The 67,237-nt window shown below is 41.5% G+C and overlaps 1 protein-coding gene and 1 pseudogene across 1 annotated transcript; both read right to left on the bottom strand.

The window, feature by feature from the left end:
• Positions 1-9,712: 9,712 nt before the first annotated feature.
• On the bottom strand, positions 9,713-31,229 carry LOC119820345 (annotated as a pseudogene).
• A 3,347-nt stretch (positions 31,230-34,576) lies between these two features.
• On the bottom strand, positions 34,577-37,243 carry LOC119818470 (antigen-presenting glycoprotein CD1d-like). Its single transcript, XM_038335862.1, has 6 exons — positions 37,189-37,243; positions 36,694-36,963; positions 36,187-36,465; positions 35,487-35,765; positions 34,723-34,828; positions 34,577-34,622 (listed from the first exon to the last, which is right to left on the bottom strand). Coding segments are annotated over exons 1-6 (990 nt in total). The 3' UTR covers positions 34,577-34,621.
• Positions 37,244-67,237: the final 29,994 nt, after the last annotated feature.

Below are 67,237 nucleotides of genomic sequence, written 5' to 3'. Positions count from 1 at the left end.
CTGCCTCTGCTGCCCAGTGCTGGGTAGATAGTCCTAAAACTTCTTCAGGACTGAACTTGGACCAGTCAGTGCTAAGGAAAAATAAACCAGCTAATGAGTGACCTCCAGTCTCTCTGACTTTTAGTGTGTGATTATAGATGAAGAGGGATCTGTGCAAGAATTGAGTGCATATACCAAGCTTGAAGCTGGAAGATTCACAGTGCAGAAAGGGAGAGACAGGACAGTGGTTGGGAACTTTCCTACTTAAACAGTAGCTGAGATTAGCAATGTGGAATAGTTAATCAATTTTAGATGCTCCATAGATGTCTTGATGGTTATTTCTTGGTGTCCACAGACCAGGCAATCAAGAATCTGGATAAAGAACTGAACTTATCATGAAATCAAATTGCTATAGTTACAGTAGTTCAACCAAAATAGATCAGAGTGAAATGTTGTGGGCCTGCCTACAGACAGCCATTCTCTGTGGCTTTGGAGCCTGTCCTGGAACTAGCTCTTGTAGACCAGGCTGGCCTCAAACTCACAGAGATCCACCTGCCTCTGCCTCCCAAGTGCTGGAATTAAAGGTGTGCACCACTACTGCCCAGAAGAATTTTGTAGTTTTTATTTAAAGGAGCATAATATGTCTTTGTGTCTTTGTTTGTCAGTGCTACCCATCCATGTTGTTGATTTTATTCATTGTTATCTAAGTATGTTGTTTATTTTCTGGAAAATAATGGTCTCAACAATTTTGTATTCAGAATTTTTATGTTATGACTTCCTTGAGTTTTTTTTGGTTTGTGAAGTTTCTGTGGAGAGATAGTTTTAGTTTTCTCTTCTTTATCTTAGATGTTTGCCTCTTTCCATTTCCTGGCATATCTATCTTCATTTGTGTTTTTGCTGCTGAAGTGATTGGTATGATTAGTACATTGCCTTTGGATCTTTAAAACCTTGTTGTACATTATTGTATCTTTCTTCTAATTAGCCTCAGCTATCAGCATGACATAGCTTACAGTTATCTAAGAAAATACCAATTGAAAGTTTGCCTAGATCAGAATACCTGATTAAGGTATCTGAGGGAGAGTGTGTTGATTTTGATTGATATAGGAAGGCTCTTTCACTGAGTTGGTAATATCTCTGAACAAGCAACCTTGGGATAGATAGGAGAGCTAGCTGAGCATAAGACAGTGACAAAGCCAGAAAACAATGGTTCCACATATTTTGCCTTTAGTTAATAGCTTGATTATCTGTCCAAGGAATTGTGAAATAGGGTTAACACCAAATAAACATGTTCATTACCTGAGTTGCTTTTGATTGCCTAATTTAATAACAGCAACACAGAAGAAAGTAGCAACAAAAATGGTACTCAAAGGTGATTTTGTTGCTGCAAAACAAAAACACAAGACATTCTTCATATAATACTGGCATCACTACTGTAACAATGCTCTTGGATTTTAATGCGAGTATGTAGGTGATACCAAGAAACAGCAAATACATCACATAATGGAATTGATGTTTACAACATCCAGCACAACACAACTAAGAAATCCCTCTTAAAACTATGATTCTCCAGCTGACTCTAGAGAGTTCTCTACACAGGGGTCTCTCTATCCTCTCTACAGATGAGCATCTCATTTGTTGTTTTCACTACAGAGGTAAATTAACATTTACATCTTACCATCCAAATCTCTAAAAGTCCTGATTAACATACTACTTTTCTTTGGGGTATTTCAGAGGCAGCCTTCCCTCAGCTAAATTCTACTTGGTGTTACTCACTATCTCCTAAGCATTGGTCAATCCTTTATATCACCAATTCTACTCTTCTACATTGCAACTGAGTAGTGGAGTACTGCGCAGTGCATGAGATGCCATTTACAACTTCCACAAATTAACTCCAAATGGACCTTACACCTAAACATCAAATGCTAAGTGCAGAACTTCTAGAACACACTTGTGACCAGTCCTCTCTGAGTTTAACAACCTGCCTAGGCTTTGGGAGGTTTCTCTAAGGCAATGATGTATAGAGCAATAACAGAGCTCTGTCTCTAATCTTGGGAATACGCATGGGATAGCTGGAAAAGATGTGGGGCCAGGGCCTTTGGGAAAGGGTTGTTTCCTATCCTCAGATCCTAGGACTTTTCACAGAAGGGCGGAAACTGTGGTTATCAGTCCCAACACCACTGTGGATATTGTTTATGATGTTCTTGAGTTACCCAATGCTCCTCTTGTGCAACATTGTCTCTTTCTGAGTTTGTATACTTCCTTTTAAAATTGATTTACATTAGCAAGAGAATTGCTGTTGAATTATAATTAGCAGCCAGTGCTGGGAACGCTGCACTGTGAACCTTCCTTCTGCTCACCTGGTTCTGTCACTCAGACCTCACTAGCCATTCAGAGTCTCCAGCAGATCCACCAGTCAAATGGGGGGTTCTTTTGGGAGCCAGGCTTCCGGTTTAGCTCTTCTTGAAGAAATCATAGTTTCTCTCCTTCACTGTGCCTTGAGCTCCCTTGTCAGGAGAGAGCGTGTCAGCTTGGCAGGTGCACCGTGGTTAGTGAGGGGTTGCTCTCCACACACAGGAGGAGTGGTGGGCCAAGGTGAGTAAGTGGCCAATGTCCCCAGGAGGGAAAAGTGGCCACTCTTGGTGCGCAGGGCTGCTCTCCCCATGTGTGGAGGAGTGGCTGGGCTTGGCAAGTGAGGGGCCTCTGTCTCCAAACTAGGTGGAGCTGCCTGTTGAGGCTCACAGCTGATGTAATGGTTCCCCCCCCCCCCTGACTGGGTGGGAGCCAGTGGACAAACACAGAGTTTAGTGTTTTCCTGCCTTGTCCTGCCTCATCCTAAGTAGTTCTAAGTGTCCCTTGAACCCTGCTGGCAGCCTCTGAATAACTTTAAGGCCTGGGCTGTGTCTGCACAGAGCAGATCTTTGGGAGCAGCAAATGGTGGTGCCTGTAGTGCTTATATTGTTGCATGTGGAGAGATATCACCAAATATTCCAAACATGGAGACGACTGGTCTCTTCTGGGTCTTCAGAAGTTCTTCACTTTTAACATTTAGGTTTAGGATCCGTCTGTAGTTAATTTTGTGGGGCTTGTAAAAGGTTTCTCCTGTGTAGAGTAGCACTCCGCTGCTAAACTGTGATGTAGAAGAGTAGAATTTATTATAGAATTAATGGTCTAAGGATTTTCCAGTTCTTAGGAGACATTAAGTCACACAAAGTAGAATTTAAGTAAGGGAGGACCGCATCCCAGATACCCCAAAGATAAGTAGTGCGCAAACCATGCTGGTTAGAGATTCAATCATGACATTCAAGTGTTTGTTCACCAGTATTAATCAGCCATTAAAGTACATTCCTATAACAAAGAGACAACCATGATTTACAACCAGCCAAAAGACCCCCTTCCCCATCAAAGGCCTCTAACATGCTGCTGAAGGGGCCATTACAGGGTCACAACCTGTGTGCCATGAAAGTATAATCATTCTAGAAAAGCTGCATTTTTCAGCTTTTACAAAAGCAATTTAGAGTCAATGTCCCATATACTGATTGAGGTGGACTTGTATACTGTCTGTATCCCCACAGGGCATTACCCTTGCTGGACCAGAGAGTTCTAAAATTACCAGTTTGAGTCATATAGTGGGGTGGTGCTGGAGAATTGACTGTGTTCTATCAATCAGGTTTTAAATAAACAGTGATTGGCCAGGCAGCTGTGTCCCTTCTTCTCACCTGGTTCTGTCATTCAGACTTCACTATCCAATCAGAACCTCCAGCAGACCCACCAGTCAAATGGGAGGGTTCTTCTGGCAACCAGGCTTCCGGTTTAGCGCTTCCGGTTTAGAGCTTCTTGGTTAGCGCTTCTGGAAGAAATCATAGTTTCGCTTCTGCACTGCACCTTGGGCTCCCTTGTCGGGAGAGAGTATATCAGCTCAGCAGTTTCACCATGGTGAGTGAGGGATTGCTCTCCGCAGATAGGAGGAGTGGTGGGCCAAGGTGAGTAAGGGACCAATATCTCCAGGAGGGGAGGAGAGGCCGGCCTTGGTATGCGGGGGTGAGGGTGGCGTTGCTGTCCTCACGTGCAGAGGAGTGCCTGGGCTTGGCTGGTAAGGGGTCACTGTCCTGAAACTAGATGGAGCAGCCTACTGAGGCTCACGGCTGGTGTGGTGGGTCCTCTCCTGCCTGGGTGGGAGCTGGGGACAGACACAGAGTTTACTGTGTTCCTTCATCGTCCTGCCTCATCCTAATTAGTTCTAAGTGATTCCTGCTGGCAGCCTCTGATTAACTTCAAGGCCTGGGCTGTGTCTGCACAGAGCAGAGCTTTGGGAGCTGCAAATGTTGGTTCCTGTAGAGCTTATATTGTCACATGTGGAGAGATATCACCAAATATTCCAAACTCGGAGTCTATTGGTCTCTACAGTATCTTCAGAAGTTCTTCACTTTTAACATTTAGGTTTAGGATCCATCTGTAGTTAATTTTGTGGGGCTTGTAAAAGGTTTCTCCTGTGTAGAGTAGGCCTCCACTGCTAAATGATGATGTAGAAGAGTAGAATTGATAATAGAATTAATGGTAAAATTGTTAGGAATATTTCCTAAGTGAGCTCTCTGGCGATGCAAAAATTCGCAATCAAGCCAAATCAAAACAAGCCAAATTAAATATCCATGTTTAATGGGAGAACTGTGCTCTTGCGTGGCCCTGAGGGGTAAACAGGGAAGCTGCGGAAACAAGACCCCCTGGAGGGAGAAAGAGAGACCATGAGTTTTTCTTTTGGGGGATCATTTAAAAACCCCGGGGAGTGGTCCTGGGGTCAGGACCTGGCCTGCTGTGATTTGAAGTCCAGACCAGGCCTGGAGGCTGGGATAGATGCGAGGGACTGTGACCTATGCTCCCAACCTAACATTCCAGACTCTTTTGCTATAGGGGTGACAGAAAATTGGAATGGTAATTATGACAAACACTTAGGCTCTCATTGGGAACAAAGGGAGTAGACTCAAATCCGGCTACTTCCTGTGGTCACAGGGCAGTGTGGGGAAAGGTAGAGCCAGGTGTCTATGTTAGTGAGAGGTGTGGCTGGAAAGGCATCCCATGAACTGTCATCCCAGAGAATGCAGGCTTCTGTTCCTTGTGGAGATGAGAAGGCAGGTGTCTAGGAAAAAAAAGTTGTTATTGATAAAGATGAGAGTGCCAGAATGAGGAGGAGGTAGGCCCTTCATTGCAGCATCCTGGAAAACCAGAGGGTGGAAGGTCCTGTCTGCTGGACAGACCAAGTGTCTTGAGTAGGTGCCCGCTTGAGCCTGGAGAGATGATACCAGTATGGGTGTCCCAAGACCTTGGTAGCCAAGGGGGTGGTGAGGATTACCGTGTGAGGTTCTGTTTATCGAGGCTCTAGAGACGTAGGAGTTAACTGTTTAAGGAGTACTTTGTCCCCTGGGGAGAGTGGGGTAGGTTTAGGGGCATTAGGGTCCACTGGTGTGGGGGCAGGGAGATAATTGTCATCGTGTGAATGGAGAAGGGACCTTAAGAGGGAGAGGTAGGGAAGGTACCCTGCCAGTGGAGGAGTTTGTACTGGGAGGTGATGGTTAAAGAGAAAGGGCCAGCCATAAAGCAACTCAAAAGGTCTCAGGCCCATAGGGGAACATGGGGTGGCCCTGAGACGGGGGCCAAGCTAACCTGAGTTCAGTGAAGAGCTTGGTTAGTTGTTTGATGAGTCCCATTGTCCAGGAGATGTTGAGAGCTTCTGACACAAGCTCCATGACCCCGAGCCACCACATCTGCTGTTTCCCTGGAGACTGGAAATGCTTCTATCCATCTTGTTAAAGCGTCCACAAATGTTAAGAGATAACGAAGTTTTTTATGAGTAGATATATGTGTGAAATTAACCTGCCAATCTTTGCCCAGTTGGTGTCCATGAAGCTGGTGTATGTGGAGAGCTCCTTGTCGTTTGGCCTGGGCACACGTCTGGCAGGAGGAGTCAACCTGTAAAATAGAATCTTGGAGATGGGTGGTGTTAAAAGGGACTCCAAGAAGTGGAACAAAGCTTTGGGGAACCCGCTAAGGATATCTCCACCCAGTAAGGGTGTTGGGCAAGCAGGTATCACTAAGAAAGAATGGCAGAAAAATATTCTGCAAGATGGTAGGGCACAGGCATAGTTTTAAGTGTGGAGGAATGGGTCCCTTCTACCCCTATAGCTGAAATTGATGAGGGAAACTTAAGGCCTGAGTGAAAATAAAAGTAAAGGACTTACCCACCACTGTAGCCTGACCCTAGCCTAGGAGAGGGCAATGGGCAGTGTCAGTCCTCTGCAAGACTGAGACGTTTGAAGGCTGGCACAGTTTTACTTGTCAATGGTGATGAGGCCAGACCTCCATGGCTTGGCATAGAGGACAAGCCCGCACAGGGATTTCCAGTGTCCAGGTTGCTGGCAGATAGGGCACAACCTTGGAGCAGGTGTAGTGCGATATCGTGCCATGTGACCATTTAGGCCACACTTGATACAGTCTTGTGATTGACTTCCCTTGTCCCCTTTCCTGTGACCTTAGGGCAGCTGGTAAGGCCTGGGCCTGTATATTGTTGTAGCTTTGTCTGTCAGGAAGACTCAGCTGATTTTTTTCAGGCATTAAAAACTTTAAAGGCTATTTTCACCAATTCCCGTATAGGAGTTTGGGGACCATCCTCAACTTTTTTTTAAAAAACTCTTTTCTAATATCTGGTACTAGCTGAGGTAGCAGAATGATTAGTAGAAAAGGAAGCTAGCTGCTTTTTTTTCCTGAGAGAGATTTGGAAGAGAAAAGGGAGAAGGGGAGGGACTAGCCCAGTGTGCAGAGGGGGTCCAGGAGTGGAGCATTGAGGAAGGAGGGAGGGGGTAAGGTGGAATTTGACCTTGAACCTCCGAATTGGGGGGGGGGAAAGGGAGGGGAAAGAATGTTGCTCCACAGGAGGGGTTGGGAAGTTCATTAATTGGGAATCCGAAAATGACAAAAATAAGTACTAATGGGTCCCCCCATACCCTATAGCATAGATAAGAAAAGTGACTCACCAAGACGCAGCCACTGTAGCCCAGAAGCTGGTTTTAAGCCTGGGATAGAGAGCTCAAATTGTAGACTAGGGGCCTTTCAACACGAGGCCTCCCACGTGGAAAGGGCCTTCCCTAGCTCGGTGGGAACCTCCAAATGTTTCCTAACCAAGCTCTCTGATGATGCAAAAATTCTTAGGAGACATTAAGTCACACAACGTAGAATTTAAGTAATTGAGGACCGCATCACAGATACCCCAAACATAAGTAATATGCAAACCATGCTGGTTAGAAATTAGTATCATGTGATTCAAATATTTGTTCACCATGATTAATCAGCTACTAAGGTACATTCCTATAACAAAGAGACAACCATGATTTACAACCAGCCAAAGACCCACTTCCCGATCAAAGGCCTCTAACATGCTGCTGAAGGGGCCATTATAGTGTCACAACCTGTGTGCCATGAAAGTATAATAATTCTAGAACAGCTGCATTTCTTAGCTTTTAGAAAAGCAGTTTACAGTCAATGTCCCCTATACTGATTGAGGTGGACTTGTATCCTGTCTGTAGCTCCACACAGCATTACCCTTGCTGCACCACAGAGTTCTAAAATTACCAGTTCGAGTCATATGGTGAGGCGTCCATTATCAATAACAACAAAAGGAGTTGTGTTTGGAGCAAGGCTTCTCCCTTCAGACCAGAAGAGTAGGAACAGTGTACCGTGTACACTGCAGGGGTAAACACACTGGACAATAGCTAGATCTTAGACTGAAGTTTAAGGTCATGGACTGCAGGGGTTTCCATAACAAAGAAGGACCTGATGGGGCACAGTGTGTTACTTTCTGTGTAATTTCCCATCATACATTATTTTCTTTCATGTGAATAAAGACAGACACCATTGGGTGTACAGTTTAGGGAGGAGAACTTGAACTACTAAGTATCCATTTTCCAATTAGTGAACTCTCCCATGCAGATATTTTCAATCTTGGTTGACACAGTTAATCAGCTCAGATGTTTGAAACACAGGCCATTGACTGTAACTCCATGTGTCAGCTTAGAGCACTCAGCAGCTAACATTTTACATGGGACAAAGTCATGCATTCTCTTATGAATGGCATTCTCCCTACCAGGGAAGTACCTACTCTGTTTCAAAGTCAGTATAACTAAGTGTTCAATTATTTTTATTGTTTTTAGAAGTCAATTATTCTTTATCATTTTTTATATTTCATTTTTTTCAAAGGCATTACTGCTATGATCTCTTTGTTTCTATTTCCAATGTTTCCCAGTATTTGAATTATCAGTTTAGAGCAGAGGTTCTCAACCTGTTGGGTCATGGCTCATTTTGGATTGATCAAATGAACCTAGCACAGGACTGGCCTAAGACCATCAGAAACTACAGATATTTATGTTATAATTCATAACAGTAGCAAAAATATAGTTATGAAGTAGCTGTAAAAATAATTTTATAGGTGGGGGTTCACTACATCATGAGTAATTGTATTATAGGGTCATAGCACTAGGAAGATTGAGAACAAGTGGGTTAGATTATTGTCTCCTGTAGCTCAGGATTACTTCATACTATGTAACAGAATTGCTGTGAATACCTAATCCTGCCTCTGCTACCCAGTGCTGGACAGTCCTGCAACTCCTACCAGGCTGGACCTTGCCTGGTCTGTGTGAAGGAGAAATAGATTAGCGAATGAGTATCTCCAATTTCTATAGATTTTATTGTGAATTTACAAGTGAAGTAAAACCTGTGCAAGAATTGAGTTCACTGACCAACTGTAAAGCCAGTGTAGTCACATCAGAAAAAGATGGGCAAGAAGAAGGGTAAAAGCTTTCCTGCTGTGACAACAGTTGACATTAGCAGTGAGTAGTGAGGTGATCAATTTTAGATGTTCCATAAATTTTATGTCTGGCCATTTTGTTGGTCCACAGACCATGTATTCATGAATCTATATAAAGAACTGAACTTATCCTTAAACCAAATTACTGTAGTTACAGTAGTTAGGTAAAATAGAAGAGCTGGATAAAATGGTGTGGCCGTGCCTACCATGATTTATTTTCCAGGTTTAAGAGGTATACTCTGAGAGAAATAATGTGACTATTACTTGGTGTGCTCTAATACAAATCCCTAGTCTCTGGAGCACATGACCATGAAGACTGTTTCAACTTTTGAACAGAATTTTTCATGATTATAAATACATTATTTCCACTATCTCTTTCCTGCCTCTAAGCCCTCCCGTAGACCATTCGTTGTGTTCTAATTCTCATGGCTTCTTTTTGTTTAACAACAATTACTGTTTGAATATGACCTATGTTTGCAGGACTTCCCAGCTATGAAGTAAAGGGTTGGCTACACTGGGCATTGATTGTGTAATGGAATGTGTACACATAGGACCCTGTGCATTGGAGGAGGAACAGGAAGTGCTCTGGGAGAATGGATGATTTTACAAAACTACAAATTTCCCAGATTAGTATCTTGTTTGACCATAGTGTGAAAGGACAAACCTAGAGGATTTTTACTTTCTGAGACATTTGATCTCTGTTCACCCAGTAGGGTAACTGCCAATGTCTTGAAGCCCAGCTGAGTGGCCCTAGCTAATAAGGGACTGTAGGCAATTAGGAGCATCAGTAGGAGGTAGTTTACAGATTCTTTCTAGGATTTTCTTGTTCTGCTCTAGGGAGCTGTAAGGATAACCACAAGCCATGCCATGGTGAATGTTCCCAGACTAGGAGGAACAGGTTTGCTGAGCTGTCCGAGCTGCTTGAACAGCGATGAACCATGAGCCAAACAGGTTCTGTTGTTCTTTGTGGTGACCTGGGTAGTGGTTCTTGGCCTCTGAGCTTTTTTGAGTGAGGATTCCTTGGTGAGGGGGAAGCTTTTCTATCCTGGAATGGGAGACTATGAGCTTTCAATGTTGTTGCCTCATGCTGTGTAATTGAGAATTGCTTTGAATATTAATCCTGCCTCTGCTGCCCAGTGCTGGGTAGATAGTCCTACATCTTCAGGACTGCCCTTTGACTGGTCAGTGCTAAGGAAAAATAAACCAGCTGATGAGTGACCTCCAGTCTCTCTGACTTTTAGTTTGTGATTATAGATGAAGAGGGATCTGTGCAAGAATTGAGTGCCTAGACAAAGCTTAAAACTGGTAGATTAACAGTGCAGAAAGGGAGAGATAGGATAGTGGTTGAAAACTTTCCTACTTCAACAGTAGTTGAGATTAGCAATGCGGAACTAGGTAATTAATTTTAAGTGCTCCATAAATGTCACAGGGGCATGCTTTAGGTGTGCACTGGAAAACTGATGATATAGTTTCTAGAATTTCTGAATATTGCATTCCACTTTCAAGTTTATAATATAAATGTTTCAAATAGTTTAAAAGGTGGTAGAATTATGGTGATGTTTATTGTCTTTTGGCAATACATGATTACAATGCTTCTAACTTTCTGTTCTCACCAGCCACAATGATATGATTCAGTGATGTATAGTTCTAGGCAACTAAAGGAGCTACCAAGGTTTCTCAGGTGTGCATGGTGTTGGACAGACAGATAGGGCAGAATCTATATCTTGTGATACAATCCTTGTGACAGGAAGCAGATATTAAATTATTTTATTTTTCTTAATATTTTTCTAAATATTTATTCTAAATATTGTTCACATTCTTGATTGTTATAGCTTTGTCATAAGGTTTTTTTGAGTTTTGTGTTTTTCTGGCTTTGAACTCACAGAGATCTGCCTGTGTTTCCCTCCCAAGTGCTGGGCTTAAAAATGTGTACCACCACTTTCCAGCAAGAAGTCATATTATGTCAATCTGTGTACTATTTTTTCATAATCTCATTGATTACTCTGAGTGTTCCTACTATGAATGTAGCTTTGTAATCAGCCTTTCTGTTATAAATTTTGGAAATTGTCATTGAATTTTATTCATTTTATGCTGCAAATTTACTATATACAGCATCATGTTCCCAAGAGTTAATTATTTGCTTTTTTATTTACTTAGGTTTTGTTTTTCTTGTTGCTGTTAATCTGTGAAAGACTTTTGGTTTATTGGATACAATGTCTTTGCAGGTAGTTCCTCATATATTCTTATTTCAGATACCATATCAGAGACTCATAAATATCTATTATTCTAGATCCTGTATACATATGTAGAGCATTCATTCTCATGCACAAAGATTTGCAAAAAATAGCAATAAACTTGTTATCGAAAGTGCTTGTGGCTGGACGGCGGTGGCACACTCCTTTAATCTTAGCACTCAGGAGGCAGGCGGATCTCTGTGAGTTCAAGGCCAGCTTGGTCTACAAGAGCTAGTTCCAGGATAAGCTCCAAAGATACAGAGAAACCCTGTCTCTAAAAACCAAAAGAAAAAAGTGATTGTGACTTATAAAACAAGTATAAACAGTTGCTTTAGGTATATACCAATTCTTTAAAAGTCTGTTATCTTGTATTAATTTTTAAAATGTTTTTATTTCTTCACTTTGAAGTAGAGTTATTGGCAATCAAAAATCATAGTGAAGTGTCCAAGAATAATATAAATAATATAAATATAAATAATATAAAAGTTTAGGTTCCAGAAATAGAAATGTAAAAATAATGAAAAATAAAGTTGTAAGCCTAGGAGAATGAGAACAGACTGTCAGCAGCTTTCTCTGCAGCTTAAGGTATGTGAGATTTCCCTCTGTATGCTGCAAATATCATTGTTGAATAAAGAAACTGCCTTGACCTGTTGATAGGGCAGAACTTAAGTAGGCAGGGAAATTTAAACTGAATGCTGGGCAAAAAAAAAGGCAGAGTCATGAGAAGCCATTGAGCCTCTGCTGGAGACAGACATGCTGAAACTTTGGTAGTCCAGGACCTCATGATGATGCACAGATTAATGGAGGTGGGTAAATTAATATGTAAGAGTTAACCAATATCAAGCTAGAGCTAATGGGCCAAACAGTAATTTAAATACTATAGTTACTGTGTGATTATTTCAGGTCTGAGCTGATGAGCAGCTGGGAACCAACCAGTAGCCTTCTTCAACATTAAGGATTATTAAACAGTGGATTAGTTTGATTTACAACTGATAGCTCTGCCTGAAAGCCTGAAGCATCCCTCTGCGAACTGAGTGTCCCACTTCAAACTGAGGGTCAGCTTTTAGATAACCCTCTGACCACTCATGACCAACAACCGTCATGAGCTGAGTTAACTTTTAAATGATGGGATGTACATAACTTTTCTGTTGTGCATTGTCCCATATCCTTTCCTGATATGCAAAACTGTCAGTATCAAAGGATTGGAGAACTTTAATATAAACACCATCAGAAAGTGGCAGAGAGAAACATTAGGCTAAATGCAAATACTAGTTTAACTGAAAAACTCTGTTAGTGAAAATTATAACAACAAACAAAGCAATTAGTACCTGAGCTTTACCTCGAGATTATAAAAATTCTTTTGTTCATGCATAATGTTTGCTTCTTGCTGTAAAAAGGGTAGTTTGGAAATCTCCTATTGCCACTGATATAGAAATCCAATCTCTGGCTGTGGTCAGATATAACTGATAAGCTTTGTGTGTTCCATTGAGGTTTTTTCCTTCCTTTTTCTGGAATAAAGTTTGCTTCACGTTTAATAAATTTTAGTGGTCGGCCCCCTCCTCAATAATTGCATGACACCTGAACCCAACAATAGTAAGCAAAATGTTGTCTAAGTGACCCTAACTGACATTCTATTCTTTATCATAATAGAATGATATCCTTTTTGTAGTCACAATATTTTCTACAAAGTTAAAACCTCAGAAGGCTTCAAGTGAATCTCTCCAAAGAATGGGGTGTACTGGATGAGTTATGGTCAGTGATTTCTTGTAGTTGATTTGGATTAAAATCTTGGCATTTTTGTTTAAGAGATTATGATCAATATTGGTAGCTATGTCTTTAGGTCTCATTTTTTTTGAGTGGTGCAATCTATATTGTTAGTTTTATTATCATCTGATTATATTGTTCCTCTGGAAAATAATCAGCCTTCAACAGTTTCTATCCAGAAAATTTCTTGTTTAAAGTTCCTTGTGTTTTTGTTTGAGAAGTTTCTGTTTAGAGTCTGTTTTAGTTTTTATTTATTTATTGTTCTTAGAGGCTTGCCTTTTTCCATTTCCTGGCATATCTGTGTTTTCCAGTTGCTGCTATCTTCATGTTTTGGTTTTTGCTGTTTAAGTGATTGGATGTGATTAACACATTGACTTTGTATTTTTAAAACCTTCTTGTGTATTATTGTCTTTTCCTAATTAGCCTCAGCTGTCAACATGACATTGCCTAGGGTTGTCTGAAGGAGCATCAGTTGAGGGTGTGCTTAGATGAGAACATCTAATTGCTGCATCTGAGAGAGATTGTATTGGTTTCAACTGATGTGGGAAGGCTCTTCCACTGAATTGACAATATCTCTAAGTGAGTGGACCTGCAGAAGAGATCATGAGACCATGACAAAACAAGAGAGAAACCTAGGAAGCAAAGTTTCCCCATGTTTTGCCTTCATTTAATAGCTTGAGTTTCTATCCTGAGCTCCCACAAGGATGGACTGTGATCTAAGAATATCAACCAGATAAACCTCATTACCTGAGTTGCTTTTTGATAGAGAATTTAATCACAGCAACAGAGAAGAATGTTGGAACAAAAAATGATACCTCAAATGTAATTTTTCTTACTGCAAAGGACTTGAAATTCTTAGTCCTGGCCTTGCTATCCTGAAGGGTGAAAACTCTGGTTATCAGTTCCAACACCACTGTGGACTATGATTATAATGTTCTTGATTTACCCAATGTTCCTCTTGTACAACATTGTCTGATTAGCCTCTTTCTGAATTTGTATACTTCCTTTTAAAACCAAAACCATTGATTTACATTAGCAAGAGACTTGCTTTTGAATTTGACATAAATCTCCAGTCTATCTGGGACATGTCTTTCTGTAGATTAGCAGCCAGTGCTGGGAATGCTGTGTTGTGTGCCTTCTGTTCACCTGGTTCTGTCACTCATACCTCACTAGCCAATCAGAGTCGTCAGCAGACCCACCAGTCAAATGGGATGGTTCTTCTGGGAACCAGGCTTCTGGTTTAGCACTTCCGGTTTAGCGCTTCCGGTTTATCTCTTCTTGAAGAAATCATAGTTTCGCTTCTGCACTGCGCCTTGGGCTCCCTTGTTGGGAGAGAGTGTGTCAGCTCGGCAGCTTCACCATAGTGAGTGAGGGATTCCTCTCCACAGACAGGAGGAGTGGTGGGCCAAGGTGAGTAAGGGACCAATGTCTCCCAGCGGGAGGATTGGCCGGCCTTGGTATGCGGAAGAGGGGGTGGGGTTGCTGTCCCCACGAACGGAGCAGTGGCTGGGCTTGGCGGGTAAGGGGTCCCTGTCCTGAAACTAGGTTGACGGGCCTGCTGAGGCTCGTGGCTGGTGTGGTGGGTCCTCTCCTGCCTGGGTGGGAGCCAGTGGACAGACACAGAGTTTACTGTGTTCCTGCCTCATCCTAAGTAGTGCTATGTGATCTCTGCTGGCAGCCTCTCAATAACTTCACTGCCTGGGTTGTGTCTGCATAGAGCAGAGCTTTGGGAGTCGCTTTGGTGGTGCCTGTAGTGTTTATATTGTCGCATTTAGAGAGATATCACCAAAATATTCCAAACTCGGAGACTACTGGTCTCTTATGGGTCTTCAGAAGTTTTGCACTTTTAAGAGTTAGGTTTAGTTTTGATAAAGGAGCTAAAAGCACACAATGGAAGAAAGAAAGCATCTTCAACAAATGGTGCTGGCATAATTGGATGTCAACCTGTAGAAGAATGAAAGTAGATCCGTGTCTATCACCATGCACAAAACTCAAGTCCAAATGGATTAAAGACCTCAATATCAATCTGAACACACTGAACCTGTTAGAGGAGAAAGTGGGAAGTACTCTACAACATTTGGGCACAGGAGACCGCTTCTACATATAGCCCCAGCAGCACAGACATTAAGGGCAACATTGAATAAATGGGACCTCCTGAAGTTGAGCAGCTTCTGTAAAGCAAAGGACACTGTCACTAAGACAAAAAGGCAGCCTACTGACTGGGAAAAGATCTTCACCAACCCCGCAACAGACAAAGGCCTGATCTCCAAAATATATAAGGAACTCAAGAGACTAGACTTTAAAATGCTAATTAACCCAATTAAAAAATGGGGCACTGAACTGAACAGAGAATTCTCAACAGAAGACATCCGAATGGCCAAAAGACACTTAAGGTCATGCTCAACCTCCTTAGCAATAAGGGAAATGCAAATCAAAACAACGCTGAGATACCATCTTATACCTGTCAGAATGGCTAAAATCAAGAAACTAGATTTTAAAATGCTAATTAACCCAATTAAAAAATGGGGCATTGAACTGAACAGAGAATTCTCAACAGAAGAAGTTTGAATGGCCCAAAAACACTTAAGGTCATGCTCAACCTCCTTAGCGATTAGGGAAATGCAAATCAAAACAACTCTAAGATACCATTTTACACCCCTCAGAATGGCTAAAATCAAAAACACCAATGATACCCTATGCTGGAGAGGATGTGGAGTAAGGGGAACACTCACCCATTGTTGGTGGAATGCGAACTAGTGCAACCACTTTGGAAATCAGTGTGGCGGTTTCTCAGGAAACTGGGAGTCAACCTACTTCAGGACCCAGCAATTCCACTCTTGGGAATATACCCAAGAGATGCCCAATCATACTACAAAAGCATTTGTTCAACCATGTTCATAGCAGCACTATTTGTAATAGTCAGAATCTGGAAACAACTTAGGTGCCCCTCAATAGAAGAATGGATAAAGAAGGTGTGGCACATATACACTTTAGAATTCTACTCGGCGGTAAAAAAACAATGACATCTTGAATTTTGCATGCAAATGGATGGAAATAGAAAACACTTTACTGAGTGAGGTAACCCAGACCCAAAAAAGAGGAATATGGTATGTACTCACTCATAAGTGGATTCTAGCCATAAATAAAGGACATAGAGCCTATAATTCGTGATTCTAGAGAAGCTAAATAAGAAGGTGAACCCAAAGAAAAACATTGTTATCATCCTGCGTATTGGAAATAGACAAAATTGCCAGGCAGGGTTTGGGAGCACCGAGGTGGGGGTGAGGTGGGGATAAGGGGAGATGCGGGAGAGAAGGGAGAAGGAGGGGATGGGGAGAGCTTGAGGGAATGGGATGGTTGGGATGGAGGAGGGGTGGTTGGGGGAGCAGGGAAGTATATATCTTAATTACGGGAGCCATTTTAGGGTTGGGAAGAGTCTGGACTCTAGACGGGTTCCCAGGTATCCAAGGAGATGTCCCCAGCTTGTTTATTAGGCAGCAGAGGAAAAGGTGCCTGAACTGGCCTTGTCCTATAGCCACACTGATGATTATCTTGCATATTACCATAGAACCTTCATCTGGTGATGGATGGAGATAAAGACAGAGACCCACATTGGAGCACTGAACTGAGCTCCCAAGGTCCTGATGAGGAGCAGAAGGAGGGAGAATGTGAGCAAGAAAGTCAGGACCGTGAGGGGTACATTCACCCACTGATACGGTGGGACAGGTCTAATGGGAGATCACCAAGGCCAGTTGGAATGGGACTGATGGAACATGTGATCAAACAGGACTCTCTGAATGTGGCTGATGGTAAAGGCTGACTGAGAAGCCAAGGACAATGGTGATGGGTTTTGATTCTACAGCATGAACGGGCTCTGTGTGAGCCTTGTCAGTTTGGATGCTCACCTTCCTGGACCTGGGGGGAGTTGGGAGGGCCTTGGACTTCCCATAGTGTAGGGAACCCTGACTGCTCTTTGGCCTGGAGAGGGAGGAAGTGGGGTATGGGTAGAGGGGAGGGGAGAGAAGTGGGAGGAGGGGAGGAGATGGAAATTTTTAATAAAAATAAAATAATAAACCTCAAATCCCACCCTCAGTAACACTAGTCCCCCCAAAAGCCCATACCTCTTAATCCTTCTCAAATACTTCTGCCAACAGATTCTATAGGACCACTCTCATTCAAACTACCAGAACCTGCATACGTGTATATACACTATACACAAGTTCAGAAGAGGGTGTCAGATCCCTCAAACTGGAGCTCTGGATTGTTGTCAACCATCCTGTATGCTCTGGGAACTAAATTTGTGTCCTCTAGGGCAGCATGTGTCACCTATAGAGCCCTTGAGTGTTTGTTAAAACTTATTTTAGTTTTATTTATATGTATGTGTGAATGTCTATATAAGAGAGTGCACATGAGTACAGGCACTCAAAGAAGCCAGAAGAGTGGTGTCACATCCCATGGAGCTGTAGTTTCAGATGGTTATGAACTGACCACTATAGGTTTTGCTGATGAAAATTGATTCCTCTGAAAGGACAAGCACTCAACTGCTGAGCCACCTCTCCATCCCCAATATTGGAAATTTTAAAGGCAATGTGTAATCTGCTTTAAAATCAATAAAGAGTAACAAAAATAGTTTTATTTTTAAGATAAACCTAGAGCATGAACTATATTTGATTAGACTGATGGATTGCCTAGCCTGACTTTGACCTTTAAATGTTTATGGTACAATGTCTACTTGGTTACTTGTGGAAGTGTCATCTTTACATATACATGATTTAGTAATTTTCTATTTAATATAAAACTTATTAATATGTTTTTATAAAAGACTGTGATATATCAGAAAGTTTTCTTGTCTGTTCTCCTTTTTGAGTTAACAAAGATTATCCAAGCAAAATCCTAGAATTCTGGGGAAGCACATTGTAAATCATTGTACTTTTGACAGTATTTTCTTGAAATTTTGGAAAACCACAATTATATTTGAAGTTGACTGTTCTTGGAAATTTTAATTTCTGTCAAATATTCTCATTCAACTGTGTGATCTATTTATCTACCAGGGAACCCTATGAACCTATAGTGATTTATCCACAGATGATCCTGTGCTGCTCACTAACCAGCAGTCAGACCTAAAAATAATTAAATGCAAAAGACTTAGACATATTTCTAAATTCCAAGAAGATTGTTATAGTAGCTACTGCCAACAACAGGACAGTGATGAGTCCCCTCATCAACAAACTGAAATCTGGACTTCAAAACTAACAGATGTCCTCAGCCTGAAGCTTGACAGCTGTGTTAAAAGTACACATTATGAGGAGTTCTGGCAGGTAACAGGGTTTCTGTCACTAAAAACTTTATGAGAGACTGTGTGTGGAGAGTTACTTTCTAAAAGGAAAGATCTTAAGAGAGGTAGTGAGACATTCCTCAGGGATGGGAGATGTGAAGGATGAGCAAATGCATTAAAATGTTTTGACTATCCCATGTTCATCTTTTTGGGTCTGGGTTACCTCATTCAGAATAGTGTTTTCTATTTCCATCCATTTGCATGCAAAATTCAAGATGTCATTGTTTTTTACCGCCGAGTAGTACTCTAATATGTATATATTCCACAGTTTCTTCATCCATTCTTCCACTGAAGAGCATCTAGGTTCTTTCCAGGTTCTGGCTATTACAAATAATGCTGCTATGAACATAGTTGAACAAATGCTTTTGTAGTATGATTGGGCATCTCTTGGGTAAATTCCCAAGAGTGGAATTGCTGGGTCCTGTGGTAGGTTGATCCCGAATTTCCTGAGAAACCACTACACTGCTTTCCAAAGTGGTTGCACAAGTGTGCATTCCCACCAGCAATGGATGAGTGTACCCCTTACCCCACAACCTCTTCAGCAAAGGCTATCATTGTTGTTTTTGATTTTAGCTAATCTGACAGGTGTAAGATGGTATCTCAAAGTTGTTTTGATTTGCATTTCCCTGATAGCTAGGGAGGTGGAGCATGACCTTAAGTGTCTTTTGGCCATTCAAACTTCTTCTGTTGAGAATTCTCTGTTCATTTCAGCGCCCCATTTTTTAAATGGGTTAATTAGCATTTTGAAGTCTAGTCTCTTGAGTTCCTTATATATTTTAGAGATCAGACCTTTGTCAGTTGCAGGGTTGGTGAAGATCTTTTCCCAGTCAGTAGGCTGCCTTTGTGTCTTAGTGACAGTGTCCTCTGCTTTACAGAAGCTGGTCATAATCGGGTTTTAGCCATAAATAAAGGACATCGAGCCTATAATTCGTGATCCTTGAGAAGACAATAGGAAGGTGAAACGAGAGAAAAACATAAAGTTATCCTCCTGGATATTGGAAGTAGACAAGTTTGCCGGGCAAAAATTGGGAACTTGGGGGTGGGGTGGGTTGGGGGCAAGGGGAGATGGGGAGATAAAAGCGTGAAGGGGAGGATGGGGAGAGCTTGGGGGAATGGGATGCTTGGGATATAGGAAAGATGGATATGGGAGCAGGGAAGCATATATCCTAATTAAGGGAGCCATCTTAGGATTATTAAGAGACTTGACTCTAGAGGGGTTCCCAGGTATCCAGGGAGATGCCCCCAGCTAGTTCCATGGGCAGCTGAGGAGATGGAGTTGGAAAAGGCCAGATCCTATAGCCATACTGATGAATATCTTGCATATCACCATAGAACCTTCACCTGGCGATGGATGTAGATAGAGACAGAGCCCCACATTGGAGCACCGGACTGAGCTCCCAAGGTCCTGATGAGGAGCAGAAGGAGGGAGAACATGAGAAAGAAAGTCAGGACAGTGAAGGAACCTTCATCTGGCGATGGATGGAGATAGAGATAGATCCACACATTGGTGCACCGGACTGAGCTCCCAAGGTCCAAATGAGGAGCAGAAGGAGGGAAAACATGAGCAAGGAAGTCTGGACTGCGAGGGGTGCTCCCATCCACTGAGATGGTGGGGCTGATCTATTCGGAGCTTACCAAGCCCAGCTGGACTGGGACTGAAAAAGCATGGGATAAAACTGGACTCCCTGAACATGGCGGACAATGAGGGCCACTGAGAAGCCAAGGACAATGGCACTGGATTTGGATCCTACTACGCATACTGGCTTTGGGGAGGTGCTGGCCTGTTTAGATGCTCACCTTCCTGGACCTGGATGGAGGGGGGGGGGAACTTGGACTTCCCACAGGGCAGGGAACCCTTACTGCTCTCTGGACAGGAGAGGGAGGGGGAGTGGAGGGGGAAGGGGGTAAATGGGAGGTGGGGAGGAGGCGAAAATTTTTAATAAAAATAAAATAAAAAATATTTTGACTAAATGAGAAAATGAAGGATTCCTTTTTTATTGTTGCTATTGCTTTTAAAATAAATATGCTAGAGCATTTTCTAGCCCTGTCACTCAATTCAAGAGTTTATCTTTGTGTAGTTGAATAAATTAATCTATTCATTGATTTTTTTGATACAGTGTGTCATGTAGCCTCTAACTCACTCTGTAGCTACAAATGACCTATGTCTTCTGATTCTCTTGTCTTCCAATCCATAGTACTGGGATACAGGCAGGACGTCCATATCCATGTTTGTAGTACTTGATGTATATCTATAAATATAATCAGTTAGATGTGTATCTTTCATCCTGTATAAAACCAACTTAAAATAAGTTAAGGAACTTGGGGTAAGATCTTAGCATTGAATTGCTAGAGGAAAAACACTTCAAGATATAGGCAAAAGTGGCGACTTTCTAAAAAGTCTAATAGAAAAGGAAATAATGTCCAAAACTGACAGACAAGACTGAATGAAACTTAAAAGTTTCTACATAGCAAAGAGACAATTATCCAAGTAAAGAAACTGCCTACAGAATAGGAAAGACAGTTTCAGATATAACTAGACAAGGTATTGGTATTCAGAATATATAAGGAACTCAAAAATGTTCACACACACAAACACATCAAATACCAAATCAATAAATAGTCAAATAAATTGAGCAGACATTTATAAAGAGAATGATAGAAATGGGCAATAATATATGACAAAAAATTTTGACTAACCTTAGTTATCAGGGAAATAAAAGTCAAAACTTCCATTGATATTTTATTTAATATAGTCAGAAGAACTAGCAAAGAGAAAATAAAAAATGCTGGTGAGTATGAAAGAAAGAAGTAAGCCTTACACACTTTTATTGTGGGTGTGGATTGTTGAAGCCACTGTGGAAATCAGCCTGTAATTTAAAAAATATAAAAAGAACAAGAACTGCTATATGATCTAGCTCTAACACTTTGGGGTATATACCCAAAGATGTCTAAGTCAGAAGATTTCAGACATCTGCTTGTACATGCTGCATGTAATACTTGTTATTCATAAAAGTCAAATTGTAGAATCAGCTGAGCTGTCTGCTGTTTACCAACAGATGAAAGAAAAAAACTTATATATATTCACATATATATAGAGAGAGACAGACAGACAGATGACAGAGAGAGAGAGAGAGAGAGAGAGAGAGAGAGAGGACAGGGAGAGAGAGAGAGAGAGAGAGAGAGAGAGAGAGAAAGGACAGGGAGAGGGAGAGAGAGAGAGAGAGAGGACAGGGAGAGAGACAGAGAGAGAGAGAGAGAGAGAGAGAGAGAGAGAGAGAGAATCCTGAACTGCTTAGAATCCTTTCAGCATCCAGTAGTAAAAACCCTGTCTTAATAGCTAGTATACCACCATTTCTCAGAAACAGAAAAATTCTAGATTTCATCAGTTGTGTAATAATGATGTTAAAGATCTAAAATCTGTATATTGGCTTCTAACTCATCATATCAGCATGTATCCTTGTCATCCTAATATGGCACAAGTATTTTTAAATTTCATGCAGACATCTTGTGTTCTCTACAAAGGAAATTACTTCCCCTTAAGTCTTTCTATCTGTTATATCAAAATTTCTCCCAGAAGCCACAGTGGCCTTCTCTCCAAACATTTTCCAGAATTTGGGACATTAATCCTATGAATAAATCAGTTTGAAGTATTCCATGAAGTCAGGTAAGAGAAATTTCAATGTACAGATACACAAGGATTTTTATTCAACAAAATTCAAGATGAGACACTGAAGAAAATGAGAATAGAAGCAAATGTATTTAACTGAGCCAACATTCTTGATGGGCTCACAATAGCCCCATCTGTTAGAGGTTTCCATTTGACTTCTACAGTTGGACTCCAGAGCGATGAGCCCACAACCAACTGTCACACCCTTTTATACCTGTTTTATCAGCCAAATTCAGCATGGTGCCCTTCCCATTCAGCTTCTGGATAGGGAGAGAAGAGGTATTTAGCATCATTTAATTTGGATGTTAAAACAATCATGGGCCTGTCCTTCTTTGCTGTGCGCAGGTGCTCCAGGAGCCAAGGTTTGATGTCTCACATCTGGACAACATCTTTTTATTGAGAAGAAAATATTAGTGAGATTTGCTATCTAAATAGCATCTCATGTAGACTTACATGTAATGTCTGTGGAGTGTGATCCCCTGTGTTGTTACCAATCCTCTTATCCATTGATTAAACTTTCTTCTCGAGTACTAAAGCCCAATGCAGAGGGCAAAAATTAATCTTTTTTTCTGTTTTGTCAAGGCCAGGTGAGCAGCTAGTCTTTAGAGGTCAGTTGTTCTTGGAAGGAATCTCAGACTCTTCAAGTCTCTCTTTTGTCAGTTGTCCATCAATGTGAGGATAAGTCAAAAGCTTTGCTTTATGTACTGCAGCTCATCCCTAAAACCACTAGGTCATATATCATCAGGGATGAATTGCATACAGTTGCCTGGAGAAGATGCTGTGTACTCAGATCGAGTACACATACTTTCTTTCATAATGGAATATCAACAGTCGGCAAACCTGGTGGTGAGATAACACAGACCAAGAAAAACAAAGATAATATGTACATAAACGTGGCTTTTATATATAAAGCTAAGTCTGCCCCACTGTTCTTTTTCCTCAGACTAGAAAAAAAGAAAAAGAAAAAAGGGCCTTGAGTTCCCTTCTAAATCTATGAATTACATTACTGCAAAAGAGACTTTCTGTTCCACTATGACTGTATGAACTCATTATGTCAATTTCTTTCTACTAGGCCTCACCTGCTAATGAACATACTACTTCCTGATAGTGCCATGGGCTGGTAACTTGACCTTCAATAAATGGGTTGTTGGAATACATTTCAAATGCAAATTATAGCAGTGTTTGAGGGAAATATCTCAAGGTAAGTAGATATACACTATGAGTTCTTTTTTGAAATACAGTGATTCCAAGTAAAACCTCAAGAGACCTCCTCAATTTTATTTTAAAGAGAATACACCCATCAATCATAAATGCATGTTCACAATAGAGACTCTGTCCTAAGGTTGTCATTATGGAATGTAGGACTAATATTTTCTTTTAAAGAGTCACAAACTGGAAGCCCTTGGGTTGTCATTAGATGAACATCTATAAGGTGTGGATCTAAGATAAAAGAACAGTGCTGATATTTGCAAATATTTGAGATTAAAATCTGTATGTCACCTCTCCTCTCAAATAAGTATTTCTAGGTTTCCTGAAACCTGCAGAGATCAGCCATGTTGGCATTGAACTTTACACTTTTCAACAAACTTGGAACCATTGGTTTGGGCAGGATTTGTGCTTTCCAGTTGAGTGCAAATCCCATAAAATACTGCCCACAGCTCATTCTTGGCAGGTATGTGTATTTGCAATTGTGTTTGTTCTAAACTACCTGGGCTTTCACAAACTTGTAATACAATGAAAAAGAAATTAATTTTTGAAATAAATGTTGAAAGTGTGTGTTGGTTGTACCTCAATTTCTTCAAGGTTCTTTTATTCTCCTCAGTTCCTCAGCAACAAGGAATGAAGTTCTAGAGCCGGAAGGTCTGAGTCTCAGGAAAGGCAGAAATAAGGAAGACATACAGGATGTCTTGATAGGAGCTGAGAGAAAAGAGAGCGGCCCTTAGGAAAGAAAAGGAGGTAACAAAGCAGGGGTGTTGGGAAAGGAACACATGAAAGGCGAGACTTACCGGCGCTTCTTGGTGTAGATCACAAAACCGATTACAGCACATATTGGTACTAGTACTACAATTAGTACTAGAACGATGATAAAAAACCCATGGATAAATATTTGCCACCTGCTCTTGAAGAATACAAGGTATCACTAAACAAAGAACCCAGAACTAGTTCAAGTTCCCTATTCTAAGTACATGTGAGGAAGCCATGCCATTCTTTTTTCTTTATTTAACTCTATCATTTTAGTCTTCATGAGGTTAGACTGACCATCTATCGCCAGGATTTGACTGTATGCTATCCAGACAGATGTGAATCTGTCTACCCCCAAATCTTGAATTTTCTGAATGACTTCGAGTGCTTACCTCATCTTAGCACTGACCTCTTTATCTATAAAGTCAGAATAGCAGTATTTGCTGCAAAGCTAAGGGATGAACTGATATGTTGGTAACACAGTGGTCAGTGCTCACACAGGAGGCATCAATAACCTACAGCTATACCTCGGGACCTGGGTCCTCTATCCTGGGGAATGTATCTTACTGAACTTCTTTATTTGCCCTTTGCCTCTGGGTCTTCTGAGTTTCTTGGTCTACATTCCTCTTATATATAGAACATCTTACCTCAAATTTACTGGGATTGATTTCTGTATCTAGAATTCCCCGTTCTCTCTCTCCTATAAGAGTTAGGGGTTTCATATCTGAAACTCAGTTTGTTCAGTTCTTACTCCATGCTTGAATGGTACTCTACTTGCTCTCAACCCAGGCTACAGTTGTTTTTCTTACCCCGATAGAGGATGATATCCTGTCCTCCTAGACTGCTATGTTTCACGCAGCAGGCCAGGCCAGCCTCCTTTCCAGCCTCCACATCCAGGGTTGCTCGGAGATACCATGTCTCATCAGCATTGGGCAGGTAGTCACTCCTCTGAGGACTATTTTGCTCCTGCTCACCCTGCATCCACATCACCCACACAGGCTTTGGGTAGAAGCCAGAGACATGACACACCAACTGTAGATGACCATGTTTAGGACTGAGGCCACTGGACAACCAGGCCACGGGCTTCTCTGTACCCAGAGAGAGAATAAAAATATCTTAAAGCAAGAACATTTATAGTAGAGGCTCCAGAATTCCTATCAAGTTCATGCTTTCCACAGGTCCACTTCTGGAGATGATGTTGCCTATTAGTCTAAATCCATTCGTATCACTGTGACTAGGGAAACCATCCCTGACATCTCTACCCCTTCCCTGATGCAAGTGTTTTATGAATGTACTCTAGAACACCCTGAGTTCAGCTGATATAGCATGTCTCAAATACCACCTGGATCAGTTCTGATCCCCAGTGTTTATTTAAATCATAAGAGTGATTGTCAGTGACAAGAGTAAACCCCACATGCCTTATTCACCCCTTCTAGGCCTTACCCTTTCTCTAAAGCTTGCAGTGATGGGAAAACTTAGGGAGAGCCTGGGTGAGGCTAGCAGGCTGACCTTCTCTCTCTAGCTCTGGCTTCCCTGCCTCCCGGAAGCCATGGACAAACTTGGGGCAGATGTCATACAGGAGCCGTTGCGCTGTTTCCGTTGTCCCAGGATCACCATTGAGCACTTTAATGACCAACTCTGTCCAAGGTGGGGCATCTGGGGACTTCTGAAAGGAAGTTCCTTAAAAACTCAGGATATATTCTCCTTGATATGCTGCATATAAAAAGTTTTCTGAAGCGTTCTCAGAGTACAGGTCACACCCAGCAGAGAACTGGATCTCAATGGGATCTGTAAAGGAGAGTGGCTAGAGATTCAAGTATGGTTAAGAAGTTTTGACGAAAGGAGAAGAGATTGGCATGCAGATAACAGTTAGGTCCCAGTTGAAGAAAATAATTGCAGTGTCCTGGAACAGAGACAGGGATTATTTTCAGAAGAGACAAGGATCTCTCTAGACAGTTGGAGTCTGTGGTTCTCTCTCACCCAGTAGGTACCTTTCCAGGGCTCCATCCCTCCACTCACAGTGTATATTAGGCACCATTTTGACAAATTCCTGTATGTCCCTGGTAAAGCTGAATCGATAAATGATGGAGGATTCCCATTGGCTAATAAAGAAACTGCCTGGCCCATTTGATTGGCCAGCTCTTAGGTGGGCGGAGTAGACAGAACAGGAAGAGGAAGTGAGGTAGAAGGATCAGTAAGATGCCACACCTCTCCTAAGTTAGGCAGACCACTGTGCCTCTCCTCAGAGAGAAGCCAGACACGATGAAGCTCCAGCCCAAGATGGACGTATGCTAGAAACTAAACGGTAAGGCACCACTTCATGGTGCTACACAGATTATTAGATATGGGTTAATCAAGATGTGAGTAAGAGGCTGAAAATAATGGGCCAGGCAGTGTTTAAAAGAATACAATTTGTGTGATGTTATTTCGGGGCATAAGCTAACCATGTGGGATCCAGGCAGGATGAAAAGCAGGCCTGCCCACCAAAGCCCTCACTACAGAATGGCACCCAACGTGGTAACTGAATCCATAGAAAACCTGAGAAAGCTTGGGAAAGAATAGAGTAAAGCATGTTTTCTTGGTAGCAGCAATTTCTTGGATCTGAGCAAGCGCTCTCATCTAAGAGAGGCTTCCTGACTCAGCTTTAGCTGCAAAACCCTGCAGCTCTTTTAAGAGGTACTGCTACGAAACACTTAAATGGTGTTGATAAAAGCTGACTGCATGCTTGTTTGTTTTCAGCCATAGCAGGAAAAAAGTTGTGCTGTTTTAAAATGCTGGCATTCTGGTCTGTACTGCCAGGACAAACTCTGACTCTTTCAAGCAGGCGGTCCTGATTGTTGTTTGACACTGTTGCAGCTTGCTTGCTTGAAATGCCATAGAGTTGTGGCAATAAACATGGCTCCTGCGCGTACCTCCGCCATGAGGCTAGAAAGCTAAGGCATGGGCTGGATCCAGCCGCCAAAGTTACGGCTTTAGTTCTACCGATTTTGGTGGGTAAATTAAAGACTTATGTGGTCACAAAAAGAGAGATATACAGTAAAAGAAAGATTCAAAGTTGAAGAAAATGTCTAAATGGTTTACAATGTATTAAAAGTATATGCAGGCTAGTTAAAGTTCTTAAAAGTAAAAAAGAAAAAGAAAAAAGGAAGTAGTTTGTTGTGGTGGTACACACCTTTAATCCCAACACTTGGGAGGCAAGGTAGATTGACCTCTGTTACTTCAAGGTGTGGTAGCACACACCTTTAATCCGAATGCCTGGGAGGCAGAGACAGACAGATCTCTGTGAGTTCAAGGTGTGGTAGTACACCTTTAATCCCAGAACTTGGAAGGCAGAGGCTGACGGATCTCTGAGAGTTCAAGGACAGCCTGGTCTGCAGAGTTATTCCAGGACAAAGATATACAAAGAACTTGTCAAAAAATAAAAAAAAAAGTAAAAATAAATGAAATAGAGGTTAAAATAAAGCCGTACAAAGATGGAAAATATACGGAGAATCTTGATACTGTATACTATTATACTCGCTTTGAATTGTTTGAATGCTGAGGAAGAAGCAATAGCTGCTAAAAGATATTTGTTTACAAATGCTGCTGAACTAAACCAAGATAGATATGTTGAAAATACCTTGACTTCAGAATTTAGATCTAAGGATATGATGCTTTGGAAAGGAGTTTCTTTTGTTTTTACAGAAAATGAGACCGTGTGGATTGCTTCTATCCCAATATGGTATGATAGACCACGCCCTCCTGAAAGGTTGCTGTGAACACCTTCAGAAAATTACTTCACCCAACTGATGACTGAGATGAACCTGGCACACAGGTTACACCATGAAAGACCTAATTAACAGCATCCCCATTCAGCAGGAAGCAGTTTGGAGAGAAATAACTGCGCCCATTTTCCCAAATATTGTTTATAAATGTTCTTTTACATTTAAAGGGGGATATAATATGGAGATGAGTAATTTGCATTGATATGGATTTGGCTTTAGTGATTTAAATTTAAGGTCAATTTTGTTATATGTATATGTATTTCTGATACTGATTAATGTATTGTGATTGTGTAGTTCATTTAAAAATGTAATGTATATAGGTTGTTAATGGATAGTTATCAATATTAGTAAAACTTGTAGTTATGTTAGTTAGATTTTCTAGCTATATAGAGATTTATTTAAGTTACATAGGCATTCTTCATATCTTTCAAAAACTACAGAATATCGCATTTTAGATGTTTTAATAACTTAAGGCTTTTCATGACAATGAGACACATCAGCTCCTGGCAGCACCAATCTACTTCAAGAGGAAGATGGGCATCGAAGAGGATCCTTATTGAGTTTGATAGCCATTTGGGCAAGAAACTGCTCTTGCCTGGACTATTGCATAAACTGGACATAGAGAACCCTCAGAGAGAGGACTGCTGAACTTGCCTAAAAGTGAGATGATCTTTCGGGATTCCTGATTCATGAAAGAGTCTGCGAGACATTCTGCAGGACACAGCAGAAAGTGACTGAACTGTCTTTGAAATTTCTTGCTTTATGGAAATGTCTGCTGGAAACTATGGGCCTGAAGGCCGAAGATGGATGCCCCAATGGTACAGAGGAACTTTGGGTGACTGTCCAGGCAGCGAGATGTCTCTGTCATTTCTAGAGTTTTATAAGTTGCTTACTTCTTATTTACTTAGGTAATATTATATCCTTCTGGAGTCTTTGATGGAGTTGAAGAATAGATAGTTATAGTTTTCCTTAGTTATGATAAAAGATAAAGTAGATATAAATATTATAACTAATTCTTACTTGATAACTGTTTTGTTATATGTAATTTTACTATGTTAAAGTTAAAGCCCTTCTTTTTTTTTAAACAGAAAAAGGGGAAATGATGGAGGATTCCCATTGGCTAATAAAGAAACTGCCTGGCCCATTTGATTGGCCAGCTCTTAGGTGGGCGGAGTAGACAGAACAGGAAGAGGAAGTGAGGTAGAAGGATCAGTAAGATGCCACACCTCTCCTAAGTTAGGCAGACCACTGTGCCTCTCCTCAGAGAGAAGCCAGACACGATGAAGCTCCAGCCCAAGATGGACGTATGCTAGAAACTAAACGGTAAGGCACCACTTCATGGTGCTACACAGATTATTAGATATGGGTTAATCAAGATGTGAGTAAGAGGCTGAAAATAATGGGCCAGGCAGTGTTTAAAAGAATACAATTTGTGTGATGTTATTTCGGGGCATAAGCTAACCATGTGGGATCCAGGCAGGATGAAAAGCAGGCCTGCCCACCAAAGCCCTCACTACAGATAAACTTGAAATATGCGCTGCAAGTGCTCCCACTGCTGGTCACTGAATTTGCCCTGGGACCAAGGCTTCACGAAGTCAATGGTGTCCGAGGCATTGCTCCACCGGTGCGTTTGCAGATCCCCCAGCCAGGCCAAGCCATTCGTGTTTGAGCAACTATTGTTTGGGAAGGAAGAGGTCTATAGGCAGCAGAAGGGGAAATTCTTTTGCTGGGCTGAAACCCAAATAAACACAGTAAGCAACCAAGTCAGCGGGCTGGGTTGCAAAAGGAAGTTATGGTTCAGAACTGCATTTAGCTCTGAGAGTGATCAGCATATGTTCTGCCCACCACAGTGCTTCAAGCCCACCAAGGTCGACCTCCACCCACCCCATCACAGTGCTGCTAGCCCCGCACTCTCTTCTTCCTTCTCTAGGCCCTTTCGTGCGTGCACACTTCTACTCACATTCAGGTTGTACCCAGATCCACGGGAACAACCGAAACAACGGTAGGTACCACATGGCGCGAGAAGTTTACACAGCCCTAGGCTCCTACTTCTCCACTTTTCTCTTCACACTGCCTGAGGACAACAGCTCTGGGTTTTTGGCAAAGCGCAAGCCAAATCCAGAAGAGCGAGCTCTGGCAAAGGAATTATTCTTTTACAAAGTCGCCCCCTCGTGGTTAAGTGTTGGAATGCAGCTTTAATCAGCACCTCTGAGCAATCAATCTACTTTTCTCTACCTTCTTTCCCTTACACTAAAGAAAGGTTGAGACCGGTTTGCCATCTCAATGTTAAAAGTGAGACATAACGTCGTATTTGTGCTACACTCCGATGATATTAAAAATGCAAGGGAAGAAAAGGAGAAAAGTTTCGACCTGGCTGGCAGTGGTTATCTGCAGGCGTTACTCTGTTTTACACTTCTGACTCCTTCCAGATCTCCCCAAGTTTATAGTAAATAAGGAGAGACATGATTCTCACAGCGGTACACTGAGAGGATAAGACCGGGTGGGCTAAGTTCTTTCACATCACTCATATCCCCAAAGTCTCCTGTATCAGGGGTCCCCAGACTCTTTCACCTTAACCTGGTCTGTTCTCTGCTTGCCTTGTTTCTCTGTCTTCCCTGGCTCCCTTTCAGGAGAGTACAGGTGTGTTTTATTTTATTACACTATATCATGATTTGTACAAATTGTAGGCTTTGCGGAAATCTGATGTGAAGAAAAGCTGAGAGTGACAAGATGTGCACACCCTTTGGGCCATAGCAAGGGGAAACGAGCTGCGGTATCTGCATACAAGAATCTTTCCTTCAGGCTCCCTGCCCTCTGGCTTCTTCCTCTGCCTTCCCACCGACTCTCAACCATCTCAAGTTTGTGAGAATAGAGACAGCCCGTGGTTTGGTCATTCCCTGTTTCTCACGCTGGGAATCTCACGTTTGTGAGAATAGAGGCAGCCCGTGGTTTGGTCATTCCCTGTTTCTCACGCTGGGAAGAAGCAGTGACAAAACATTTACTCAGAACTGAGTGACCCCAAGAAAGAAGTCATCACTGGTAAAGCAGACTCCCACAGACACCGGATACCATGTTCCTCATTCCTTTTTATTCTCTCCTTCGTCAGCTTGCTCTATCTTTTTGTCCTGTCTCTTAAGTGGGTCCTCTTCTGTACATCCCCACCTTCATCGTCACCCTAACCTTCTGTTTCGTCTGTATGGAAACAGCCTCCCTGGGAAGAAGTTATCATCAGGATGGCCTAGAGGAGCATCCTGGCCCTGCTCTGGTCTGCCTTGAGTGTCAACTGGGACCCTACTCAGCCTCACATGCTCCAGTGCCTTAGATGCAGCTTCTTCCTGACTAAGGTCTCTGCACAAATAGGTACCTTAGGGAACTCATTCTTCCAAGCCTATGCCTAGCTGTTTCCACTCAAACCAAACCCCAATGTTGTTTTCTCAGAAGAGCCTTCTCAAGCTTCCCAGGTGGTATGAGCAAAGGCAGGAGAGCTAGACAGCCCCATCTCTACACCCTGCACAGAGACTAGGGCCTTTCTTCCTAACACATAGGCCTTTCTTCCTAACACATAGGCCTTGTAATTATGGAAATGTTCGTTCATCTGCTTCTTTGTTCTTTCTATAATCACCTGTAGGGATATCAGATCATAAGGGTCACATCTCCTGACCACGACTCCTTCCATTCTGCCTTCATTAATTTTACTCCTGCTTTGTCCCATTGTTGTAGAGCCCTGAAGGATAGGTTTTCCCTCTAGGCTGGGGTCTCAGGGGTGGCTCTCATCAACTAGACCTTATTTTACTGGATATTGCTCCCAAAACAGTCTGAAATGACACTGAAAAGTTTTTTTTTTTTTTTAACAAGAAAAGGTTAGTTGTGTGTGGTGGTGCATGCTTTAATCCCAGCTCTTGGTAGATGGAAACAGGCAACTCTCTGCTGCAGTTCCTGCTCCCTCAGTGATGTAAATTTAAACAAATCTTTTCCTCTCTAAGCTGCTTTTGGCCATGGGCTTTAATCTCAGTAGTGGAAACTTTAAGACAGCCTGTTATAGTCCCTTTCCACCTTCCTAGTTTCTGTCCTTACTCTGGGTTATATGCTCACATCTGGAGTTTGGGAGCTTTGAAATAGAGGAGCAAGAACATGCAGTCCTTTGGGATCTGTAGAAGGAAGCGGCGGGCTGTGTCCTGCCACCCGGCTAGCTTTACCCAAAATAATTATACGGAAACTGTATTCTTTTAAAACACTGCCTGGCCCATTATCTGTAGCCTCTTATTGGCTAATTCTCACATCTTCCTTTAACCCATATTTAGTAATCCAATCCGTGTAGCACCACGAGGTGTGGCTTACCAGGAGAGATCTTAACCTGCGTCCATCTCAGAGAGGAGAATCATGGTGACTCACTATGGAGACTGCCTGAAGCGTCTCCCCCACTCTGCTTCCTTTTTCCCACAATTCTGTTTTGTCTATTCCGCCTACCTAATTTTCTGTCTCTTAAAGGGCCAAGGCAGTTTTCTTTATTAATTAACCAATAAAAGTAACATAGACAGATAACTCTCCTCCATCAGGGATCCGATTTACCTCACTGAATACAACGCTTTCTATGTCCATCCATTTACCTGCAAATGTCACAATTTCGTTTATTTATAGTTGAATAGCATTGTATAGTGTTTATGTCCCACATCTCCATTATCCCTGTCAGAAGAGATCATTTAGGTTGTTTCCATTTCCTACTTATGATGAAGAGCAACAAACATGGCTGAGAAAATATCAGTGGGGTAGGATGTCATGTCCTCTGAGCATATGCCAAGCAGTGGCATAGCTGGGCCATGTGCTGCATTTATTTTTAGCCTTTTGAGAATTCTCCAAACTGTTTTCTAGAGTGAATGCACCAGTTTACAAACCCACCAGGAATCAATGAGAGTTTCTATTCACCACATTTTCTCCAGCTTTGTGTGTGTGTGTGTGTGTGTGTGTGTGTGTGTGTGATCATTGCCTTTAGACTGGGGTGAGATAAAATCTCAAAGTTGTTTCTGTTTGCATTTCCCTAATTGCTAAGGATGATGAACATTTGCCAGAATATTACTAATTCTTCTTATGTTATCTGAGAATTCTTCTTCTCTGTCTTTAATGTTTTCAGTTGGTTTTTTTCGTATTTTTTTTCTGTTAATCCACTATCAAATGTATAGCTGGAAAGATTCTTCCCCACTCTAGTGGCCTCCTCTTTACTCAATTGTGTTTTTGATTGGGTAGAAGCGTTTTAGTTTTATGACAATCCCACTGGTCATTGTTAGTTAATTCCTGGGCATTGGAGCTCTATGTAGAAGGCCCTTTCCCACACCTCTATCCTGTAGTCTTGCTTTACAGTCTCCCAGCATTTTCAGTGTTTCAGGTTTCACTCTGAGGTCTTGAGTGTATTTGGAGTTAGCTTTTGTGCCAGATGGTAGATGTGGGTCTTATTTCATTCTTCTACATGTAGACATTCAGTTTTTCCAGAATCATTTGTTGAGGGTACTATCCTTTCTCCAGTGTGTGTTTCTGGCATCTTTGTCAATTATCAGATGACTGTAGTTTGTGTACACTCTTGTTTGTGTCTTCTATTTTGTTTAATTGATCTATATGCCTATTTCTGTGCCAGTTCCATACTGTTTTATTACTTTGGCTTTGTAATATGTTTTGAGCTCTGGAATGGTAATTGCTCAGCATTTTTGTTTTTGTTGTTGTGTTGTTTTGTTTTTGTCAATGATTACTTTGGTTATAAGGGTTTTTTTGTGGTTCCATATGCATTTCAGTTTCTTTGGGGAAATGGGATGGGAATTTTTAAGCAGATGGCAATGGACCTTTAATAGGTTTGGGTAGGGTGATCATTTTTACAGCATTAGGCCTATTGATCCTTGAGCATGAGATACGATGCTCCAGTGTCTCGGCCAATGTCTTTCTCAATCTCTTTCTCCAGAGTTTTTATTACAGACACCTTTTATCTCCTTACTTGGGTTTATTCCTGGATATTTCATTGTCTTTGAGAGTATTGTGAATGGGAGTATGTCTGCGATATCTTTCTCAGCAAGTTAATTGGTGTTGGCATATACAAAGGTTATTGATTTTTATGAGTTTATTTTGTATTTTGCCACCTTGCTGAAATTTTTGATCATTTCTAGAAGGTTTTTATTGGTAGAATTTTTGGAATATCATTTTATCTGCAAACAGGGATAGTTTTACTTTTTATCCTATTTCTATCCCTTTACTTTTATTTGTGGGTGACTCACAAATCAGAATCCTCTGCTGAATTGTAGATCAGAAAATGAAATCCGCAACTGGGACAGAGAGGCTGGGAAAGAGGCCAGATGCAGGGTCTGCATCAGCATATATAGTATAGATAGTATAAGAGGCCACAGCACAGTAGGCGGGTAACCACTAGCTGTAAGACTTCCTACAGCACCTGATCATCTCATTAGATGTTGAAAAAGCCTTCGACTAAATACAACATCCCTCATGATAAAGATCTTAGAGGGAGTAGAGATACAAGGAGCATACCTAATATAACAAGGGCAAAATACATCAAGTCAAAAGCGAATATCAAACTAAAAGGAGAAAAACTCAAAGCAATACCACTGAAATCAGGAGCAAGAAATGGTTGTCCATTCTCTCTATATCTATTCAAGTGAAGTTCTAGCCAGAACAATAAAGCAAAAAAGGAGATCAAGTGGATACAAATTGGAAAAGAAAAATTCAAACTCTCACTATTTGCTGATGATATGATAGTTTACATACGAGACTCCAAAAATTCTACCAAGAAACTTTTACAACTCGTAAACACCTTCATTAGTGTAATAGCTCGTTCTTGGCAGGTATGTGTATTTGCAATTGTGTTTGTTCCAAACCACACCGGCTTTGATAAATTTGTAATACAATGAAAAAAATTAATTTTTAAAATAAATGTTGAAAGGGTGTGCTGGTTGCTCTTCACTTTCTTCAAAGTTCTTTTATTTTCCTCAGTTCCTCAGCAAAAAGGAATGAAGTCCTAGAAGCCGGAAGGTCTGAGTCTCAGGAAAGGCAGGTATAAAGAAGACCTACAGGATGTCTTGATAAGAGCAGAGAGAAAAGAGAGAGGCCATTAGGAAAGAAAAGGAGGTAACAAAGCAGGGGTGTTGGGAAAGGAACACATGAAAGGCGAGACTTACTAGTGCTTCTTGGTGTAGATCACAAAACCGATTACAGCACATATTAATAATAGTACTACTATTAGTACTAGAACGATGATAATACCCATGGATAAATGTTTGCCACCTGCTCTTGAAGAATACAAGGCATGACTAAACAAAGAACCCAGACCTATTTCAAGTTCCCTATTCTAAGTACATGTGAGGAAGCCATGCCATTCTTTTTTCTTTCTTTAAACTCTATCTCTTTAGTCTTCGTGAGTTTAGACTGACCATCTATCGTCAGGATCTGACTGTATGCTATCCAGACAGATATGAATCTGTCTACCCCCAAATCTTGAATTTTCTGAATGACTTCGAGTGCTTACCTCATCTTAGCACTGACCTCTTTATCTATAAAGTCAGAATAGCAGTATTTGCTGCAAAGCTAAGGGATGAACTGATATGTTGGTAACACAGTGGTCAGTGCTCACACAGGAGGCATCAATAACCTACAGCTATACCTCGGGACCTGGGTCCTCTATCCTGGGGAATGTATCTTGCTGAACTTCTTTATTTGCCCTTTGCCTCTGGGTCTTCTGAGTTTCTGGGTCTACTTTCCTCTTATATATAGAACATCTTACCTCAAATTTACTGGGATTGATTTCTGTATCTAGAATTCCCCGTTCTCTCTCTCCTATAAGAGTTAGGGGTTTCATATCTGAAACTCAGTTTGTTCAGTTCTTACTCCATGCTTGAATGGTACTCTACTTGCTCTCAACCCAGGCTACAGTTGTTTTTCTTACCCCGATAGAGGGTGATATCCTGTCCTCCTAGACTGCTATGTTTCACGCAGCAGGCCAGGCCAGCTTCCTTTCCAGCCTCCACATCCAGGGTTGCTCGGAGATACCATGTCTCATCAGCATTGGGCAGGTAGTCACTCCTCTGAGGACTATTTTGCTCCTGCTCACCCTGCATCCACATCACCCACACAGGCTTTGGGTAGAAGCCAGAGACATGACACACCAACTGTAGATGACCATGTTTAGGACTGAGGCCACTGGACAACCAGGCCACGGGCTTCTCTGTACCCAGAGAGAGAATAAAAATATCTTAAAGCAAGAACATTTATAGTAGAGGCTCCAGAATTCCTATCAAGTTCATGCTTTCCACAGGTCCACTTCTGGAGATGATGTTGCCTATTAGTCTAAATCCATTCATATCACTGTGACTAGGGAAACCATCCCTGACATCTCTACCCCTTCCCTGATGCAAGTGTTTTATGAATGTACTCTAGAACACCCTGAGTTCAGCTGATATAGCATGTCTCAAATACCACCTGGATCAGTTCTGATCCCCAGTGTTTATTTAAATCATAAGAGTGATTGTCAGTGACAAGAGTAAACCCCACATGCCTTATTCACCCCTTCTAGGCCTTACCCTTTCTCTAAAGCTTGCAGTGATGGGAAAACTTAGGGAGAGCCTGGGTGAGGCTAGCAGGCTGACCTTGTTTCTCCAGCTCTGGCTTCCCTGCCTCCAGGAGAGCATGGACAAACTTGGGGCAGATGTCATACAGAAGCCGTTGCGCTGTTTCCGTTGTCCCAGGATCACCATTGAGCACTTTAATGACCAACTCTGTCCAAGGTGGGGCAACTGGGGCCTTCTGAAAGGAAGTTCCCTGAAAACTCAGGATATATTCTCCTTGATATGCTGCATATAAAAAGTTTTCTGAAGCGTTTTCAGAGTATGCGTCACACCCAGCAGACAACTGGATCTCAATGCGATCTGTAAAGGGGAATGTGTAGAGATTCAAGATTAGTTAAGAAGATTGGACGAAAGAAGAAATTGGCATGGAGATAACAGTTAGGTCCCAGTTGAAGAAAATAATTGCAGTGTCCTGGAACAGAGACAGGGATTATTTTCAGAAGAGACAAGGATCTCTCTAGACAGTTGGAGTCTGTGGTTCTCTCTCACCCAGTAGGTACCTTTCCAGGGCTCCATCCCTCCACTCACAGTGTATATTAGGCACCATTTTGACAAATTCCTGTATGTCCCTGGTAAAGCTGAATCGATAAACTTGAAATATGCGCTGCAAGTGCTCCCACTGCTGGTCACTGAATTTGCCCTGGGACCAAGGCTTCAGGAAGTCAATGGTGTCCGAGGCATTGCTCCACCGGTGTGTTTGCAGATCCCCCAGCCAGGCCAAGCCATCTGTGCTTGAGCAACTACTGTTTGGGAAAGAAGAGATCTGCAGGCAGCGGAAGGGGAAATTCTTTTGCTGGGCTGAAACCCAAATAAACACAGTAAGCAACCAAGTCAGCGGGCTGGGTTGCAAAAGGAAGGTAGCGTTCAGAACTGCATTTTTCTCTGAGATGGATCAGCATATGTTCTGCCCACCACAGTGCTTCAAGCCCACCAAGGTCGACCTCCACCCACCCCATCACAGTGCTGCTAGTCCCGCACTCTCTTCTTCCTTCTCCAGGCCCTTCCGTGCGCACTTCTACTCACCCTCTGATTGTAGCCAGACCCACGGGAACACCCAAAACAACGGTAGGTACCACATGGCGCGAGAAGTTTACACAGCCCTAAGCTCCGACTTCTCTGCTTTTCTCTTCGACTGCCTGAGGACAACAGCTCTTGGTTTTTGGCAAAGCACAAGCCAAATCCGGAAGAGCAGGCTCTGGCAAAGGAATTACTCTTACAAAGCCGCCCCCTCGTGGTTGAGTGTTAGAATGCAGCTTTAATCAGCACTTCTGAGCAATCTACTTTTCTCACCCTTCTTTCCCTTACACTAAAGAAAGAGGTTGAGACCGGTTTGCCATCTCAGTGTTAAAAGTGAGACATAACGTCGTATTTGTGTTACCATGTGATTTTTTTGTCATTAATTCCATTTGTGTGACTTATTACACTGATAGTGATTTTCACGTGCTGAACTGTCGCTGGATGTCTGTGATAAATTCAACTTGGTCTTGGTAGATAATATTTCTTTTATTTGCCTGTATTCATTTTGCAATGATTTTATTAAGGATACCTAGGGCTATTACACAGAGAAACCTTGTCTGAAAAATCAAAATAAAATAATTATAATTTAATTAGAATTGGATAGAGATCTTCTATATAAGTCTGTTAGAATTATGCTATGAATCTATTTTGACATGGAATTTTCTCTTTTAGTTGGAAGGCTTTTTATTACTGTTTGAATCTCCTCATTTCTTATGGGTCTGTTTAGGTTATTAACCTTTTCGTGGTTTAACTTTGCTGGTTTGGATGAATGTAGAAATATATCCATTTATTTTAGTTTTTCCAAATTAATGAAGTGCATGGTGTTAAATTATTTGTGTGTATATTTTGAATTTTTTCATGTCCATGTTTCTCGGTTTATTTCTGATTCTGATAATTTGGGTTGTCTCTTTCTTTGGACTAGTTGGGCCAAGGTTCTGTTGATTTTGTTGTTTATCATCTCGAGAATCTGTTCTTAGATCCACTGATTCTTTTTTTGTTCTCTTTGCTTCTGTCTCTGCTTTGATATTTATTTCTTGCTATCTAACTTTGGATTCGTTTATTCTTATTTTTCCAGGTTTTGGGGTTGTGTCAGTAAGTCTTTTCTTTGCTCTTTCTGATATTTTTAAAAATAGTACAGAGGTTTCATTTTGCTGTATTTTCATTTTTGTTTAGTTCCAGGATGTTTTTCTTTTCTTATTTCTTCTATTTTCTATTCATCATTCATTGATGCATTGTTTAATCTCCATTAATTTGTGTACTTATTAGAGACTTGTTTGCTGTCCATTTTAACTTTTATTGCATATGATACCATTTATTTGTTATTTTTTATTCAGATGCATTAGAGAAAGTGGGGGTATTACAATCAATTATTGTTAATGGGTTGACATTAAGCTATGTCTTTAATCCAGTAGAAGGTCCTTTATGAAACTGGGTTCTCCATATATTTGGTGTATATGTTCTTAGGGCTATACATCATGCCTTCTTTGTTAATTGTTCCCTTAATTTGAATGAAATAGCCTTCTTTGTCTCCTCTGATTGGTTTTAGTTTGAAGTCTATTTTGCTCTGTATTAGGAAAGAGACCCCTGCTCGCTTCCTGATCCCATTGAATTGATTGGAATGATTTTTCCAAGCTTTCAAGTGGTATCTCTTTTTCATTCTAAGATGAGTTTCTGGTAATCAGCAGAAAATGGATCTTTTACATTCTTTTTATGTGCATCCTGTGAAGGTGTCAAATCCCCTGGGACTGGAGTTACAGATGGTTGTGAGCTGCCATATGGGTGATGAGAATTGAACTTACTCCTCTTGAAGAGCAGTCAGTGCTCTCAACCACTGTGCCATCCCTCCAGCCCCTCAAAATGAATTTCTTAATCTATGCAGACAGCCTGTGGCTTTTTTTATTTAAAAACTAAGGCCATTAGCATTTAAAGCTATTATTGAAAGGTGTGTATTGGTTACAATCATTTTGATGTTTGTTTTTGTCTTTGGAGGGTTTTTTTGCAATTTCTGTTCTTAATTGTAATTTGTATTTCAATAATCAGAACGCTTTTTGTTTCATTCTTTATGGAGCCCCTTCACTGAACTTATTCTCTCTAGTCCAAAGTATTGTCTCTTGAGTTCTGCTTAGAAATGGTCAGCTGGGTATAACTGCTTTAGCATGTTTAGGTCATGGAAAGATTTTCTTTCTTCTTCCATTATGGCAGATAGTTTTCTTGAGAATAGTATTCTAGGCTGGCAGTCATGGGCCTTTAGAACTTGGAATTCATTGCTCCAGGTTCTTCCGGCTTTTAAGTTCCCATTGAGAAAATGTGAGTTTTCTTTTTTATGTGACTTGTATTTTTCTCACGGCTTTTAATACTTTTTCTTTGTTCTGTATTGTTAGTGCTTTTACTATGATATACCATAAGGGACTTCTATTCTGGTCTTGTCTAGTTGGGGTTCTGTGTGCTTCTTGAATCTGTATGGATATGTCTTTCTTATTTTGGAAATGTTTTCTTTAGTGATCCTGTTAAAGATATGGACTACGCATTGTAATTATGCAATATTATTATGATTATAATTTAAAGAGTTTGTCTTTTTCTAGTGACCCCATTTTCTGCTTATTCCTTTCTTGTGTCTTTTAAATTTTTTCAAACTCTTTCTTTGTGTGGCCTAACTCCTCTACTTTATCTTCACATCCTGATATTCTGCCCTCTGTTTGATCCATTGTACTTGCAAGGCTTTCCCATGAGTTTTCTAGTTGGGTTATTGGGTTCTTCAATTTCCCCTTCATTTTAGCTTCAGTTCTCTTCACTATTTTTATCTTTTATTGAGCTTGATTCTCAATCTTAGATTATTTTTGTTGTTACACTTAGTCTTGTTGTTTGTGTTTTGTTGAACATATCACTTAGTTATTTTTTCTCTTTGAGTTTATTCTCATTATATTCATTGATCTGTTTGCATCTCCTTTATCCTCTTGAAGCCTTTGATGATATTTATGTTTTTTTTTTTAAATTCTGTGTACTGGAGTTCATCTGGGCAATTCTCAATGGAGAACACTTCTATAGGACTGGTGGATTTTTAGGGGAATGTACTGTCTTGACTTTCATATTGTTTTAATTCTGAGACTTAGGCATATATGCTTCTTGAGTTGATTGTGTGTCTGACTGGACTGGTGCATAGGTTGTGCAATCTGGCCTGAACCCGGAGGTTAGGAAATACACAGACAGGACTTAATCAGGCTGGGTCAGGCACTGCTTGTTGACCCTGGTGTAGGTCTGGAAGTTGGATCCAGTAGTATCTTCCCCCAGACTCATAAGGCTGGGCCAGAGCACAAGAAATGTGGACATGGCTGAGCCTGGTGGGCCTGGCACAGCAGCAGGAGGTGCCTGGAGTTTGGTGGAGCTCTGCCTGATGTGCAGGTAGGTTATTTGCATCTCTGCACCACATAAGCTGGCTAGAGGATTGCTGGTAGAATGGGGTACAGGGTCTGGTGAATTCCAAAGAGGAGAAAGGTCTAAAAGAAGGTAATGAACCCTGGAAAGCAACCAAGGGCAGACTGGAGTTGGGTCACCTTTAATTCTTGGAATGTGAATTTTCATAGCTTATATTCTAACTTTTTCTAATGTAACTTGTCCATTCCATCATGGCTTAATCTTCACAGAAAGCTTGTTAAAGTCTCCTAATGTTTCCTCATATAAATGCCCTACCTGACCTAAGTTGCAAACAATAATCTGTATTAGAACCTGAGACTACGTAGACTTGGGACCTAAGGGAAAACAAGATTCTACTGTTATGATTAAGTCACACAGCAATAAAGTGACTCCTAATGATATTCTTCTTTACTCATAGGTCAGTGTCTTGCACAGTCATCATCAGAGAAACTTTGGTCTGCAGTAGATGGGAACAGAGACCCACAAATGGATAATGTGCAGAGGGTGACAGACATTGGAAAACTCAGTCCTACATGGAATGTTCCCTCGGGGCTTAGGGAACTCTGTGCAAGTGAAGGCAGAAAGATTATGAAAGTTAGAGGAGCTGGAGAAGAACACGGCTTAAATACAGTAGGACTGATGCACATATAAACTCACAGAAACTGAGACACAGTAGATTTTCACTATATTTTTTGCCCTCCACTCTGGTCTCTGCAGACTTACTCTTAGTCCTGTAGCACTCTGCAGAAACCCTGCATTTAGCTCCCATTCCCTGGAGACTCCACTTCTCGGTGGAGACCCAGGATCCACATAGCTCATTACTGTGGACTTCTCAGCCTTCTGTTCTAGCCTACCTCCATTCTTTATGTCACTGGCTGACAGGAAGAAACATTCTCTACTAAGAAGTCCACTTGCCTAGGATATAGAGTAGGCAACAGGAACCAGAGAAGAGAATGCACACCAAATAGAGACAAGACCAAATACACACACATACACACACACACACACACACACACACACACACAACTTCAAAGGCTGGAGAGATGGCTCAGAGGTTAAGAGCACTGGTTGCTCTTCCAGAGGTCCTGAGTTCAATTTCCACAACCACATAGTGGCTCACAACCACCTATGATGAGATCTGGTGCCCTCTTCTGGTGCACAGGCAGACACAGAGGCAGAGGACTGTATACATAATAAATAAAATCTTTAAAAATTAAATAAATAAAAAGAAAAACTTTAAATATCATTACTTTAGATGTCTAGATGCCAGGACAAATACCATAAACAGGAACAATATGCCTCTTCCAGACACCGTCAGCCACATGCTTGCAGGTGCCCCTCTCCCACCTCAACTCAGTTCACTGGAGACTCCAGTTCTTGTTACAGACTCAGGGTCCCCATAGGCCTTTTATCCCGTCTCTCTAGATTATTCTTTGTCTTACTACAACCAACTTGCAGGAACTCCTCTTTGATATAGATGGGTCTTCTATCTATCTGTTGCTTTCATTGGTTAATTAATAAAGACAACTGCTTGGCCTGATAGGTCAGAACATAGGTAGGCGGGGAAGACAGAACAGAATGCTGGGAGGAAGAAGGCAGTGAGACAGTCTCCATGAAGCCAGCCACCAGGTCAGACATGCTGAATCTTTCCTGGTAAGCCACCAACTTGTGGTGCTACACAGATTATTAGAAATAGGTTAAGCAAGATGTGAGAGTTAGCCAGTGAGAGGCTAGAGCTAATGGGCCAAGCAGTGTTTAAATGAATACAGTTTCCATGTGATTATTCTGGGGCTAAGCTAGCCATGCGGGACCTGGGCGGGAAGAAAAGCAGGCCTGCCTGCAGCTCATCACTACACCTCTTTCCCTCAATACTTCCAAATCTCTGAGGACCCCACTCTTGGGGTAGAAAAGATATAAACATTCATGTACCAAACACAAGATAGATACCCAGGATTTATAAAACAAAACAAACAAATAAAACCAAAAACATAACCACTTGTTGACCTTCAACCAGTAACAGTGGGTGACTTTACCTTCATCATATTTTAAAAAATAATTTATTTTTACTTTTGTGTACATTGGTGTTTTGCCTGCATGTATATCTGTATGAATATGTTGGATACTGGAGTTATAAACAATTGTGGGGTGCCATGTGGATGCCGGGAATTGAACCTGGGTCCTCTGAAAGAGCAGTCAGTGTTCTTAACCACTGAGAAATATCTCCAGCCCCCAATAGTGGGTGACTTTAATACCACACTTTGCCAAATAGACAGGTCATCTGGACAAAAACCAAAACCAAACAGAGAAATGCTGGAGTTGAATGATGTCATAAATCAAGTGCATCTAGCAGATATATACAGAGTGTTTCATCCAAACACAAAAGAATATACTGTATTCTCAGTAGCTCATAGAACTTTCTCTAAAATTAACAGCATACTTGGACACAAATCAAGTCTCAACAGATATAAGAAAATTGAAATAATACCCTACATTCTGACCACCGTGAATGAAAGCTGAAGAACAGGAAGTATACAAATTCATGGATTTATATAACTCACTACTGAAGGAAAAGTGGAGGCAGAAATTAAAAAGGAAACTAAAAGCCTTTTTATAATTGAATTAAAATAAAAACACAACACACCCAAACCTATGGGACAAAATGAAGGCAGTTCTAAGAGGCAATTCCATAGCATATAAGCAATTTAAACAGCCCCAGAACCCCTACTGAAGTAGAAGTAGTAATTAAAAGTTTCCAAAACAAAGGAAGCTCAGGGTCAGATAGATTTTGCCAAGAATTCTACCATACATTCAAAGAAAAATTAATGCCAATACTCCTCAAGTTATTATACAAAATAGAAACTGAAGGAACATTGCCTAATTCTTTTTACAAAGCCAAAAATGCCCTGATTCCTAAACCACACAAAAATCCAACAAAGAGAAAAAAATTACAGACCTATGACTCTAAATTCAAAAGTTCACAATAAAATACTTGGAAACCAAATCAAAGGACCCATCAGAAAGATTATTTACCATGATCAAGTAAGCTTCAGGCCAGAGATGGGGGGATGGCTTAGCATACATAAATCAATAAACATAATCTGTGGAGACACAGAACGGGCTTAGAGTGCAGGCTCCTCCTGGGACAGATGAGACAAAGTTGGGAAACGGTTGCTTGGCAAACCAAGCATAGATGAAAGCAAACTTTCTCTGCCCATTTCTCAAACGTTCTGTCAGAATCTGTACCCTGGATAGGGAAGTGGCCTTTGAGCGCAGTCCTTCACTCTCTACCAGTTACAAAGGAGTGCTTTGCTTCTGTATACATTTTGCCTTGTTTCTATGTACTTCTTTTCATTTTTATCACTGTTATTAATTGAGGTATTGTTTCTTGCAAGGTGAGGCAAGAGTTTCTTATGATCATGTACGTGAGTAAAGGGGGTTTCAGAGATGAGGTAATGCTTTTTAGTCTGTATAAAAAGCCATACAAAATAAAGCTTGTTATGCAGTTGTTCACACTCTGCACCCCCTGTGTCCTGATTTGCATGACACCCTTACCCAGGGACCCCAACGCACTAGACGTTGACAATAATCTGCCATAAAACTAACTAAAAGATAAAAATTACATGATCATCTCATTAGAGGCAGTAAAAGCCTTTGACAAAATCAACATCCCTTTGTGATAAAAGTTCTGGAGAAACTGGAGATACAAAGGACATACCTCAACATAATAAAGGAAGTTTACAGCAAGTCCACAGCCAACATCAACCTAAACAGAAACTCAAAGCATTTCCACTAAAACCAGGAAAATCTACTTTCTTCAGACCTGTTGAATATAGGGAATATAGACAGGGAAGGAAGAAGTCATAATATCTTTATCTGCAGTTATGAATTTATATATAAGACCTCCTACAGGAAACTTCTACAGCTGATAAACATTTTCAGTGAAGTAGCACAATAAAAAATTGTATTAAAAAAGCAGTAACCTTCCCATATATTAATGACAGATGGAGAAAGAAATCAGGAAAACAACATCTTTCACAACAGCCTCAGTAAAAATAAAGTATCTTGTGATAACTCTAACTTATGATGCAAAAGACTTACATAGTAAAAATTTTAAGACAGTAAATAAAGAAACTGAAGACACAAGATGAAAGATTTCTGATTCTCATGGATCAGAGGGATTGATATAGTGAAAATGGACATCCTATCTAAAGCAATCTATAGATTCAACACAATCACCACACAATTCCAAACAATTCTTCACAGAAATTAAAAAGACAATTTTCAGCTTCATATGCAAACACACACACACACACACACACACACACACACACACACACACACACACTTACCAGGATAGCTAAAACAATTCTGAATTATAAGAGAAATCTGGGGATATCACATTCCTGATTTCAAGTTGGACCACAAAGCTAAAGTAATAATAAAAAGGCATAGTATTTATTGGTATAAAAACAGACATGTTGATGGAATGGGATCTAAGACACAGACATAAGTCTACATACCTATGAATACCTGAATTTTGAAAAAAAGGCTGAAAATAAACACTGAAAAAAGACAGCATCCTCAACAAATGGTGCTGGTCAGACTGGATAGCTATATGTAGAAGGAGGTAAAAAGATCCATATTTATTACCTGGCCCCAAACTCAACTTTATATGCATCAAGGACCTCAATATAAGGACAGATATTCTAAATCTCCTCGAAGAGAAAGTGGGGAATAGTCTTGAACTCATGGCACAAAAATAGTCTTTATGAACAGCATACTAATAGCACAGTAACTAAAAACAGAAATTAATAAATGGAACCTCATGAAGCTGAAAATTTTCTGTATGGTAAGGGACACCTTTAAGCAAAGTGGGATCCTGAAAAAAGGTGAAAGATCTTTAACAGGTACACATGTGATAGAATGTTAATATCAAGAATATATAAAGAACTTTTAAAGACCTAGATATCAAGAAGACCAATACCCATTTGAAAATAACCATATGCAGCATAGCAAATGTTCAAACTTGGAGTTTCTGGAAGAGAGGAGTGTGTAAGTAGTAATGGCATGACCACTTCATGGTATGGTTAAGGGGAGGTTTTAATGCAGATATGAGGGAGAGAACATCCGGGGACATCTCGAAGAGTCCACAGCAGAGAGAGAGAGAGAGAGAGAGAGAGAGAGAGAGAGAGAGAGAGAGAGAGAGAGAGAGAGAGAGAGAGAGAGAGAGAGGAGAGAGAGGAGTAGACTCAACATGGCCATCATCATGGACCTGGCCAGGAGAGAAGCAGGAGTTGAATAGAGAGGGTGGGGGTGGAATTGAGAGATGAAGACAAAGAAATAGCTGAAATAGCAGGGTTATGAGCAGAAGTGAGTGGCTGAATGGAGGGAAGCCCATGAGCTGGAGAAGTTTAGGTGGTAAGGAGAACTAGGTACTTGTAATACTGAGGGAGCATGGAGCCCAGCATGTGCTTTGGTATGTTATTAGGCACTATTTGTCCCTTCTGCCAGTGATAAGGGAATGGATCTTTTTGTGAAAGGGAACTTTTTTCCCAAGTTCCCAAGGAATGTTGACTTCTGTCTAACTGCCAGAATCTGAGGAGATGGAGTTCCTTTAGACCTGATAAAGCTCAATAGCCCTGAAGGCAGAGAGTCACATAGACTGCCAGGGTTTCTTTCACTGAAAAAAGGGAACAACAACTTTACAGTTTGGTTTATTTAAAGGAATGAGTTGTGTAACTGGGAGTTCCAGGCCATGCCCTGAACTTCAGAGGTCATAATGGCTGGGAACTACCTCCTGAATATACTTCCTGAAAATGCTTATCTAAATGCATTTCCTTCTGGCTATCAGATCACCCTGCAGTATTCCACAGAAATGTGTGAAAGCCAAGGAGAGGATTAGCTGAATCACAGATTGCCTTTGATGACAACTGTACACACAGAACTAAACAGAGTTCTCAAATGATGCAACACAAATGACTGAAAAACACTTAAAAGAAATGTTTAAAATTCTTATTCATCAGGGGAAATGCAAATAAAAACTACCTTGAGATTTCAACTTGCAAAAGTCAGATGGTTTTAAAAAAGGACAGCTCATGCTGTCAAGGATGTGGGCAAAGGGGAATACTTTAATTCATTGCTGTAGACAGAAGTTTCTGTCCCACCCAATCCCACAGACATTCAGTCCCAAATAAACACACAGAGGTTTATATTAATTGTAATTATTTGGCCTATTTCTCAGGCTTATTACTAACTAGCTTGGAGCCGCTGTCTGAGACTGATGTGCTGAGACTTTGCTGGTGGCCACCACCTCGTGGTGATGCACAGATTAATGGAGATGGGTTAAACTAAGATGTAAGAGTTAGCAAATGAGAAACTGGAGCAAACAGTGATTTAAATAATATGGTTTCTGTGTGATTATTTCAGTTCTGAGCAGCCGGGACAAACAAGTGACTTCCACACAACACTTGCTTGTTTCAGTCTCCTCAAGAACTGTAAAAAAGTTCTGATTAAGCCCATGGGAAAGACACAGGCTGATGAACACCAGCCAAAGGCATGTCCAGATAGTAAAAGAAACTGATTGCTCAAGAACAGGAAGAGTCTTGTGGTTAGATACTGACTGACTATGCTGTGCTTTGTTCTGCTTTTGTATATAAGCCTGCTTTGAAATAAACTCTGGGCTGGTTGGTATTTCCAACAGATCTCCTGTATTTATCCTGGTTTTCTGTCTCAATTTCTTTCAATTTGCCATTTTCTCAACCTTGCGCCCCCTTCCAGACACCCCACCTGACTTTGTTGGGGCAGGCTCTGACAAAAGGTTATAAAATCTCCACTAGGAATCCTCTACAACTGATAAACATTTTCAGCAAAGTAGCAGGATACAAAATTAACATACACACAAAAATTCATAGCCTTTTTATATAAAAATGACAAGCAAAGTGTGAAAGAAATAATGGAAACAGTACCTTTCACAAAAACCTCAAAAATACCTTCGGATAACTCTAACCAATCAAGTGATAAACGTGAATAATAAAAACTTGAAGACATTGAATAAAGAGACTGAAGAAGCATGAGGATCAGGTGGGTGAAAGACACCATTGGGGCCGTCTGGGTCCTCATGGGTCTGGCCTGCCTGAAGCATCCGCAGGCCCCCTGGTGCCTTGCAGTGCTGGTTGGATGATTGCCATTATCGTGAACAAGTATACGGTAGAGGTGGGAGAGAAAGAGAGGCAGGATGGTTTGTGTGCTGTGCTAAGAGGGAGCTCTGAAGAAGTGAGGGTGCTGAGGAATGGGCTGATGTTGACAGCCTGCTTGCCACTCTACCAGGTGGCATTTGGGCCTGGGCTGCTGCCAGGGACCATGTCTTGGTCCATATCCCAGCAACAGCCAGGGTCTGTGTTGATGTCCATGACTTCAGTAACTACTGAAGGCCATGTGTATGACTGGGTTGTGGTCAAACACCTGAGTCCATGTTGGTGTCTGAGGACCATCCTGCCAGCAGGACCATGCTAATCTGGATGGCTTGTGCTACCATTTGGGGCCATGGTGACCTCCATGCCCAGACTGTAGCATAGGGCCACGTCTTGATCCATGGCCCTACCTACCACAATCAGCGTCTGGATTTATATCTGTGGCTTCTTATACCATTGAACACCATGCAAATACTTGGTGTCTGGAAAATTATCTGAGGCCAGGTGGGGATCTGAGGGTCATACTACAGACCTGAGTGGCTTTTGTAGCCAGGAAGTGCCATGGTGATGTTCAGGTCTGGGCTGCAACTGGGGACATGTCTGGGTTCATGGCCCTACCGTACCCAGGGTCTGTGTTGATGCCTTTGGTTTTTTTTATACCATTGAAGACCATCCCGATGACAAGGGTATGGGCTACCACTTGGGACCATGTTTGTTGCCCAAGGGCCACTCTGTTTTTGGGGCCATCCTGATCTGAGTAGCCTGTGCTCCTGCCTGGGGTCATGGTGACATCTGAGCTTGGGCATCATGTTTGGGTCCATGATCCTACCACAGTTGGTGTTTGTGATATCAGGGACCTATGGTGCCACCAAAGGCCACACAAATGTCTGGGGTCTAGGCTGCTTTCTGTGGCCATTTTGGTGCCCAAGGGTTGTGCCACCACTGGGACCATGCTCATCTGAGTGGTCCACACTGTTACCTGGGACCATGGTATTGATTGTCCTGGACAGGGCTACTGCTGAGGGCCATGTCTGAGCCTGTGGTCCTACCACAGTCAGATTCTATGTTGATGTCTGTGACCCATCATACCACCAAAGGTCCAATGGATGCCTGGGGTCTAGACTGTAACCTGTGGCCATATTGGTGATGTCTGAGGGCCTTGCTACCTCTGGGGTTGTGACAATTTGGGTGTCCTGCACTGCAACATAGGGCCATGTTGCTGCCATGAGTTAATTGTCTGAGGCCATAGACGAGCAGTAGCCAGGGTCTGGGTTGATGTCCATGTCTCCTGTTGCCACCAGGGACTGAGCAGATGCCCAAGGTCTAAACAGCTACTTGACACTATTTTGGTCTCCAAGGGCCTTGCTGCTAACAAAACCATACCCATCTGGGTGGCCTGTGTTACTGCCAGGGCCATGGTGATGTCCAGGCCCAAGCTGCTACCAAGGGCATTTATGGATTTGTGTTCTTGCTGCATCTGAGGTCTGTGATGATGTTCATGGCCCATGTTACCATGGGGGTAATAGGAACCATGTGTGTTGGAATCCAATGGCTATTCTGAGATGGCTCTGTCCCTTACTGGCCCTGGGATAGCTGGTCCTACCCGTTGCTGAACACTTGAGCAAGGGAGCTGCCCCTGCCCTCCCCCTCCATGAGAAGCTTGCCCCTGCACTCAGTAGAGTTGGCCCCAATGGCATGGGCCTAAGAGAACTGGCTCTGTCACTCAACTGAGAGAATGGTCCCAGTGGCTCTGACCAATGATTTCAGTTACCACTCAGAACCACATCCTGGGTATAACATCTACCCCATCTATAACCTGCTTGAGTTTGTGAAGGGACTGGTTTCATGCATTGATAACTGCAGGATCTCCATGACTCAAGACAGTAGCAAGATATCCGAGAGGAATTTCAATGAGGGTCCAGTGATGATGGTTTTCTAGAGGCCTTGAGCCAGACCAATGACTCATTGCAATGATCGTTTTGTGGGTGGGGCTGATTGAACAAAAGGGTATACTTCAATTGAATTGAAGACTCAGACCTAAGTCCACACACCCATGGACAACTGTATTTTGACAAAGAGCTGAAAATACACACTGGAAAAATAGATATCTTCAACAAATAGTGCATGTCAAACAGGATATCTGCATGCTACACAAAGCCCAGTTCCAAGGACCTCAACATAAAGCCAGGTACAGAAGGGAAAGTGGAGAATAGTCTTGAATGCATTGGCACGGGGAGGATTTTATGAACAGCACTACAATAGCATAGATACTAACAACAACAATTAATAAATAGAACCTCATAAAGCTGAAAATCTTCTATATGGATGGCAAGGGACACTATCATTTGCACAAAATGTCAGCCCGTAAAATGGGAAAAGATCTCTAATACTTAAATGTTTATGTCACCAAGTAAAATTTCCAGTGTCATTAGTGAGGTACATTTTGTTGAGTCACTAGCCAAAGGGATCCCATGGTATCTCCCAAGCAGGTTATTGCCAAGGGTGTTGATTTTTCCATGATGGTAAGTCCCTGCTGCTGAAGATAATAATACCCATGTTCCCAGGTGTCCAGGAAGATGCCCCCAGCTAGTTCCTTGGGCAGCTGAGGAGAGGGAGCCAGAAATGTCCAGATCCTATTGCCATACTCATGAATATCTTGCATATCACCATAGCACCTTCACCTGGCGTTAGATGGAGAAAATGACAGAGCCCCACATTGGAGCACCAGACTGAGCTCCAAAGGTCCTGATGAGGAGCAAAAGGAGGGAGATCATGAGCAAGGAAGTCAGGACCCTGAGGGGTGTGTTCACCCATTGAGACGGTGGGACAGAACTAATGGGAGACCACCAAGTCCAGTTGGAATGGGACTGATGGAACAGGAGACCAATCCGGACTCTGAATGTGGCTGATGGTGGAGGAGGACTGAGAAACCAAGGACAATGGCGATGGGCTTGGACTCTACAGCATGGACGGGCTCACTGTGAGCCTTGTCAGTTTGGTTTCTCACCTTCCTGGACTTAGGGGGAGCTGGGAGGACTTTGGACTTAACATAGTGAAGGGAACCCTGATGGCTCTTTGGCCTGGAGAGGGAGGGAGTGGGGATATGGGTGGAAGGGAGGGGAGGGAAGGGGGAGGAGGAGGGGAGGAGATGGAAATCTCTAATAAAAAAATGAGGAAAAAAATAATACTTATGTCATGTAACATGGAGAAGTTGTGCTGGTAGATAGCTAAAACCTTCACTCCTTCTGACTAGAATTTATGTTACTTGAAAGTAATCACCAATATTACCCAGCTACAAACCCTGATACCTACCAGGATTACCTATCTTCAAGATATACTGGTGCAATAGTCTCACAAATGTTGTGGGAGTAACTACCATTTTCTGATTGGATTTAATGCTCATGTCTAGAACTCATACTTGACAGTGCTATTATCTCTAAGAACTTGAAACTAGGGGCTGGAGAGATGGCTCAGAGGTTAAGATCACTAACTGTTCTTCCAGAGGTCCTGAGTTAAATTCCCAGCAACCACATGGTGGCTCACAACCATCTGTAATGAGAGCTGGTGCCCTCTTCTGGCCTATAGGCATACATGGAGGCTGAATACTGTGTACATAATTAATAAATAAAATCTTATTTTTTAATTTTTTAATGATTTATTTAACTTTATGTACATTGGTGTGAAGGTGTCAGATCTCGTGGAACTGCATTTTTAGACAGTTGTGAGCTGCCTTGTGGGTGCTGGGAATTGAACCCCGGTCCTCTGGAAGAGCAGTCAGTGCTCTTAACCGCTGAGCCATCTCTCTAGCCCAAATAAGTAAAATCTTAAAAAAAAAGAACTTGAAACTAGATAGATCATGAACCTGGGGGAAAACCTACTACTAGTATGCTAAAGAAACATAGCAATAAAATGACTCTTGAAGACATAGGACCACCATACATCAGTATCTTGCTCAGCCATCAGAGAAGCTTCTTGCAGTAGATGGGAATTACCACAGTAACTCACAAGTGGACAATGTGAAAAGAGTGTGAGATACTGGAGCACTTAGTCCTAAATATGATGTCATCACCAACCCCCTCCCCTCAGGCTTCAGGAACCTATGCAGAAGAGGAGGCATTGTACAGTCAATACTACTAATGTATTACAGTACTACACCTTTAGTGTGGAGCCTGCACTATAGGACCATTCCCGAGCCGGGCAAGGGCCTGGAGATTTAAACACACCAAGACACACAGACAGAGACATTGGCCATTCTTGAAACAAGAGTGCCCCCTTTATTGTGTACCAGAGCAGCTTATATCTGGATAGCCATGCCCCAGCCAAACCCACCAGAAACCACTCCCCTGCCATCAGGAACTCCTGAGAGTCTCATGCTCAGAGTAGCTACAAACACAGGAAAAACAAGTTGTTTTGCTCAAAGCAGCTATAAGAATAACAGGTTGTTTACAGGAAATTCAGGGTCTGGGTTCACAGCCCCCAACAAGACATAATGATTGTAAGTACCAGATGATTGCGAGGTAACATTCTTTTTCAGACACAATAGCACTGATGCACATGTGAACTCATAGAGACTGTGGCAGCACACACAAGTTCTACAGCTTCAATACAGACAGAATCCCAACACTGAGAAGGGGAAGCGGGCATAGGCTCTCAATCTATCCAAGAAGACATCTGCAATTGATACCCACTGGTAATGAAAAAATGAAAAAATCAATTTTCTCCAGTGAAGCCTTACTTCATATGTCAACCACAATCCAGGGCAGACCCCATGCTCAGGAGTCAATAGATATCCAACAGGAAATAATCTCAATTGTATTTATTGTATTGTTTATTTCTTTGGGCAATATTTTTGTCTTATTGATCTTTTGTTTGCTTTTATTTTCCTTTTTTTGTGGGAGATTTTGTTTATTTAGCTTGTTTCTTGTTTGTTTTTTGGTTCTTCTTTTGAGAGAAAGAAAACATAAATTTGAGTGGTAGAGATGGGACCATCTAGGAGAAATTGGTATAAGGGAAAAACATGATTAAGATATAGTATTTATTATATAAAAATTAATTTAAAAAGAAATTATGTACTGTGATGCTTGATGTTGCTTTGTTCTAGGATGCCTGAGTATTAAGGGACTGTAGTGTTTGATGTCTAGCCAGTGTTTGAAGATCTATGACAAAGAAATGGAAAATCATTGCCTTGACTAATAGCATTAGGACTAGTATGAAAGTTACCAAAAGACATTTGTATTGGAGTTGTCCAGTAAAGAATGATTTGATTTTTATGAGCTCTGCTAATAGGAATGTCTATATTGGGCCTTGCAGTGGCTTGAAAGAAAATGGCCCCCAAAGGGAGTGGCACTATGAGGAGATGTGGCCTTGTTGAAGGAAGTGTGTCATATTGGGGACAGACTTTGAGGTCTCTTTTGTTCAAGCTTCCTTCAGCATGACTCAGTTGACTTCCTATTGCCTGCAAGACATAGGACTCTCAACTATTCCTCCAGTACCATGTTTGTCTGCATGCCGCCATGTTCCCTGCCATCATGATAATGGACTGAACCTTTGACATGGTGAGTCTCCTCAATTAAAAGTTTTCCCTATAAGAGTTGTTGTGGTCATGGTGTCTTTTAACAGCAATAAAAACCCTAACTAAAACGAACTTTCATGTCTGTACTAGATCTGCATGTCTGTATGTTAAATATGTTGCCAAAAAAACTTATCCCAGGGCTGGAGAGATGGCTCAGCGGTTAAGAGGACTGACTCTTCTTCCAGAGGTCCTGAGTTCAATTCCCAGCAACCACATGGTGGCTCACAACCATCTGTAATGAGATCTGGTGCCCTCTTCAGGGGTGCAGGTACACATGCAGGCAGAGTATTGTATTCATAATAATAAATAAATCTTTAAAAAAAAACTTATTCCATAGAGTGACTGTATTAGGGTTTCTATTGCTGTGATAGAATACAAGGAGCAAAAGCAACTTGGGGAGGAAAAAGTTCATTTTACTTACATTTTTATATCATAAATCCTCATTGAAGGCAGTCAGAGTAGGAACTCAAACTGAGAAGGAATCTGGCAGCAGAAGCTAATCCAGAGGCCACGAAGGCTATGGAAGAGAGCCTACTGGCTTGCTCCTCATGTCTTGCTCATCTTGCACTCTTATAGAACCTAAGACCACTAGGCCATGGGTAGAACAACCCACAATGCACTGAGCACAATCATTGTGCCGACTTCATTTACTAATTAAGAAAATGCCCCACAGGATTCATAAAGCCCAATCTCATGGAGACATTTTCTCAGTTGAGGTTCCCCCTTCCCAAATGCCTTAATATAAACCTTGGAAGCACAGTGCATGCTTTAAATTCTTAGATGCTTTGATTATGTCATGAAATTCTAATCCTGAGGACTCACCTTTCACATTTTGTAGTTAAGGAGTCCAGAAGTCTAGGTGGCTTCTTTCTCAGACTCTCCAATTTTGAATTTGTAATGTTCTCTTCCAGCTATAACTTACAGTGCAAATATCTTTGAAGCATAAACACCATACAATAGTCATCTAACTGTATATGCCAGTTTCTTAATCCATATGTCATCTTTGCAGTTGGTTTTGCTTCATTCTCCCCATCATATTTTCTTCTCCGTTCTCGTTCCTCCCTTGTCATCTTCTCCCCTTCTGCCCTACATCTAATTCACATCCTACAAGGTCACTCCACTCTCTTTTCCTTTCCACATTCTTCTTTCCTCCTTTTCCTTATCTTGCTTTGTTAAATCCCTTCATTTCATTCTAGCTGCTGACTCTGGTAAATCCACATCCAAATGGAAAGATGCCTGTGTTACTATAGGAGCCCAGATTACCTCACAGCAGCATAGAAATTGGGCTTTACCCTGGTTTTTCTTAAGGAACCCTGATCTGATGCTCTTTGGTTAGTTCCTGTTTCACACAGAAATGATAACTACAATGTAGATTTCAGAGGAAGTGAAAAGTTCAAAGAAAGAAGTAAAATGATATTAGGGAAGTAAACTTGCCTCTTAAAATAGTTCTTTGATTACTAATATTTCATGAAGCATTTCTATGTGGTTATACTATATTAAGTGTTTTTTAATTTTTCTATAAAAATTAGTAAGTGGGCTAGAGAGATGGCTCAGAGGTTAAGAGCAGTGATTGCTCTTCCGGAGGTCCTGAGTTCAATTCCAGGTAGCTCACAGCCATCTGTAATGAGATCTGGCGCCCTCTTCTGGCCAACAAGGATACAGATAGAACACTGTATACATAATAAATAAACAAACCTTTAAAAAAATTAGTAAGTACTGTTATTAACCACATTTTCCAGATAATAAAACCAACTCTTGTAAGTACAAAATAAAATCCACAAGATTATGCAGTTTGAGGGTAGCAACAAAACTGGGTTCTTTACTAGGTTCAGAGAGGGCAAAATGAGGACCTCAGTCTGTTCTCTTTCCTGTCTTCTTCTGAATTAGGAATGGTTGAGAATATTCAAATAAGGTCATACATCCATCATACATCTTATTCTCGAGAAATCTTAAAATGAAATCTTAAAGACCCAGCATTGAGATGAAAATGATTGTGAGCATTTTCTGTAGCTTTATAAGATTTTTGACTCACTGTACAAATTTGGTGGGTAAGCTGATCAGCCAATGTATTCCTCTCACTCAAGGGACCAGGGAGGTCAGTATGAGCCTGCAAATGCCCTACATAAATGGGAACAGATTGAACACAAAGCAAAGTTTGAATAGCCAATAACTGAATATGGACTCGAGATACAAAGGCAATATAAGCTGCAGTTTCCAAAGGTGCAAGAATTTTGCTTATATATTGACTGTCAGTAAAAATGTTAAATGGAATATCAGCATATTTCTCTAAGGCCATTTGTACAGTGATCAATTCAGCCACCTGAGCAAATTTAGCATTAACAGGCTGAATATCAAAATCAGGAGGGGAGGCCACCACAGCTCAGAAGGTGGAAGACCCATCAGTAAACACATTCCGTGCCCCTGCCAGAGGCTGCAAAAAAAAAATGACTTTAGAAAAACATACCAGATGATTTTTGAAAAAAGGTGATTAACTTATCAGGAGGATAATGATTATCAAACCTGCAGGGATTAGTACATAAAAACAAGGTCCAATCTTTAGCAAAGTTTTTCAGCCAAGTTATTCTTGCCTGGGTATATGGTGTAATAACCTTATCAGGTAACATTCCAAAGGTTTGCTAACTAAGTTTATACCCTTTCTGATTAACATATAGCACAGTAGATGGATACGAGGTAACAATTTTTACAGGTGACACATGTTCATGTACCCATAGGATGGGTCCTTGCTGCCAAAAAACTCCTGTAGGACTATGCTGAGAGGGAAAAATTATCAACAGCAGCGGTTGACTATAATGAATATGAGCAGAGGCAAGCTTTTCCTCAATTAAAGTAATACATTGCCTTGTTTGAGGTGTCAACTTACGAAAGGAGGTTGGATCTGGCTTCCCCAGTAAAATGTCAAAAAGTGGTTTTAAGACTCCAGTAGGAATTCCCAGACTGGGCCGGATCCAATTGAGGTCTCCAAGCAATTTTTGAAAATCATTCTTAATTACAAAGATAGGAGTTTCCAGGGAGAAGTGGATGGCACTACATGTTTTGCTTCTAGCTGTTTTGGAACTTACTGTGTGGATCAGGCTGGCCTTGAACTCACAGATACCCACCTGACCTCGGCCTCCCCAAGTGCTGGGATTAAAGGATTGTGCCTCCACACCTGGCTTCTTCCAGGGGCTGATTAACCTTCCCTTTACCTGCAGGGCAATTCCTTTTTATGTGTCCTGACCTGTTGCAGCGAAAACAATTCCTTGCTCTAGCTCTACCTGACTCTCCCTAAGGGCAGAAACAATTACCTGACCCACACGTGAGTGCCATCAAAGTCTCCACACAACCAATAAAGTCATTTAAATTAATATTTCTAAGGGGGCATATATCCTCTTGACACTATTTCATAGTATTTTCTGAGGCTAATTGCTTTATGACCAGCATAGCTGAGTCCACAACCCCAAAAATGCGACTTCCCAGGTGTAACAGGTGGTCAACCAACTCAGAGTAAGGTTCTGAAGGTCCTTGAAGGACCTTAGACAGCAGTTCTCCTGCTCCTTTGTTAGGTAGAGCATTCCGCGCTTTATCGCAGCTGAGCATAAACAGCAGGATCAAAAGTGATCTGTGCTGCTAAACCAGCATACTGTCCTGCACCAGTTAACACATCAAGGTTATGCTGGGGGAAACCTGCAGTGGCATTACTCAGTGTGGTATTTTTGCAATTTTCCTGCATTTCACCTCTCCATAACAAATAATCTCCCCCCCGAAAGACAAGACCTGCAAAGCTGCATCCAGTCACTGGTGTAAGGTTGAGTTCTGCAAAAGATTCCATTAAAGCTGCAGAGAAGGCGGCATGAGTTCCATAGGCTGTAACTGCTTCTTTTAGTTACTTCATGTCCTAAAAGGCCAGAGGGTTATGCTGCCTGATCCTCTGCCCTTGTGGATCAATAATTTAAGCTGTGCTGCTAAACCCAGGTACCTTCCTGCACCAGCCAACATGCCAAGGTCACGCTGTGGGGAAACCCCACCGTAGCATTACAGTCCTCCTGCATTTTACCTCTCCACAAAAATCTCTTCCCAAAAGACAGGCTCTGCAAAGCTTTCTTTCCTTCTTTTACTAACTTCTTTTTTATCAGTGCAATCTCCTTTTCTAAAGTTTCTTTTTTTCTCTTTTAAATCCCTTTTATGACTTTTAACTTCCCAATCCTCAAAACTCTTAATAGAACTCACAGATTCTACATGCTGAATCTCCACAAAGGTTTTGGTCAAATTCTCTAATTGCTCTTTTACTTTTACATCATAACTGAGAAGAGCATCTCTGACTAAGCACCATAGTGAAAATATCACTATGGGGAATTCTTCTGGCCCTCGCTCTTTCAATGCTTTTTGAAGGTCAGCCTTTACCTGCTCCCAGTTAGTAATATTAAAGCCCCCTGTGTGTAGAAACCAGGGACTAAACTCTGTCAAAAAAATTAGGCAATAATCTACCTAACACAAAGAAAACTGTCTTAAGGAACTCTTGTGCTGTCTTATTTTAATACTGATGCCTTCCTTGCCTTGCTTCTTTAAAAGAACTATTAATTGGCCTTTTAATCGACCGACAATACTGAAACAGAATTCCTTGTATCCATTATCAATTCACCCTCACCACTCAATTTCTTACCTGCTGGCCAGCCTTCCGAGAGCAATCTCCCTACTTCCCGATCTCGCTGATGGGCCTCTGACTGTAATTCCTAATCATCCCAGCATTGCCTCCAATTGTAACACCTGATTCTGTGTTACCCTTTCAGTACAGGTCGTGCGCCGCTGTACTGTATGCGAGGCGGGCAAGGGCCTGGAGACTGAAAGAACACACAGAACACCTGGGTCATTCGAAAGGAGATCAGCCGAATGCCGTTTATTCAACTTTGGGGAAATCCTTAAATACCTAGCTGCTGCACAAGGAATTCCTAGGCAGGTGGGAAAACACCCAAGATGGAGTAAACAATGCCCTACAGCCGATCACCAGGCAGGGCAGAGGGAATACCTGTACAGAATGTTTTATCTGGCTGACCAGAAACTGTCCTCAAGATGAACCCCAGGAGCAGGGGTAGACCCAGGCCCTACAACAGGAGAGATAGAAATGAGTCCCACAAGTTGTCCTCAGACCCACACACACACACACACACACACACACACACACACACACACACACACACACGTGCGCGTGTGCACGCATCCTGTCTTGGGTTATCCAAGTGCTGTGCTTCAGTACTTGAGGGCAGGTTTGAGGGTCAAATCAAGTGGACTTTGGTATTGACTCCCACTTAGCCACTTATTGGCTGTAAGGCCTGAGCACAGATCACTTCTCTGTGAATTCCAGCTTTCCCACATACAGAATGGCTGTAGAAACTACCTAGCAGAAATATGGTATGGATAAGAAGGAATATATTTGAATAACTTGTAAGACATTGTGCACACTTGACAAATGCTTGTTTCTACCCATAAAGAATACAGTATGGAGGCTGAATGCAGCTTCAAGACTCATTCAATGTCAACCTCCTAAATGTTCTACACTGCTCTCACCAAGGTCTTCCTATCTGTAGCAGAGACCTTATGGATCCCAAGGAAAGGTGACACATTTGTGCAATCTGACTTTCCATTGATAATGACTCTGTAGAACTTAGATGTTTGTGAAGCTGAAAAATGACTATTAGCTATCTCAGAAATAAACTAATCTCCATTTAGCATCTTTCAATCTTAAAAAAACTGCTTTTGCTTCAATTAAAGGTACTGTTATCCAAAAGGAATTCTCTAAGATTCAATTGTTTGTTTTTATTATATTTTTAGTCTTTTATTAATTCATACAAATTATATATATAAGTTAATGAACAATGTTATGTTTCTTTTTTGTCTTTTTAAATTTTTTTATGGTTTATTTAACTTTTATGTACATTGGTGTGAAGGTGTCAGATCCCCTGCAACTGGATTTTCAGACAGTTGTGAGCTGCCATGTGGTTGCTGGGAATTGAACTCAGGACCTCTGGAAGAGCAGTCAGTGCTCTTAACCACTGAGCCATCTCTCCAGCCCCAAGACAATGTTATGGTTCTATGTACTAAGCTTGATCTTACATGACCATCTGTCTATTTACCTTCACAGTGCCTTCATATCATTCCTCACCCCTAGTAAAAATTATTCTACTTGGACATTGATTGCTTTGATTTCCACATGAAAGAACAAACATGTGGTACTCTGATTTCTGTGTCTAGCTTATTTCATTTAATGTTATAGCCTAATTGCATTTATTTGACTGTAAATGACAAGATTTCATTTTTTTCATAGTTCAATAATATTCAATTGTGTATATATTTTCTCTAACCATTCATCTATTTATAAGCATCTATGTTGATTCAATATCTTTGCTATTGAAAAAACTTTCTCAATAAACAAAAGCGTGTAGGCATTTCTTTTGTGGGCTAACTTCAGTTCTCTTGAATATACACTCAGGAATAGAATAGTTGGATAATATGACACCTAAATTTCTGGTTTGGTTTGGTTTTAAGACCTTCCAGGTGATGACTGTTCTTGGTTGTCAGTGTGAGTGTAGCTTGAATTAGTAAGTCTTCTCTAGAACTTTACTGCTAGAAGTGTAAGAGGCTCTTTTCCCCTTCATCACTGGTGTAATAGTTCCTTCTCTGCTGCTGTGGTAAAATTCTCTGAGCTAAGATTCATGTTCTAAAGGCTTGCTCTCCAGTTCAACAGTGTTCTGTAGGTAGTGAGTGGATCATATAATCTACTCTTTGGTGGATTCAAAGCCTGATAAGAGACAATGAAAAGTTTTGGAGATTGGGTCAAATTGTGTAGTTATAGGCATCAGGTTGCTGAGCTCATGCCCTTAGAGTATATTTTGTTTGCTCCCTCTCCCTCCTTCCCTCCCTTTCCTTCCCACTCTTCCTCTCCCTCCAGTTCCAGCTAATATGAGACGGGTAGACAGCTCTTCCACCTGTACCCTGCCTTGATGTTCTGCCTCTACCCAGGCTCACGGTAACAGGACCTATTTGCCATAGATGGAAACCTCCAAAACTTGGAGCCAAAATGAGACTTTCCTCTTTTTAAGTTTTTCCCAGTTATTTTTTTTATAATAACAGATAATTTACCAATACATTTTATACTTACAGCCCTCTTTTCTATTATACCATACAGCATATACATTACTTAGAAGGTAAGTTAAAGGAAACAGGGGTTTAGATAGCTGAGCTAGCTTGGTTAATTCCTTTGTGAGGAAACGGAAGAGTCCAGAGTGACCACTAGAGTAGATTACACATGTCATTCACCCTTCAAAACTGACACTTGTTTCTGCATGTGTCAGCAGTGTTCCTGACTCTTTCAGGACATTCCTTCTCTGGCCTCTAAAAGCTTAGATTCTCCTCTCTGGAAGCAGTATGTATCAAGTTACTGATGCATTTAGGATTCAATGGCCTGACCATCCATTCTTAATTTAACACAGCTCTAAAGTTCACCCTGGCTCCTGAGATTCCCAAAGAATTGGCTCATCATCATTTTTCCTTCTACCTAACCCTGCCATCTACACTGTCATAGGCGCTGTTCCTTGAGAATAAAACATCTGCAGGTAACACTCTGTTTCCCGGGAAACCTGTTCTACCACATTTGTGATCATCAAATAATGGGAAATAATTGGCAGGATGTTTTTACCAAATAACTTGAAAATTAGAAGCTTTCTCCCAAAGATCAAAGTCCAAATTTTATCCACCAAATGTTCTAAATTCCTTCTTACCCAAAGGATTGGGTTTATCTTATTTCAGTCCATTTCTCTGTTTACAGAGGGAGAAAGAAGGTAGAAACCTAGTGTAATGAGCATGGAAACAGATTCCTCTGAATGAATAAATAAAGGGGAATCTGTAGTGTAGATAGAGCAGGAAATTTATAGAGTAAGAATGAATGCAACTTGGTGTAATGTAAAAGCATTTCTTCTTGTGTGTGGTATGGAAAATTACTAACGTGAAATATTAAGAGAACATCTGCCCGCTTGAAGGCTGCCACACCCATCTGGCCCTGCCAGATGAGGGGGCTGCACCCAGCAACCATGGTAATGAAGTAATCTTGCCACACAAGAGGGACCCCCACCCTTCTGTGGCCAGTCGATGCTGATAACCGAGGACACCTGGTTATCGGAAGGATCAAACGAGGGGCAGTTTCGAACTAACTTAAAAGAGAGGGCTGAAGCAGGATGGGCATCTCACTTCTTACAATGGCCTGGGCTCCAAGCCTTGTAGAGAGAGATCCTCCGAGCCTGCCTCCTGGAAAGCAGAAATATTAAACACCTTGCCTAAACGTTTAATGCTCTGTCTCCCGAGTACAGAGCTTCATCTCCTGAAAACAGACATTTAATACCTTGCCTCCCGAAAGCAAAGCCTCATTTCCTGAGAGTGGACATTGAAGGTCTGTCTCCCGAGAACAGACAAGATATTCTGCCTTTGCCTGGGCTCTGATTCTTCTGCATGGACGGGCTCTGTGGGAGCCTTCTCAGCTTGGTCGATCACCTTCCTGGACCTGGGGGGAGTTGGGAGGACCTTGGTCTTAGCATAGAGTGGGGAACCCTGATGGCTCCTTGGCCTTGAGAGGGAGGGAGGGGAGGTATGGGTGGAGGGGAGGGGAGGGAAGGGGGAGGAGGAGGGGAGGGAGGGGGAGGAGGAGGGAAAGAGATGGAAATTTTTAAATATAAAAAAAATAAACCATGAGAAAAAAAAAAGATATTCTGCCTTTCAAAACGCTTTGCTATCCCGAGAGCAAAGCTTCATCTTCTGGTCTTCTGAGTAGACAGAACGCTTTGCCATCCCGAGAGCAGAGCTTCGTCTTTGAGAATGGTGAACTAAGAGCCTTGTCTCCCGAGACTTGGTCACCCAAAAAGCTGAGTCCAAGGCCCTACATTCTGAGACAGACTAGCACCAGGCCACAGACGACCCTATACCAGCCTGGAACAGGACATCGGAACCTTATCTCCCCAGCGCAAGAGTCGATCTACGCTACCCAGCCCCCAGTGCAGACAAGAGCCCAGCCTGAAGAAATTCAAAAAGCCCTTTTTAAGCCAGGAAATACCAGGTTGTATGATGCTATTTCATGTGTGTATGAGATGTTAAGAGAAGAGCATAGATGTATTAATACATAGGTTTAGTGTGTGAAATGTTAAGAGATATCTTATGGATAATTAATAAGATTAAGAAATGTTAATAGATAAGTTAAGGTTAAGAAGTGTTTTATAGATAAGTAATGGATAAGTTGTATTAAGGTTAAGAAATGTTTTATGAATAAGTGATAAGTTAGATTAAGGTTATGAATTGGTTTTATGTATTAGGATTAATAGGATTAATAATTGTAATATTGAATTGACTGTGTGTTGCCAATTATCAAACCCCCATGCCTATTAAGATTGTAAACCCCATTGATGCATTGGATATTGAAGTTGCTACTAAAGAATCATTATAAAAAAATTTCTCTTGCTTGGTCTGGTCACTCATCGCTCTCTGGGGAGAAGGGCACAGAGTCCTCATAGATATTACTCGAAAAGAACCTGGCTGAAATGGTTAATTGAGAAAGAGAACATGTACAAGAAAGACATTGGGTCTGAGAGTGACAAATATTGAAAGTTCAGTAGCCCAGGGACATAGCAATTGGGACCCTGTGTCATCTACACAGCACCTGCCTTCTGTCATGTTAGCTCTGTCCCTTCATTCAGGTGCTTAGACACACACACACACAAATATTTGAAATAAAATAAAATTTAAAATAAGTAAAAATAAAATTGTTATGAACACCACCATGACTCCATGTTCTATTTTCTGAGACAAGGTCTCACTATGTAGCCCTGGCTGGCCTGGAACTCACTTTGTAGCTCAGGATGGCACGAAACTCAAAATGATCCACTTGTTTCTGCCTGTCCATCACTGTGGTTAAAGGTTTGTATCATCATGCCTCGGTCTTTATCTTCTCTCTGTGACTGTATATTAACTATAAATGATAGGTTTTATTATTGACATTGCATATATGTATATTATATACTTGGGTCGTGTTCATTTGCCCCCTCTGTTACTTTCTCTTGTCCCCCTTCCATCTCTGCTGATCCGCATTCTCTTCCTCACTAGTTCCCTTTTTACTCTCAGGCCTTTCTCCTCTCCACTAGTTTCAGCAGTGTTTGCTTCCTGCACACGACAGAACCAGTACCATGTGCCTGCCCCTAGTACAAGGTACACACAGTCCACTCAAACCACGGCTACCTCACTGGCATATTTCACCAGTGAAAAGTAAGGCAGCACCATACTGCTTCCCTGCCCTAGGTACCCTGTATGAAGAACCTAGGATCACCACCTAAAAGAATTTTGTTTCAGAAATCTGGAGCTATGGAGGCTGGAAGATTTCAGAGACAGTCACAAGGCCCTTTTCTGGTTGCCTTGACAGTTACTATCCTGTTGCTCAGGCTATTCATTTGAAGCACTGTTCTTCCTTGGCACATTTTCTTTGACTACAGATTTTCCAAATGTTTCTATGACATTTTCTTTTGCACTGGAAATCAATCAGAAGCACCAAGCCAGCTATGTCTGTATCTTGTTTAGAAATGTCATCTGTCAGATAAACTAGTTCCTCACTTTCAAGTTCAATCTTCCGTAAAATCTGAGGTCATGGGCACAGTGCTTTCGGGTTCTTTGCAACTGTGTAAAAGGACAGACTTTCTCCCATACACAATTGGAACATTTCCACCTGAGACTAGTTTCCTGGTCTGCTTGTCACCAGATTCTTCTGTAACTTACAATGGATACAATTCTAGGCCTTTTCTAGTGTCCCCTCTCCAGACACTGCTCTAAGATGTTCAGAGACAGTTTCAACAATGACCACATTACTTGGTATCAGTTTCCTCTATTTCTCAGTTTTCTATTTCTACACAGAATACCTGAGGCTGGGTACATCTAAAAAGAGTTTATAGGCCCACACTCCAGGGACTGTATGAAAATGGCTTCCGGTGCGAGTCTCCTGGCCAGTGACACCACAATGAACCAGAGTTCTTGCAAGAGAAGAAATCATTGCCAGATGGGAAGATGATGAGGCTGGGGAATGCCACCCTTGCCCTTTCATAACCAGTCTCTCCCAATAACCAACTCAGAGGTACACTGGGAACTGTTACTCACTCCTGAGGATATGAGGCATGTTTTACATTTGTTTGCTTCTTAATTGGTTCTACAGAACTTAGAATTGAACTCACATGCACTAGAGAAGTGCTCTACCCCTGAGGTACATCCACAAGCTGCTCCCTTAAGTAGCCTGGGACTTCCCACCAAGCACTATCTGTAGTTAGTGGGGACCAATGAATCCTCCAATACATGATCTCTTAGGGAATGCACTCAGACTGTCCATAGTGATATATAGTTCACAAGTTCTACAACTTCTATATGATAGTGTCAAAGAAAACTGGCAGCAGTAAGTTGAGTATTATGGGTAAGTAGAATGTCCAGAAAGTTAATTAACTCATATTCTTCCTTCTAGTCTCTGTGAGTTCAAGGCCGGCATGGTCTACAAAGCAAGTTCTAGGAGAGAGAAATCCTGACTCACAAAAACAAAATTCTTTATTTCCAGGCACCTTTACAGTGGAAAAAGAAAAAAAAAAGAAGGAATTGAAATAACATTTGATGGAAGTTAAATGAGTTAATATTTCCTGTGCTGGAAATGAAATCATACATTTCAAAAATATTTGTTTCTCTAAAATTATAGTAATAAATCCATGCATTCAAAAGTAAAAATATTTTCTAAGACAAGAAAAGATTTTGAGAAGGTGGCATATTTGACTTTTGTGTTTAATTCCTTCCGATCCCTTGTTTTGAAATGTATACAGCCAACTTTGCCTAATGCCAAGAGGCAGCTGGGAGTGTAGGAGTGTTTTAATATCTAACTATCTGTCAATACTGTTTCTTTGATATTATGTTGCAATGCTATATTAGTTTATTTATTTATTTATTTATTTATTTATTTATTTATTTATTTATTTATTTTTGAGGCAGGGTTTCCCTGTAGTTTTTAGAGCCTGTCCTGGAACTAGCTATTGTAGACCAGGCTGACCTCGAACTCAGAGATCCGCCTGCCTCTGCCTCCCAAGTGCTGGGATTAAAGGTGTGCGCCACCACTGCCCGGTGCTATATTAGTTTTTAAATTCTAGTTTTAATGTAAAGTCCAAAACCTTATTGGGAATTTTTCATATTTTATGCTATTGAAAATTATTTGGCTTGATAAATTTTTTTTTCATTTTTGCTTTCAATATAGTTTATTCTGATGAAGTTACAAAAGTAGATACAAAATACTTTTTTAAAAAGTACAGTTAACGACTTAGAAAAATAGAATAAAGCCCTAAAGGTTTAAAAATACAACATAATTTTTTCCCATGAGGAGTTTTTTTTAGATGGTAACCAAGACTACCTTATGCAAATAATTTTTGATGCAGACCAACACAGAATGTTGTTCTATAAGCAGCCCGTAGCACACTGGCCATCCGCTTGGCTTTACTTGATACACTCTGATGAGAAAACTGAATCTCCATGCAGCTGCTTCAGTAAAATTACTGCTGCCATCTGTGCTCCAAAGCCCCTCAGAGCCAGCATCAAAACTGAATATAAAAACAGGAAGACCAAGACTCCTTCTTTTCCTTCTTTGTCACAACTCCACTGACCTCAGGAGGAAGGTGCTCAGCAGCTCATGGCCAGGCTGGCACTGTTCAGGCCAGGGCTCCATCCTGACATGGGGTAGCTCCCACTGAGAGCAGAGACCTGGCACCATGACTAGAAACACACTTATACGGCCCACACTCTTCAGGCCTGAATTGTTTATGCTTCTGAGGTAATGACTTCATGTCTGAGAAGCTCTACGACTGTATGCTCTTAGGGCTTAGAGAGAAGCCAAGAGTACACACAGGAAACCTCACCACCAGGACGATACCTGGCCTTTGCTGCATGTCATGAAGAACACAGACCTGCAGTTCTCCAGTGAGCAGTTGCATGAACTAGAGCTCTGCAGGCCAGGGTGAAAAACCCTTGGCTACCTGGCTGCTGCTAAGTCACTTTATTCTGTCAGCAGAGCAACACTATAGCGGCTGTCAACACAAAACTGGATAGCAATGAAGTATGACTAGTTTCTTTAATCCTTCTATCATTGTCCAAGTTTTTGTAAAGTCCTGGAAGTTAAAGCACCACAGGCTAAGGTGGAGTTCACCAGGCAATTGGAAGCCACTGAAACCAAGTCTAGGGAGCAGAACAGATGAGACAGCTGAGTCTCCTACTGGGGTGAGAGTAGAGGAGGGGGGCAGGTAGTAGGCAGATAAACCCAGGACGGACTGATTGTTTCTGATGTTCTGAAGGCACCTCCTTCATGAGGTGCCTTGCTCTCATGCCATGCTCTGCCTCAGAGGTGAGCAAACAGCATAATGTGTACACTGCTGGTTAAGGCAAGTCAGTTTGGGAGTTTGGTACTGTTTTCATTTAAAAAGACAGAAGGAAAAACGAGGCCAGGGGACACACAAGGAGACGCTCAAGTTCCAAACCACCAGCAAGGGTTTGCTGTTATGTCCCATATGCCTCGTATCTTAGCGTCTACCCATCTGGAGCTCAGTCACAGGGAGGGCATTTCTGTCACTGAAACCTTTGATTTGACGGTGCCAGGTATCATAAAAAATGATTGAGCCCTGGTTAAGAAAGAGAATTTCACTTAAGCAAATCAAAGTAAAGGCTGTGGTTGAGGGGTGATGCTTTCTTGGTGGCATCTAGAAGCCTGCTTCCTGTGTGCAGAGCGGAACAGTTGACATCTGGATCTCTGCATACACCTAGGTTAGGAAATTGTTTTCAAACCATAATC

The sequence above is a fragment of the Arvicola amphibius genome, chromosome 1 (genome assembly GCF_903992535.2).
Source record: "Arvicola amphibius chromosome 1, mArvAmp1.2, whole genome shotgun sequence".
In the NCBI taxonomy this organism is placed as follows: Eukaryota; Metazoa; Chordata; class Mammalia; order Rodentia; family Cricetidae; genus Arvicola; species Arvicola amphibius.
The sequence above is the reverse complement of the archived record's forward strand: the minus strand, read 5'-3'. Positions and strand labels throughout refer to the sequence as shown.

Bases quoted from the DNA above. Each gene is read 5' to 3' on its own strand.
- LOC119818470 (XM_038335862.1), bottom strand. From the start codon at position 37,243: ATGTGGTACCTACCGTTGTTTTGGGTGTTCCCGTGGGTCTGGCTACAA. The intron at 36,964-37,188 runs GTGAGTAGAAGT...TTTGGGTTTCAG, and splicing joins GGTCTGGCTACAATCAGAGG to CCCAGCAAAAGAATTTCCCC. The intron at 35,766-36,186 runs GTCAGCCTGCTA...CTCTGGGTACAG, and splicing joins GCCAGAGCTGGAGAAACAAG to AGAAGCCCGTGGCCTGGTTG.